This window comes from Coturnix japonica, chromosome Z (assembly GCF_001577835.2).
Source record: "Coturnix japonica isolate 7356 chromosome Z, Coturnix japonica 2.1, whole genome shotgun sequence".
Taxonomy (NCBI): Eukaryota; Metazoa; Chordata; class Aves; order Galliformes; family Phasianidae; genus Coturnix; species Coturnix japonica.
The window spans coordinates 66,164,613-66,236,701 of NC_029547.1; the positions used below are offsets into that span (position 1 = coordinate 66,164,613).

The 72,089-nt window shown below is 38.4% G+C and overlaps 1 protein-coding gene and 1 long non-coding RNA gene across 3 annotated transcripts in view; both read right to left on the bottom strand.

The window, feature by feature from the left end:
• Positions 1 to 22,328: 22,328 nt before the first annotated feature.
• Positions 22,329 to 55,232, bottom strand: LOC107306712. Of its 2 annotated transcripts, XR_001552247.2 has the most exons (5): positions 55,036 to 55,232; positions 54,734 to 54,850; positions 52,059 to 52,150; positions 32,766 to 33,083; positions 22,329 to 24,076 (listed from the first exon to the last, which is right to left on the bottom strand). It is a non-coding gene; the product is annotated as an uncharacterized LOC107306712 (long non-coding RNA). The 2 variants fall into 2 exon arrangements; XR_001552246.2 differs by lacking the exon at positions 54,734 to 54,850 and having other exon boundaries at positions 22,331 to 24,076.
• A 14,166-nt stretch (positions 55,233 to 69,398) lies between these two features.
• The window catches only part of LOC107306717 (rho GTPase-activating protein 32-like), a 4,377-nt gene continuing 1,686 nt past the window's right edge, over positions 69,399 to 72,089 (bottom strand). Inside the window, exons 3-6 of the mRNA XM_015850048.2 lie at positions 71,653 to 71,798; positions 70,976 to 71,174; positions 70,144 to 70,289; positions 69,399 to 69,900 (exon numbers count right to left, since the gene is read on the bottom strand). Of these exons, the coding sequence (XP_015705534.2) occupies positions 69,479 to 69,900; positions 70,144 to 70,289; positions 70,976 to 71,174; positions 71,653 to 71,798 (913 nt within the window). The 3' untranslated portion in view covers positions 69,399 to 69,478. The remainder of the gene's footprint in view (positions 69,901 to 70,143; positions 70,290 to 70,975; positions 71,175 to 71,652; positions 71,799 to 72,089) is intronic.

Sequence of the window (72,089 nt, forward strand, 5' to 3'; positions counted from 1 at the left end):
TTTACATGAACTATTTAAAACCAGAAAATTGGTCTTCACTTTCTTTCAGACTTCTGACATAAGCTGATATAAGCTCAAAATAAATGAGGGAGCAGAATTCAAGAACATCCATAGACTTTACATATCTATAATCTCTTCTGAAAGTTGAAAGTCTATTAAAAAGTTGTTCCAAAAAATAATAATAATAATAATAAAAATATATATATATAAAAGATATAATGAAAATATTAATAAAGGGAATGCAAAGGCAAAAGAAGCTGCAAGTGTTATCAATGGGCAGGAACTTTCTCCTAATCTGTGGTAGCCCTGTATTCAAACTGGCTCCAGTGCTGACCACTTGCTTGCTGTTTGGGGATTAAAATAAATGTAGAATCTTCCAAAGAAAGAACCTTTCCACTGTTAAACTCCTTTTCACTTATACCTTTTTTTTTGTTTAGGCTCCTTCTGAACAAACATCCAGAACATCATTGATTTCTCAACTGCCCTGATTTCCAGTCTTAACAATTTTTATTTCAGAGTATTAATAATATGGTTATAAAAGGGTAAACATTTCTACTGATGACTTGCTTGACTCAACAAATCAGTTTGTTTTTTTTTTAATATAAATAGCGTCCAGGTTCTACAAATGACAGTTCCTCATGTACATAAGAATAAATGAACCAAAGTAAAGCCCATGGAGCTGTGGACTGTACAGAAAATGTACCAAACCCATAGACGGGCCTGAAAATATTTTTGTTGAATTTTTAAAAGGATTTGGCAGCATAGGAGGATCCTGTGCCTAGATTTGAGATGGAAAATCTCCTAGATTCTCACCAATAGCCAAATGGCTCTGCTGCTGGAGATTTACATTTTTTCTGCATGAAAAATGCATTGCTGACATTGACCTGCACCACCTCTGTCAACAGTGTATTTTTAGGAGTACCTGAACACCATATTTTTGTAGTGGAATAATGACTGAAACCAATATGAGACTGCAAAGTCGAGTTCAGGATGTTGGCTGTCTTTGCAATTTGGCATTGCATGAAGCAGCACATATTTAATTGTAAATACATTTCCTTCAAAATACATACTACTGATTTACATAAGACTGTAATTTTTGCAATTTAAAATCACACTGGTGGTTTTGAAGACTTCACTTTGCAACTATACTGATAATTACCTACAAGCATTTTATATTTAACACTTCTCAGTTGAAACAATAAATTAATTACTTTTCTTGCATTCCTGTTTGATTACAATAAAGAGTGAAGACTGATGCTTATCATTTTGTCAGAACGACCTGGATGATGCCTGGGTGAAGTTCAGTAACGTAGCACTTCCTTTTCTCAGTTCACTGTACCAAAATTTCATCCTCTGCTTGCTGATTTTTGGACTTCGAGAATTTTGTCAACCAAACTGGTTGAAATTATCTGAGAAAAAACAATGGCTGAGCAAAGCCCCAAATGGCAATAGCATTTGCCATCCCAGATTTCCTTAGCAGTGTACCAACGTAATATTATATGCCATAAGTCTGTATATTTTGAGATGTTTTAATGGAAAGTATCTTTACACAGTTGAATATTAAAAGCTACCTAAGTACATGTGTGTTCATATAACTGTATATCTGACTATAGACAAATAGTGTATCTTTAGGCACATCCTTTGGCTAGTTTGAAAAAGCATCTTGATCTCGGCGTATGTAACTCGATTAGCATTTTGCTACCAATGGTGGTACTTGTTTCGATATTACTTTGAAGCCAGTTTTTCAATTCTAGTATTTCTGTCACGTGTGGTTGAAATCCCATTTATGTTTGGAGAAGCCATGAAAAGAAAAAGGCCAGATATAGTAAAAAAATAACAAAAATACCAAAATTCTGCAGTTTTGCATTTTGTACAATGATTCATTTTAGTAACTTCTCTAAAAAGAGAGAAGTAGAAGAGTTGAACACAACAGAAAGTCTTTTTATAAACCACTGGTAAACACTTCAAAGCAGTTTAGAAAAGTAAATCTGTAAAAATATGACTTAAAATATTTGACTGAGAAAGGTAATTCCTGGCATTAACTTTTCCCCTTGTGTTATATTACTAAACTTCTATGGATTAAGGAAGTATTAAATATTGCAATTCAAATTTCATTCCTAATTCTTACTACTCTTTAAAATTACAGTTTAAAAATTCAGCCCATAATCCTGCCTTTACAATTTGACTCCCAGAATGAGATCCCCTAATAACAATTAATCACTGACAAGCTTCTTCATTTTGAAGCTGTTCCAGAACTCAAAGTTTCAATGTATAGTTGTACACTTCTCACCTTCATATAGATAAATATATAGATAAATAGATAGATATGTGTATATGCACACATTCATAAACAGAAAACACCTTTTCTTGCCTCATTTCAAATTATCAGTCATATACACCAGGTCAGACTCACACCCTGAGCTAGTGGTTGTAACCAATTAGTTACTGGTGCAAATGATATCCCTTTCATGTAGCAGCTAATTTGCATGCTTTTTTAAGTATAAAGAGGCCAAATTAGCCACGTGTGAACCCAGAAATTGAACATATTGTAGGGATGGGATGGATGGAAAGAAGAAACATTCTTTAACATACAATTACTGGGCTTCAATATTAGGTGCTGAACCCCTTCTACCCTCTTCCTGCTGCTACCCAACTTCTGCATCACCTCTGGTTCTATCCCAAAGCACAGACCTATCCCAAAGATCAGAGAATTCACTGCTTCAGACCATTTCATAAAATTCTTCTTCAAGCACATAAAACCAGTCAATTACAACAATTACTTAAATAGATATTAAAGAGAATCTGTAGCATCTCTACATGTACCAGCGTCCCATCTCTTAAATATAAAAGAGAAACTTTAGGACGTAGCAAGAGTGGAAAATGACTGCAATTTTAATTTACCAGTGAAGTCTGGTGTTTATTTATTCTGTGTATTTTTTTCTGGTAGATGTTTCAATTATCCTTAGCTCAGAATTGTTGCTGACTGCCCTTCCTACACACACAATATTTCAGAGTATCTGGAATATCCAGTTATTTCCAGACTCTTCAAACAGAATTTGTGTTTGCTTTTTGTTGACTTCAGAAGAAAGCAGTAGAGGGGAAATCAATTATGTTACACTGAATTTATTCTGTTCTGAGTTGTTGTACACCCAGCACTGCAGACAAACAGCAAAATAACAGTGAACACCCACCTGCATTTAAAATACCACTTCTTTCTTCTAGTTTTGATCTTATTCATGTTTTCATATCCTTTCTTCATTCTTGAAAATCTAGTGATTTCCCATCTTTTCCATCTCTCTAAAGGTACTTTCAAAAATCCTCCCTCTTCAAGTCTGAGGCAAAATAATTTGAAAGTCAGTGAATACAACAGAAAAGAGTTCTTAGTCTATGATACTTGCACAAGGCTGTATTTAGGAGATGCGCTGTGAAAAATCTTTCCTCTTTTCCCCTGACTGTCTCCAAAAAGAGCCCAGATCTTCTTATGCACAAAATAAATGCATGGTGGGAGCAGAGTAAAAATAGATCGTGATTTTTACTCACATTTTCATTTGATTACCAAAATTAACTGTTGTACAAAACCTCACCAGAACAACTCTTCAGAAGCATTTTTAGGGTGTTGGAGTGGAGACAGTATATATTTCAACAAGCTAGTGAGTCTGTGGATAGAAAATTAACATATACAAGGGTAAAAATGTTTGGCTAGTGGTCATCTATAATTGGACAAGAAAAGAAAAAGAACAAAGACCTGTAAAAATACATATGTTCCCTAAAAAAAAATCAGTTTCCTAGACAAATCAAACAAATCCTCTAACCATGTGTTTAGCTCAGACCTTTAAAACAGAGGCAAAGTACAATGAGATGTCCTCATGCTTTCTGATACCAAAAGAAATATTCACAGATCACTACTAATTTGCAAATGTGATTCAAATCTTGATCAAACTTGATAGTCAGCACTTGGCCTCCACTGGCTTTACCTTGCACTAGCCAAGTCTCAGTTTCTATTAATTTCAGACTGCTCTTTACAAGAGACAAACCAGATAACTTGTTCTTTCCTTTGATTCTAACTGTCACAAGCATAATTTGCACGTTTAACAGGCCATACAAACTGTACCTGTGCTTGTTACACCCTCATAATTATCTATATCTTTTTTCTCCAACAGCTTACAGGCTGAAGTCCCAGTATGTCTTTATCTTTCTTGACAGCTCTTTCTGGGCTGAAATTTGATTTTTCTGCTTCTTTCCGAAACACTTAAGTAAGAGAGGGTTCATTTTTTTCTCCATCCCCTTCTTAGTGATTTCTTTTGCTCACTTCCTGGCATGCAGCTCATTATGCTGCAGTGCACGTCTATTTTCTTCATTGGCGGTCTTCCACAGAAGGAAATATTTAGCTACACCTGAAGAGCAGATACAATTTATTCTCTGCCATTTGTAAAACCCCAGTCTTATTCACTGCCATGCAATTACTTGAGAGACTCTCTTAAGATCTGTACTCGCTCTCAGTGATGCTCAGCTATGACGGATAAGCTGGTATTAACATAATTAATAATGGCTTATATTTTCTCTCTGCTGTGATACGTTTGAAAAACTGCAGAATCTGTTTTCTTATTTCAAGACAGGCACAGGCTGTGGATGAAAATGTGAATGCTTATGCACGTTGCATCCTCCCTTGGCAAACTGAATTTTACATTTCAAAGTTCAGTTTCAGAAGAACACTGCACTACACATCAAGAAGCCCATGTTCCACAAAGCATGACACAGTCCATTTTGCTACAGATGTCCATGGCAAGTACAAAACCCCAGTTCAGGCAGCATTCAAGCAGTGGATAGATTTCCTCACATTTAAAGGCAGAAAGAATCTAGAAATAAACTAAATGCGGGGGGAAACAGAAATCTTCTAATAAACTTAGAACAGAAGGTATGAGAAAATGCAGTCCCAGTTCAAAGGATCAAGCTAGGCAGAGACTAGCGTTTCAGAAACACTTAATGCTATACCAAATGACACCAAAAGTCTTAAGCACCTTAGCTTTCCCACCATAAAGTTATGTCTTCTAACGGAAGAACTTCAGACATTGTTCAGAAAACAGTAGCTTTGATACTGGCATTCACAGTGAAAATTTATAGCCAGGAGAATTTCTGGAAAGACATTCAATTACCTGAATAAGGCATGGAAATGAAAATACTGGGCAAATGAAATATATTACTTTTAAGTCATTTAATGAGAAACAGTAATGGAGAGAAGTTGAGAGAATTAAACTGGCAACTACATATGCAAGGAAAGACTCTACAAGTACTAGTTGTGTTGTATCACCTCAGTCACTACACTGAATGGGAACAGGAGTGGTAAGCCTTACTGCCCACAAACTCTCGAACTCTCCACCTTCCCCTTTTTCACTACAGACAGATCTTGTAACTTCATCTAAACACTGAATTTCCCCCACATCACAGGAAGAGAAACAAGATAGGTTGCTAGCTGCACAGGGGGGAAGGTGCCACTATGTGACACAGGAGTACCCCAAGAAAAGATGAAGGCACTGGGCTTCTGCAAAATCTGCTCTGGCCAGCATACCTCCACACATTCCAATCGCATTAAGCAGCAAATAATTCTGCTTGGTGTAGTGTCACTGAAAACTGAGTAATTGCAGTAAAAGCTTGCCAGAAAAAAGAAAAGAGAAAAAAAATATCAAAACAAAGCCCACCACCAACAACAATAATAACAATAAAATAACAATAAAAACCACAGAAGACAAGAACCAACATATCTGTTTTAGTGGCTACAGTGTCTCTCTAATTCTACTCATTAGATTTTTCCATTTTAACCTCAAACTGAATTACATAGCACTCTTATACAGCTCTGCTGTTCCCTGGCAGCAACTTTGCCTCTAAACATAAGCAAAACATCCTTCAGGTAATAAACTATAAAATTAATAATAAACTTCTAGACTGTGTGTGAATGTCAGTTCTGAAAACTTAATTCTGGCCATTCCACCCACTGAAAAAGCTTCTCATGCTTATTTTAAATAAAATGCATCATTCCTAGAAATATTGGATGCTTAGTCATTTCACTTATCTGTATGCCTCTACTTCTGATTCATAACTACATAAACATTTATTTTCCTAAACATAAATGCTATTTACAAGCTTTCCCACATGAAGATGTAACATCCAAAACAGGAGAAAAGACTTCAAAAAAAAGAAGAAAAAAAATAAAGGACCAAACCAGAAACCAAACACTGAATACTAAATGCTACCCATCCAATGAATATAAAAATCACCTTCTGTTTTCTAGTTTTGTGCACACAGATTTTAATGTAACCAAAGACAATTAAAACAAAAACCAACAACAACACATTATGCAAACTCAATAAGAAATGGAAAATGATAAATTAGCGAGCAAGTATTCAATTATTACTGTGACTAATTCCTGTATATGATGCCATAGCAAATGAACCTGAACTTGTTCTGGTTGACTGCAGTGTACTGTTGAAACATTTCCATTTGGTTTGTTTGCTGCTTATGTAGACTGCTGAAGTAGATAGCATCTGTTTAATGAGCTCCCACTTCATTAGAGAGCTGCACTACTCACTGAGTCATTCTCTTTAAGCATGCAAGCTGCATAATCTGGTGTTGTTTTAAAGCAAATACTAATTTATGATTACCTGTTACATTAGGCCTCCGAAAATTGTACTCACACTGGCTTGTGTGAGCAGAATGCTAATGGTCTGATTATGGACTGCAGCAATGTCTCATGCTTGGAGTCTATGAACATAAATTCCAATCCCAAGCACATTGATTGAATAATGCATGCAGCTTAGAAATGAAAAAAAGATAAAATACATTCACTTGGGAAACACACAAATTATAGTCTCTAGAGCTATCAAATACAGAAATGCAGGAGATAATCAGAAACATTTCAGTGATTCTATGTTATCTGTATAGACAGTTGAATGACAACAGAATTATGCATTCAGGTGTTATGATAATTATGTAATTGATATCTTAATGGCAGCTAATCAAGTAATTTTCTGAATAAAAAGATGACAAAGTCTAAAAATCTTAGGATGATAGAATGGCATGGGTTGGAAGGGACTTTAAAGATCATCTAGCATCATAAGAAAAACCTCTAATAAACAGACTTCAGTTGTAGACATGATCAAACTAGTGATAAATAAACATTATATTATAGATCTGAATTGGTCATAAAGCGCCTTCAGATTATACCCTTAAAAATGATATGGACAATGAGTCATCGAGTCTCAGCCCCAGAGTTGGAGGAAACAAGGTGACAAGCATTTATTTCATGTGTTCACAAGGTATCCTTTCCTTATCCTACCTAACAATTAAGCCAAAAAAAAATATGTTTCTCCATGCATGAAGTGTACTCAGTACACCTCTGTACTCAGTTCCACAACACATACCAGGGCAGTAAACAAATACGTTGTCCTTTGTGGTGCACACACAAACCCTGCCAATCTGACTTGATAGAAAAATCTTTCTTAAAACACAATATGTTTTTGTTTATTTTTTTTTCTTTTCAAAATATGTTTCACTATTTATCTGCTCAGAAAATCTAGTGGAGGGCTTGTTGTTATTAAGCACTGGGACAAAGTCCTAAGTTACCCATAGATCATCCATTAAGTAACACTGACCATAACCAGTTTAAATTAATCACCCGCATAAGAAGAAATACTGAAACATAAAATTGTTGATCTAAACTTTAGACCAGTAAGACAACCAAGAATATCCTTGGAGTAATAAATGATGAGACAAACTCTCAAAAAAATAAATAAAAGTACTAATCTTAATCATAAGAACATAAAATCACAGCAGAGATGCATCCTCCTAAACAGTAGTGCAAAGAATCACAACAGCAAGACAACAGTACAGTAAAAATGTTCATCTAAAAGGCTTTCAGAAGACTACCAAGGAAGCTTAAAAGGGTGCAAATAGTTCAAATAACTCACACAGAAAACAAAATAAGGCAAAATATATGACAAGTCAGGAAGGCTAGAAAAAGCTCTAAGAACAAAGAAAAAAATACTCAGAGAAATGCATAAGAATTTATTTATTCTGAGATAAAGTCCCAAAGGACTGTGATGTATTTCATAGACTACCTAAGAGGAACGGTAACTAAAAAATGAAGGTGGCTCTTCAGTGAAGGTGAAAGAGTTCTCACTAGAAATATTCACCATTAATGATGTTAAGAAAATACTTATTTGTTAAGAAGTTTATTGCAGTGCATCTTCCAGTACATTAAGGTATTACCAAACAGGAATCTCAAACATGGAATCCAAGTTTCATCTGTAACTGATATATTATCCAGTTTGTTCTACTTATAGAAATATGTAATTATCTACTCAAATACATGTAATTGCCAATTTGCTTCCATCAAAGAAAGAATGAAATGATAAGCGATACTGAAACCCTTCAAGCTACAACAGCAAGCTTGTGTGTCTTCTCTGTCACATACTCTGAAGCACAGGATATTGAAAATTTGAAGTATTTGCCCAGTAAAATTGATAGAACTAAAAAGTGAGGGAAGATGAAAGTCTTCTTCCACTTAGGAAGAAGAAGCAGCAAGAATTAGAAGAAATAGAAGCAAGAGTTAAATTCTCCCAAAGCATCAGTAGTTAACCTTGACTTAAGTAGCACACCAGCAGGTCTTCTGGCCAGTAGACTCTTTATTCACATGAGAAATGGAAAGACGAATAGAAGCATCGACAGCCAGTGCTCCCAATTTCCTTACAAAGCTATGCTAATCACACAGCCTTGACAGGATGTTTTGTGTCACTTCCTCATGGTTTCAATTTTCAGTCCATGACAGGAGACAAACTTTTCCACTAAATTCATAATTATTCATCTATACCTTACATTTTTCCTATACTCCATTATATTTATTCATTTGAAGAGAGTTTATTTTCCCAGAGCTCTGAAGCCACCTCTAGGTTTTCAGTTATTTTGTTCTCAGTGCCTGAAGAGGTACTGACACAAACCAACTGGAACTGGTTGTTGACTACAAACATTTCATATCTGACAACAGAGTATATACACAGAACCGACATTTTGAAGGATTCAAAAATTCTGAATAAATGAACTCTGAAAGAAATAAGTACACACAAGGACCAACTAAAAGCCTCCTCAGAAAGTGAAACTCACATAGCTTTGCTGTACAGCTAATATGCAATGCTTATTACAGCACAGCAGTGCGTTAGCCAGTAGTGGAAATTAAGAAGTGAGGTAGATAGAGTGGAGACACTTTCATGTTCCATGCAAATGCAAGTGCTGTGCTCCCTAGAGAAACAAGTTTGATTAGGAATATCCTATAGTTGGGGGGAAAAAAAATGTTTTTGAAATATTGAAAAGTACAATCTTTTCTCACCCATTTAAAGATAAAAATTGTCATATGAAATCAAACCATGTCTGGGATTTGTAAAATAACAAAGCCATCAAAAGAACAAGAATCGGCCCTCTGTACAAATAAGCAGAAGCCATCAAGCACAGAAAGTCACAAGGTCTGTAGAGTGTGGGCTGTCCTCCAAAAATAGAGCTCAGAAGAGAAAAAAAGATGTATAATAAAAAATGTTTTTGAAGAAGAAAGGCTTGTGAAACTTAGAATTGAAGTAAAAAAAGAGAATATTAATGTGATCAAAGTATTTTATCAGATGTGGGAAGGGAAGGGAAGGGAAGGGAAGGGAAGGGAAGGGAAGGGAAGGAAGGAAGGGAAGGGAGGAAGGAAGGGGAAAGGGAAGGGAAGGGAAGGGAAGGGAAGGAAGGGAAGGGAAGGGAAGGGAAAGGAAGGGAAGGGAAAGGAAGGAAGGGAAGGGAAGGGAAGGGAAGGGAAGGGAGGGAAGGGAAGGGAAGGGAAGGGAAGGGAAGGGAAGGGAAGGGAAGGGAAGGGAAGGGAAGGGGAAGAGGGCAGGGGAGAGGAGGGGAGGGGAGGGAAGGGGAGGGTCATGAATGCAGATCGGAAAAACAAAGATAGTCAGCTTTCAGGCATATATCTTGAATGTCACTGAGACAATTTCTTCTGGTTATCACAGAAGGCTGCTTAAATAAAAACAGATAAGTAAATTATTTTGAATCTCTAGATTAGATATTAAACATAACCACAGACCTGATGAGATAGCACTAGACATTTCATCTTCTCTTCCCTGTTTTTATATTTTAGTAGGGGTCATCAAAACTTGCTTCTGTTTGATTTAAGTACATGGGGGGCAAATGTTGACGTGCACAAACCAAGAAAAAAGTTTTTATCTGCTGTATGCAACTGGTCTAGGAAAAGGAGAATGCTAACAAGCATGTTCACTGTTCAAGATAGAATTGACAGGAGTGGAAATAGAGTACATCTTTCTTGCCAAGTGAAAATTCTTATTTGGAAAGGGAGGGATAACTTATTTCTGTGGCTTACACTTTGCTCCTGTGTTAGCAAGAGCAGCTTTCATAAATCATGTATAAAGTACTTATTTTGGTGACAATAACTGCATAATTTCTTATAGACATGGAAGAGCAGAACACATAAGCCCCAGTAAAAAAGTTCAATTTTTCTCATCTCTCATCACTGCATTCTCCTACAAAAAGTTTAAATTAACGACAACACCAAGTTTAAGATTTATTTTTCCTGCTAGAGATTTTTTAAATATCCACAAGAGATTATTAATGTATCAGGTGCATTTTCTTCAGCCATATCTGCCACATCCATTAATACTGAAAGGAACTGTCAGTCACAGAAAAAGAGAAAAAACATGTCTGCCCCTGGCAAAACAGTGTTGTTTGGTAATTAGAATTCTGCTTATGCAAGGCTACAATTGCCCTCAATTCCCTCAACAAGGACCTCTGCAGGGCTTCTGTGCTCAAAATAGAGTTATTTTGCAGATTATCCTTGTTCCTCATAGTCCAAGTAACCAGATGTCCTTTTCCCTATTAAAGAAGAAAATTAATGCAACAGAGAGATATTTCTCATCAATTACTAAAGAAATCGGGATAAAATGTCCGTTAAATAAGTAATGTAAATGAAAGAAATGAAAGAAACCTCCCTGACAAAAGACCAAATATAGGAAGTCTAGCAAAGTTCCTCAGCAGGAGGTGCAAGAGAAATTCTATTTACAGTGTGTGTTACTCAATTCTGTCTTTCATTTATTTTTCATGAAAAATGGACACAGGAGCTTCAGGAAAAATTAAAATGATTAGTTAAACAAAAATGTTTATTTGTTGGTGGGTTTTGTTCCATTTCAATTTATTTTCATTTAAGTTTGGTTGTTTTCAGTCATCCCTTGACTAACATCAGTGTTACCAAGTTTGGAAACATAATGAGAAGGAGAGAGAAGAAGAAATGCTTACCATGCCTTTTGCTTTCAAGTTCACTGAGGTGACAACTAACCCAGCCAGAGCATGCCAGAAACAGAGTGACAAGCAAAACTAATTTGAGGTGAGAGCTGCTGACGGTAAAATCAACAGCCTAATGCTTAATTTTACAAGGACTCTTCAAGACGAATTGAGAGTTGTGTCACTGTGCTCACTTAAAAATATTGTGCTCGTGTTTTTATTATTATTATTGTTTTTTGCATGAGGTATTATTTTGTATGAAGTGATTGCCTAACAGTGAGAAAGAAGTGGAGTGGACCAGGGCAGAGATCAGAATTTAATTACTCTAAAAACAGCACTAAAAAGAAAAGTGAAACAGTTCTATCTATGGCAGATCTGATTTGTATTGACAGCACACAATGCTTCAAAACAAAATCTTAATGTGAAATATTTGTTTTGCTTAATGTCAGTGTTTAAAATATAAGAGCTGAACCTGGAGTAATTTGCTAAGCACCTAACTAAATCAGATGCTTTAACAGTCAAAAGCCTGTATGTTTTCAGGTGGTTGTCTCTTATACTTTATTTTTTTAATTCGAAAACACTAAAATCAATTAGGCATTGACATTTAGAATGAAGCCACACATGTTCATCACTGTATTTTATATTTTTCAGCTCTCTGAGATCACAGCACAGTGGTATAGAGCAAGATCAACAGTAACACTTCTAGGTATAAGGGCTGCTCTGAAAGTAATGCCTCCTATTTTATTCTTTTGGCCCATGATGTCACAGGTGAATGTTGGTGGGATACATAGCCTTCCTGCCAGTATTCCATCACATGTTGTTTTCATGTGGCAGATAGCAGCAGAAGGACAGTCTGACAAAATGGTGTAATAAAATAAAAAAGAGAAACAAAGAAATATATAAACTGCTTAGATTTTCATATTGCCAAAACAGAACCTTCACTTGGGTTTTCTTACATCAGCTGCCTATATTTGAGAGACAAAATGGCATTCTGTCATTACATTTTTACAAGTCACCAGTGGCCAGAAAGAAGACGAGGATGCTGAGTTTACAGCCCTGCCCAGCAAGATATGAACTACAGCCTTTACTGCTGCTCTTCTGCATCTCAGACTGACAGAAATCTGTTTTGAGGTCCTAGCTTGCTATTTTTAAAGCATTGTTTCCTCCTTAAAAAGAAAAACAAAACAAAAAAATAATAAAATGAAGTTCCTCTGGGTTAAAACTGCAGTTCTCTACTTAAAATGGCAGCTTCTTTCAGCTCAGATCTGCTTCCCAGGATGTTAAAGCCACAGTACACAAAATAAAACCATAGTGCTATGTAGCTCCACAGCCCACGCCTACTAAGAATGCAAGATCTTTTGATTTCTGCAGGTCTGTCACATATAGTACAGTTTCAGCCCCAAATGCCCTAAAATAAGGTCAGCTGAAAGCTTCAGGTTATTAGACAAAGCACACAGCTTTTAGGACCCGAACCTCTCATGCTACACAATGGCTTTGTGCAGTAATGACAACACTTTGATTAGCAAGCTTCCCAGTGCAAAACGGAAGCGCAGTAGTCAGCAAAGCAGCACTTGCTATTTTCATTCCAGCTATGCAGACATGCTGAAGTAACGGTCCTGGCAACACGTTAGGAAAACATTAGAAACACTTTAGTAAGCAAATAATTTAATTACAGCCCTCTCCGAGGCACTTTATATTGTGCGACCCCTGACCCTTTATATTGCTGTACCTAAACTCAGCATGGGATTCACACTTCCCATTCCTGTCACAGGATCTCTCCATCTTGTACCATTTAATATAGTGTGCTCCAGGTGTTCTGTGGTGAATGAATAGTTATATTACTACCTGTCAGACACAATCACACTCTATTCATCATCCGCGGCTGGCTGCGTGAAGCCCTGCTTCCAGCAGGCTCCCTCTCCATTTCCTTGTTCAAACGTCTGCAGTGCTTTCGGCCCATCTGTCAAGCCTGTCATTTAGAGGGAAAACAGTATCAGTGCTTTAAATATATGGAGTTCTCTATTGAAACAGTGCTGTGATTGAACTGTCAGCATTCTCAGTATCACAGACAGTAATTCATGATTGGTCAGAGCTCCATTTAGGTTGCTATTACTACACTGACATTGCCAGGTCACACCGAGACGTTTTTTTTTTCCCCTCAGCAGTTGTGTCTATAAATAGCACAATTAACCTTTCAAGGATTACAAAACGTTCTCAGTTCCCCTCCTCCACGAATTCACTCACGGTCTGTGACATTTATAATAATCAAGGGGGAAAAAAAATCTCCTGCAAAGGGCATTTCTCTCTCCCGAAGTGTATGTCCTGTGTCAGCAAAGAACAAATGCTGTAATGCCCCTTGTCCTGCCATTCCTGCTCAGCAGGTTTGCCTCAAGTTCCACTGCTCCAGGCTCAAGCCTGATCTGTTCAGCTCATATGCTTATGTTACTCTATTGCCTTGTGCTGTACACACTTTTTGGATAAAGATTTTAATGCGTAATAAAACCCTGAAATGAAGTAATTCTGAAAGTCATCCTCCCCTCATTTCCTCACCCCTTCCCCCCCCAAAAAAGTGAACAAAAAACCCCCCACTTTTTTAGTCATATACAGTAGCAAGGGGTTTTTTATTTTGTTTTTTGTTTTTTTAAATAACCTTTTGGCTTAAGAAAAACATGAAGTGGAGCAATTCTCTGTGGATCAGAGCTCACATACATCTCCTTTCGGAACAGATGACAATGAAGGAACACGGCTTTTCCATACAGCTATGAGATGACTCCATCTGGTGAATGCTAATCTCAGTGTAATTTATGTCACCTATTAGCTGATATCTCTCAGGAGCTCAGGGTGGCTGAAGCAGCTTGGCTTTCAATCGCATCTCTGTAAAACAAAGCAGTGTTGGTAAGCTTACTGAACAGCAGATCAGGTTTTCTCTGTTCCTATCCCTGCACAATACAGTTCAGCATTGACACAGGTAAACCAGGGCCTAAATCTGGGTTTGCACTCTCACCCACAGCTTATCTTCGCAGCTAGGGCCATGGTCATGGGACTGGCACATCTCCTCACACTATCTCAGAATCCCTCTTTCTGGGGGCAGGAGTGGACAGCGAAACAGGGCAAGAGAGACTGGGCAGTCAGGAGATATAGACAGGTTTAGAGAGAAATCGAAGAGGTTAGCTCAAGTCACCAGGGGAGCAGAGCAGTGTGGGGAAGAAAGATGAGCACCCCAGCTGCCTCCTTCAAGCTAAGAACAAAGTCCTAATTTGAACACAACTGTGATGTCTCAGTGGACTTGCAGGGTTAAAAGCTTGGGGCTCTAGCCTTGATTACATTTTCAGATGTAGACGTGGTCTTGTCATGATACTTCTCTGGGGAGGTGGTTGGACTTTTATGATTGACGCCAAATATACACAACCAAGCTACCCGACCTAAAGTAATTACTGAGATTTCCAGTACTCATACTGTGTTAAAACACTTTCAGTGAATCATTTGTAGCACCTCGGTGATGTTGTGCTTAACAACATTCCTCTGCAGAATTATAAAAGTCCAGTTATTTTCTGAAAATCAGCTCAGCTGTGTCACTTATTGGAAAGCCTCCCCCCACCACTCCCCCTCTGAATTCACTCTGTATGGAGATTTGAAGAACATAATGCTACACACACACACGAAACATTAGTGACAGTGGAAGGCTTACATGAGGCTAAATTATTTAGTATCTACATAAGGAAAGGCAGCAGAGAGAAAGGCAAAAAGGTCTTTTTAAGCAATATTATCTTCATACTACAGGCACAGAGTGAAATTAATTATGTAGTTTCAACCAGCCTGTGAATATTTTGGACTCTGAATGTAAAGTACAGGGAGGAAATTACTATCTGTGTTGATAGTGGTTTCCTGAATGTCTCTTTTTTAGTCTTCTCCACCATGAATGCAACTGTCACAGCTTATTAGAGATACTGAATAAGTATAATTAAGAAATAATTTCATCTAGTTTCTCCTTTCTTGGAGAGAGTTGCAAAGCAGAGAGACAGAGAACAGAGCCCTTGTTGTTGGTTTTAGCATTTTTAATGAATACTTCAGTATCTGTCTGCCCTCAATCTGAAAGCAAAAGTTTTCACTTATTATAAGGGCAGAATAAGTGTAGGTCTCATCTCATTAACTGTCACATTACCAGGCAGTATGCTACACCATTCGAGTTTCACTGAGCATTCAGAATTGCTTAATTACATACGATGAAAACAGCCTGCTGGGACTTTTCCTTTCAGATAAATATGGTGGCATAAAGACAGAGGTCATCTTTATGACTCACTCTTGCTTGGCAGTGCATAAATTCAAAATGACAGATGCCTTTTGTTAGTAATAAAAGAAAGTTAAAAAAGAAAAAAATCAACTTAGTGAGCACTTGAAAAATGAAATGTTTACATCTAAGGATAGGAGTCACTTCTAATTTAGTAGACTAACAATACTTTCTCTCCTCCTGTTCTTTCTGTGTTGGTGTTGAATGGCACAGTACGTTCCTTATGTGTTATACCACTTCATGTTAATTACACTGTGCTGACACTATTTGTCATTGCTAAGCCTACTACATTATTTGTGTGCTGAGGTTTCAATAGTTGCTTGTTCCACCGAATATGGAGATCTGCACAAGTTGCCAAGACTGGTCATTGCTCACATTATTCTCTAAACCTTCACATCTTGGTTTATTCTTAAACCAAAGACACATACAAATCTCAGACAATTCAGCCTACATTCTGAAAATGTTACCATATGTGGTCAAAACAGATTATCCTTACTGAAAGCCTATCACACATTCCTTTCAGTATATACTTATTAGTTATTTTCTCCTGTGTATCTTCCTGTACTCAATTCCTAAACAATCTCTTGAAGATTTTAGACATCAAATGCACACATCTAGGCACAACATTAAATGTCACACACACAGATCCCTACACACAAGACATTGCTGGCTCTCTTACAATGGGAGGGATTTTACACCCCCAGGCCCCCTAGAAGTTCAGACACAAAAGGTAAGTGAAGCCTGACCAGCAGTGAAGGATGAGGTAAAGAAAAAGCCTTCTCCTTGCCTGTTATAGCCAGTTCTCCTTTCCCATTTATCAGAGGGAGTACATTCTCCTTGGCTTTTCTCTTCTGAGAATGTATGTGTAGAATCCCTTCTTGTCATTTTTGTATCCCTTGCCAAATTCAGTCCCACCTCTACCTTGGTTATATTTACATCATCTCCATTAGTCTAGGTAGCATTCCTGTATTTTTCCCACACCACATATATCTGCTTCCACTGCATGTACATTTCTTTCTTATCCTTCAGTTTGCCAGGAGGTTCTTATTCAGCTATGCCAATTTTTGCAGTTTTTTTGTCTCTTCTTTTTCATTTCTTGTGCTGGCAGATGGAGAGATCTTGACCTCTTAGCAGAGTGTCCTTAGAAAGCTACCAGCACTGCTCCATGACTTTGTCACTCAGGACAGTTTCCCAGGGAATCTCATCCTTTGTTTGGGTTTTAACCCAATTTAACTCACTAAGACCATGATCTGGTAGTCTACTTGGTAGACTGCTTAATAGACTACTTAGTCTACTTACAGATTTGTCTCATTATCTACATGCTTATTTGCCTTACAGCATGTGATATTTCCCCTATTTATTATTTCTGTTAAAAATGGCAGGAACTTTAAGGTTCACATGAGGAAACAGTGCAATTGGAAAGTAAAGACAGAAAGAGACAATCCCAGAAAACTGACAGAAAGTTTTACAGCTTTCAACAGATTTCCTAGCTTAGGTTAGAATTTCTCTTAGATGAAAGTTTAAGACAGTTAAAAATGAAGGAAATATAAAGGAAGAATAAACGTGATTGGTCTGTGAAGTACAAAAAGTAGCCTGTTAATCCAACAGCACTATGTTGATATCTTTTACTGCAAACACAGTATGAGGTGGCAGCATGTCCACACTGATTCATTTTTTGGATTGCATGAAGAGGCATCCCAGGAGCTCTCCTCATGCCTGGACTCTTTACTCTGTCTAGTCCTGTGAGCTCTCTACATGTTCTCCTAGTCTTGTTAGATCAAGATAGAGCACTTCTTAAAGCCTGAATGAACATCTTCTAACAAGAACCTGCCTGGACACATGGAGCCTGGAGACAGGGTCCACTTGAGAGATAAAGGAATATAAGCAGTTGCAGTACTTGCTTTCTGACTACCACAAGAGTTGCAGTGGTATTACAAAGAGTGGTTTGTTTTGGGGGGCAGGGGGAGTTTGTTTGTGTTGTTTTTTGTAGGATTTTTTTTTTTTTCTTTTTTGTCTCCTTTTATGCATCAGAGACTATGAGGGAAAATGATGGTTTGTGTTTATATTCCACACCATTTAAAATCATTGGGTTATAACAAGCTGCCTGGATGTATTTTATCTGAATACATACATAGTTGCAGCTACCATCCAACTGCTTTTATAGAAGAATTTGTGAAGTTGGCCAGAGTTGGCAGCCAGAAAGGACACATGCACAAAGGAAAAAGAGACCTCAAGTATCTACAGCTTAAGAAAGCTAAGTGTAGGAGGAAATTCCCTCTGAAACAAGAGATCCAAATAACACGTTTGAAATCAAGATCTGAAAAATTAGAGCAAACTGTGTGAATTGAACTTTTTACAGTTTCCATGCAACTGAAAGTCTTTTAGTTACAAAACTGAAGAGAATAACATTTGAGGGTTTATGAAGGCAAACTGGACCAGTTGTGCCTTTCTTCTAAAACAAGCACCAAAACAATGTTTGTTCAGATCACAGAAAACAGCAAAACAACAAGACAGTCATGCTGCAAAGAAGAACATTTAACCATTCTTGAAAGTAAACAGGAAGATTTCAAATGCAGCCTTGAATGTAACAGCTTTATTTGGCACTTAAACGTAAGAGCTGTTCTGAAAGTAATGGCTCCTGCTTTATTGTGTTGGTCCATGACATCAGAGGCAGACATTGGTGGTGTGGCAGCAGATGTTGAACCTTCCCAACAGTATTTCATTACATGCTGTTGTGTGACAGATGGCAGCAGAGGGGCATTCTGATGAAATGGCGTCTGACATACAAGCGCAGGTGAAGTGAAAGTGTGAAACTGAACTCCTCCAATGGGGGGGAAAAATGGCACCCATCGACATTCATTGATGCTTGATTTGGAGACCAAAGAGTGGGATGTGAGCACAGTGAGGCAGTGGGTGGTACATTTCATCTGTGTTGACAGCAACAGTGGTCACCTCCTCTGGTGCAGATTTTTACAAGTGAGTCATGTAAACTCTTGTTCATCACTGGCAAAAATGCATAGCTAATGTGGTGACTGAGCTGAAAAATGGTGTTTTGTAGCTGAGAATTTGCTCTATCAATTAGTGTTATTGTGCTCTTTGTATCTGTGGTGGTTTCCACAGAAATAAACACAAGGTCCTCATGGAAAGGGGTTGGGTTCTGGTTGATAAAAACTGAACATGAGCCAGTAGTGTGCACTTGCAGCCCAGAAGTTCAATAGTATCCTGAGTTTTTTACATTAGTAGATAGTTACAGTGCAAGGGGAAATTATATTAATCTAAAGGAATGGATATTCATAGTAAAGATCAAGGGGAAGTTCTTTACTGGGCAAGGGTGAGGTGTTGGAACATGCTGCAGAGGGAGGTTGCAGATGACTGTCCCTGGAGGTGTTTAAGACCAGGTTAGATGGGGACCTGTGCAATCTGATCTTACACTTGATCTAGTAGCTGGTAGAAGTGTGGTTGGAAATGGTGATCCTTGAAGTCTCTTCCAACTCAAAACATTTTGTGATTCAATTCTATCATTCTATGAAAGCATGCAAAGCAAGATTAATATCAGGAAAGAGCCTGTAATTAATGGAAAATAGATCTTGATTTCAACAGTTTGAACTTTCTAACTTGTTTTTTTACGTGTACATTTTTCATATTAATAAGAAGGCCAGCTGATACATTTCAAAATAAGCTTTCATTTATACTCGGGTTTATTTGTAACACAAAACAATAATAATTGCAGAAACCTGAGTAATTCTCATTTGCTCTGAGATTATTTTTCTTTCCTGTATTTTTTTTTATTTCCACTGTATTTGTGATATTTTATTCTCATATGAAAGGCAAGATTTAATTTTCTTCTTATATCTAATCTGTCAAAAATTGATATGTACTTTAATAAACATACTCTGTCCTGATAAACATCTCAGTATCAACATTTCAAACCCAATCTCATAGAAATAACTTGATGAACAGAGGTGATCCAATTCAATTATACTCATGCAGTAAGATTTAAATAAGAAAGCATGTAACATCTGAAGTTGTACTGTGTAACATAAAATATATAATAAAGAAATAATCTGTTTACAAAACTAACGGGATTTTTCTCATATAGAAAGAAAATAAAAAGAAACTCATCATAAAAATGAATTAACTAAACTGCATGTTCTTTGAGGAAGGTAATGATAACACTCTTATGGCCTAAGAGAATATAGATGGTAATGTGAAGATGAGAGATCATCATATGAAGACAGTAAGTTTCAGCTTATCCCAAATATTTTCATTCAAAATGACGATACTGAGGGTGGGCAAGACTAGGACCTTAAGATACATGATCTCTCTCAGCCTTCTCTATTCCAGGCTGAACAGCATCAGGAACCTCAGCCTCTACTCACTAGGGAGATGCTCTAGGCCTCTGACCATCTTTGTGGCTCTCCACTTGATTATCTCTAGAAGATCCCTGTCTTTCTTGGACTGAGGAGCTCAGCAGTGGACACAGTATTCCAGATGTGGCCTCACCAGGGTGAAGAGAATCACCTCCCTTGACCTGCTGGCCACATTTTTCCCAATGCACTTCAGGCTATGTGATAAACAGTTTAATTCTTCTGTGAGATATCACAAACAATTGTAGAAGGCAAACATATTTTAAGAAAGAATTATAGAGACTGGGTCATTAACTGGAATAATGTTGATGAGAATTCTATATTGTTTTCTATTCAGTGAAAATCCCAAAGCAAAAAGTAGAAGATGAGACAGAAAATGACTTCCATTATTGTAGCTGAGAAGGAATAATTCAAATCTTTCTAGAAGGGCCTTTCCACTAATAGCTGATCAGTATAGTTTGCATGCATTTCCAGACTGCACCAACAGATATTATGAGCTCAGGTTAGAGGCCAGTTTCATAGAATTAGAAAGGTTGGAAAAGACCTCTAAAATTATTTAGTCCAACCATCCATGTACTATACCTTCACAAGCTAATAGTGCCATCTTTAGTCAGTTTTCTTCATCAAATGTGTTAAACTGCACAGGTTATTAAACGTGTTTGGGAAGGCTTTGATTCACTTTCACCAAGGAAAAAGCCAAGATAGCCAATGTACTCACGCTCATACTATTTCCACTACTGCATTTTTGCCAGAGGGTCTTGTTCTGTTTCTGTTCTGGGAATGTTAAATATGTACAGTCACTTCAGCACAAGCTTTTCTTCATCACAGGTAAAAGCACTGGTACGTTTTCCCATCTGCCACAGGTCATATCTAACAAAAATACTTTTCTTTAAACAAATTAAACTATTCCTACAGGTTTTGCTTATATGTAAGGTTTTGTATTTCTTAACATTTCCTCATCCCATCCCCCTTTTCTCATCCATTTTTGTGACTCTATTGTAAAGGCATTTAAAGCATTTCAGGTCCTTTGGAATGAGCTCCAGCTCTGAAAAAGCTGAATGGTATGTGGCTGGACAAGAGCACTGCACCTGGCCTTGTTGCTATTATACAGCTAGCTCCACTTAATGAATTTACCTACAAAGTCTTCATGTTTCAGTGTGTTTGGATTCCCTCAGAAGCTGTCTCTAGGCCAGGAACCATTTACTCTCTAGTACTCATTCGCATAATGCAAGTAGAGTCTCTTAACAAGAATTAAGAATTCTATAGTTATTAAAAATATCTGCAACTTGAAAATTTCAGTTGTTTCACCCTGATAGGCAACCAAACTACAGCATTCCTCTCTCTCAGTTTCCCTTCTGAAAAGGGAGAAGAAAATGTTAAGAAAAAGGCTCTTGGGCTGAGATATGGATGGGGAGATCCATCACTAATTATCATCGGGGCAAAACAGGCTTAACAGAACACTGATTCATGTAGCCTGATGAACATTTGATTATTGTAATGGTAATGAACACTGTTGGTGGGGAAAAAAAAATAAATAAGAGGTATGACAGTCTCAAAGTGTGTAGCAAATATATATAACTGAAAAGAAGGGAAAGAAACTTTCTCTTTGACAATTCTCAGCCAAACTATAGTACTAATTGCTATCCAAGGACATAAGGTTAGGTATGGAGAAAACTTTCCCCATGGAAAAGTAATGGAATATTGTTGAGAAGTTTGCTGAATCTCTGCTGGTGGAAATGTGAAAGAACAAGTGAAGGAAACATCCTGAGGCATGACAGATTCTTTCTCATCTTTGGGAAAAAAGGACAGTGCATAAATCCCTTCAAGACCTACTTTTCTCTAATTTTTCCATCTTAGCTGCTAAGCCAACTCTAGTTCCAGCACCCAGCTCAGTGGCCTAATCTTTTGCCATTTTAAATATTGTTGCAGGACAAGATTATGCAGCAATTACCAAAACTGGTGATATGCCCTGTTGCCTTATAGCTCTGAAATAACTGCAATGCATGCTACTAAGAAGAAACTTTAAATGCCTGCGATGTACCCCTTTAGCAGCAACTATGTTTTTTCTGCTTAAAAATTCATTTTAGAAGATTTCCCATCTGATTCAAGCTCTCAAGAAGGACCCATTAAAAATTCTCACAAAAACAAAACAAAGCACATCTTGAAATCATTGCACAATGCATTTTCACCCTGATTGTTGCTTCATTCCTTAACCTCCAGTGATGGCTGGCAAGGATCTGGCTTGTTAACATCCTATTAGTATTTCTAGACACAAAGTGAGCTTTGTCAGATTTATTTTGCTTCTGGTAAGAATTATGAAATATAAATTAAGAGATAATAAAATGCCTAGGAAAAAAAATCAAGCTCATCCACTGTCAGAATTAGCAACGGCCATTTCTTTAATGTACAGTATTCATGTTCTACAGCATAGCTCTATGCACAATTACAGAACCACTAAAATACAGCATTAGGCACAAGGTATCATGGGACAAGGTATTTTTCTCCACATCACTGTTTAGAAATGTCTCTCCTTGACTTGACAGAGTTACTACCTGCCAGTGCCCATCTGAAAGCAAAGGTAGAGTTTTATTTGTATTTTTATTTCAATAATCATATAACTTTCTTCAACATGTTTAGTCGCAATTCCCGATGAAGACAGACTCATTTAAGATACATTGTGAATACAAAACACAAGCTGAAATCCCAGCACTATAAGAAGGTATGGTATATAAACAGATGAAGAGTACTAGTAAAGGTAAGTAAATCAACTTATCCTCCCTGCCAAGAAGCGTTATTAAAATAAACGTGGTTATTCATGTAACTAAAACACTGAGGGTGTATTAAGCTGAGGAAGCAGGCTGACTGATTCAATTCACTGGAAGGCAGCAAGAATCCTCCTCCTCCTTCTGCCCACAGCTGTTCATGATATTCAGCCATCTCTGCTTATTAATATTAATATTAAATATGTTCCTGTCCAATTAGGTTCACTCATGTTTCCAGTTTTTGAATCTATTCTTTTCCCCTACGTTAAACAAATCTAATGATTTCTATCCGTAGCAAATGTGGAGTTGATGAGCAAATGGATGATAAAAATTCCTTTGTGCTCATCTCTTGTGCTTAAGATTCTTGTCATGCCCTGGGCATTCTAGCTGTCTGATACCGTTTTTCTATTTCCAATTCCAATGCTTCCTCTGCTGTCCAGAACATTTGGTGCACTGCCTAGTACCAAGTAAAATCTGCTTGCAATGGAAGAACATGTGGAGAAATTATGTGTTTTTGTCACACCCTATTAAACGGTATTCAAAACACAATGCCCCAGAAACTAAATTGATTGTAGGTTTTATAACCCTTTTCAGGCTAAGGGAAACAATTTAGTACCATGAACAAAAACATAGCTAGTGCAGCTGTGGGAATCTTAAATTGCTCAGCTCAGCAGTTCTGTTCCGGCTTAAGTAGGATAAAGTAGTTAAAGTTCAGTTAGATTCCATTCTTCTAGATCTTTGACAGATAATTTCAGATTAAAGTCTTCAAAGAATTCAACATTCCTTGTAAAAGACTTACTGAGGAATTCATGATTTGTACTTTTAACCTGGGGGCAGCGGGAGGGAGGGAGGTGCAAGAGCTGGGAAGATCAGGGGAGTGGAGGCAGGAATAATGTAGGGAAGTTTTCAATCGTATTGTAAAACGTCTTCGACCAACTTTCTCTTTACTTTCTTTTTATTATTAACATATCAAGTGGGGGAAAAAAGAAAATAGAAAAAAAACCCTACTTCAAAACAACATAAGGACTAGCAGCTTTTCTACAGCACTAATGATTTAACTAAAACCACACAAGACCGAGAGACCCCAAGCCACGACTGAAGTCAGTCCTTAACCCATGTTAGGAGCCTAACTGTTGCAGCCCCTTAAGGACTCTGAAAGATTTTCTTTCTTACACCAATTCAGTCTTTTGTATTTAAATCTGAATACCGTGATCAAAAGCTTTACAGGCAAGTGCTAAACTCGGCTGCTGAGGTCTGCACTGTACTTCTCAAAACAAGTCCTCTACCAAGTCGCATACGAGAGGTAATCATTCACGTGGGTATTACCTGCTCTGAAGTACCTGAAAAAAAAAAAATAAAAGAAAATAAAATGAAAGGAAGAAAATAATAATAATAATAATAATAATAATAATAATAATAATAATAATAATAATAATAATAATAATAAAGACATTATTTGACAAATTGATCACTCAATGAGCCATTAGCCCATGGGGTTCTTGGATTGCCTTTAGGAAAGACGAGTGCTGCGCCAAAAAAAAGGCTTACAGATGCAATATACTGATTGGCAAAAAAAAGAAAAAGAAAAAAAAAAGAAAGTTCAAGAAGAAATGTAGCAATAGAGCAAGCCTAGCATAAAAAGTAAGCCACTTATGAGAAGCAGTAGTAAGGCTGTTTAGTTCTTCTGTGCCTCCAGGGAGAAATCTAAGCCTTTTGAGAAGGGATGGGGAGAAAAATGAAGCCAATGGTGTTTGTCGGTAAGAAAATGCTGTAGAAACAAAGTTGGTAATTTTACTATTTCTGCTTGCCAAGAGTTGACAGGTGTGCAGTTTCTTATTGTTCTGAAAGGCAGCCAGAAACCACAGCTTAATATGCATCTATGTCTTCATAGTAGGGAGAAAACAGCTGTTTCTCTGGCTCATGATACTTGTACCACGATGATAGAAATACTGACACACACTCCTTTATAGTGCATTACCATCATTTGTATGGCTTTGTTTGATCTTCTAACAAAATACACAGCTGTAAGGAAAAAAAAATTTTGCAGCCCTGATCAGATCAGACATAATGTGGCAACCTCTATTCCCACAGTTATTATTTCATGGAGCTTAATCACCTCAAGAAATATTTTTCACATGAACAAGGGTGGAAATACTAGACCCATATTTTCAGCACAGTGGATTCAAAGACTTTCTGCAAACAAGTCCATTAAATTTGAATGTAAACAAAGGCAGGGAAGGACCAGGGCCAGGTTATTTCAGATAAACATGCAGTAATCATTTGCAACCGTTCCAAAAGAATGACTCCCATAAATCCTTCAGTTTTCATACTGCTCAGAGATGTCTGTGACTAATAAAGCCTTTGAACACAAAGGGTTTCCTTACACAAGAATGATGTGTGTTTTCCTTTAATATGTGGCAAAGCGATCTTTTAAATCCTAATTCCACAGGGAAGAAAAAAATACACATGCACACACAGTGTACCAGATGCAGTAAGTTGTAAGAAATGTCAGGCTCTGTGTATTAAATTTCCTTCCTGTGTATAAGTACACTGCAGTGTTAAAAGCTCGTGATAACTGGCTGGCAGATTGTCAGCTGTTCATGCATTAGATGTCTGTACTGTGTCCAGGCTTGTATGAACCAACAGTTTGACAAACATAATTTAAGCAATAACGTCTGCAAATTTTATATTTACTAGAGCATGAGAAGAGGTCATCTCATACAATTTTGGAAATCAATAAAATTAAAAAAAAAAAATAATTAAAAAGAGCTAGACTTGAAAAACAAGCTTGCTTCAAAAAGCTTGAAGCGATTCCTCCATATAGCAGAAAAGCTAATGGTTAGCCAAAACAAATATTTAATTCAATATTAGATATTAAAAAAAGTAAGTCTCCATTGCCAGAAAAATTAGGCGATTAGGTGGCAAACACAAAACAGTGTTTAGACTTAGAAGGAGTAATTTTTTTCCACTTTGTTTTAACAGGAGCTGGGAATACAAAACTTTATTTTGTCAAATAAAGAAGAACATCACTGAATTAAGATTTAAATGACATCACATGATGGAGACTCTGCTTTTCAGTACTATCCAATAACGACTTACTGCTCTTCTGATAGTCCCTGGTAAACCTCAGAGTGCATATTCATGTCCAAACTAAACAGATACCTGATCCTCCGCAGCCTGCAAAACCATCCCTTCCACACTGTACCTAGAGGCCAATTAAGCTGCAATGACAGCATCTCAACCAACAGACCAAGGGCACCCTCAGAATTATTTTTCTTGCTGAAGTTTCATCTCCTACTTCATTCTAAAGTCCCTGAGAATTTAGGACCAGACCTTTGCTATTTATCTTAATTAATCACCTGAAAGAAAAGTTATGCTTCCAAAACACACATGGAAAAAAAAAAAAGAGATGGTAAGACTTGTATCAGTCACCCCACACAACGCACATTCGACTTTCCAGATGTTTTTCCAAACCTAGTGAGCTAATGAAGAAAAAGGGAAAAACTGCTTCTTCATTTTCATCTTTGTGTTCCTCAGCACCTGTCAGCACAGCAGTTCCAGCAGAGCTGATATGAATGCACCAGGTACAGTCAGCATCAGCTGTATCCTAGTGTAGTTTTGCAACGTGGTCAACACATGTGTTGTGTATGGTGTAACATGATGTTTGATATATTCCTGTAATTGCACCATGTAGTCTGGAAAACAAGCAAAAGAAACAGAGAAGCACACATGCTCCTGATTTGCCAACAAAGCCAACTGAAGATATCATATTTGAGTGCAGTCCAAGGCACTATTTACCAAGTTACAGTTAGCTCTTCTTCAGTTTTAGTAGAACAATATTTTGGTTGTGTTTCGAAGTTCCTTATCATTGCATTTAAGAATGCATAATAAATAAGAATCTCGGTTGACCGGAGGACTGTAATCCATACTGCTCAGTTCCTCAGAACCCTGCAATCAATAGCTGGTAGCCTTTAGTAAAGGCACTACAGTGACTGAACAGACAATGGTTCAGAGTGAGCATGTTAAAAACTATTGATAAATTAATGGATGATTAACGTTGAGAGGGGCCAATCATAGACTCTGGAAGACTGCAACTCCCACAGAGACCTTCTACAGTCAAAGTCTGCTTCAGAAAAAAAGGGTGTTGGAGAGGTACTGAAGGTACAGAACTCTTCATTCATCCAGATCTACAGTATTTTTCACCCAATTCAATAAGCATGTTTTCTATGTATTTTAATTCTCATTCTACCACTTCTGCTACAATAGCTATCTTCCTATATAAGAAGACCCCAAATCTAATTCTGCATTTGAAAGCAAAGCCCCATTTCAAGAAAAAAATCCGTCTTACTTGCAGTCAGAATTTTGCACATGATCTCTTCTTGACATGAAACCTAGAAGTACAAAGGTGAACATGCTGTATTTGCATTAATAAGAACATGAGAACGCATTCTCAAACTCCTAGAAAGACCAAAAATACACCTCTTACCCATACGAGTAGATGAAAAGTAGTTTTTTTTTTTCTTTTTTTTTTTTTTTTTTTTTTCCTGCAGATTTGGCAAACAAACCTCAAAAATAGCTGAGGAATGCCTGGCTTCGGTTCCAGTCTCTAATCCATAACCAGTTTTAAGGATTAAGAAAATATTTTTGGAATAATTCTGAGCACAGTTAAACCAATGTGTGCTGCTTTTCTACCACAAAGGAACAGAAATGAGTGACATTAGCATTTCAAATACTGGCTTGCAAGTTCAAAAGAACTGCTCAATGGAAATGTATAATGCTGGCGAACAAGAATGCAATGCTGGAGCTAAGGGACACCAAGAACAACAGAATTAAGTTATTTTTTGTCACACTAGTACAAGTAGGAAGAGAAGCTCTACAGACCTCAACTACAAATTTAACTGCAGAAATGAGTGTGTCACGTTGGCCAGAACATACAATAGGGGTATGTGCTAACTAGATTCACAATTAGGAGAATTCATTTAATAAGAGTATAGAGATGGAAGATTTACTTCAGTCTTTGTTGCATATTGGCCATAGATGAGCTGTACCACCTTCCCAAAAGGTACATGTAAAAATTGGTATCTGATCTGATCTAGTGCACATAATCATGTGTATACCATATCCTAACAGCATAAACTAAGACTCTAAGCCTTCTCTTCCTACTGCTATTCTCTGTTTGTTTTGCTTTTGTTGTTGTTGTTGTTTGTGTTTTTTGTTTCTTTTTTCATTTTGTAATAAATTCTGTTGTAAATAAAGGGCAAGGGAAGGGAAAGAAGGGGAAGGAAGAGGAGAGGGAGAAAGAGAGAGAGAGGAAGGGAGAAGGGAAGGGGGAAGGAAAGGAGTGAAAGAGTTGAGGAATGGAGGAAGAGAGGGAAGGATGGAGGAAGAAAGAAAGAGAGAAAGAGAAAGAAAGGAAGAGAAAGAAAGGGAGAAAGAAAAGAAAGAAAAGAAGAAAGAAAGAAAAGAAGAAAGAAAGAAAGAAAGAAAGAAAGAAAGAAAGAAAGAAAGAAAGAAAGAAAGAAAGAAAGAAAGAGAGAAAAGAGAAAAAGGAGAAAGATAGAAAGAAGAGAAAGAAAGAGAGAAAGAAAGAAGAGAAAGAAAAGAGAGAAAAGAAAGAGAGAAAGGAAAGAGAGAAGGAAAGAGAGAAGGAAAGAGAGGAAGGAAAGAGAAAGGAAAAGAGAAGGAAAGAGAGAAGAGTAAGAAGGAGAAAGGAAGAAGGAAGGAAGGAAGAAGAAGGAACGGAAGGAAGGAAAGAAGGAAGGAGGCGAAGAAGAAGGAAGGAAGGAAGGAAGAAAGAGAAAGAAGAAGGAAGGAGGAAGGAAGGAAGGAAGGAAGGACCACACACCGAGAATGACACTAGGAAAGAGAAGTTCTAGGAAGGAAGGAAACGGAAGGAGAAAAACGAAGTGATAAGGGAAAGCGAATAAGAAGACAGAAGGAAAAAACGGAAAGACAAGGAATGACAAGCGAACGGGTTCAAGAAGAGAGCAGAAAGTCGACCAAGGGAGAAAAATTAGAAAAAACAAGGAAGAAGAAGGAATAAGAACCAAGCAAGTAAAAGCAAAGAGAAAGAAAGAACACACAAAAGAGGAAAAGAAACAAAGAAAGAAAGAAAAAGAAAAAGAAGTAGAAGAGAAAGAACAGAAAGAAAAAGAAAGAAAGAAAGATAAGAAAGAAAGAAAAGACAAAAAAGAAAGAAAGAAAGAAAGAAAGAAAGAAAGAAAGAAAGAAAGAAAGAAAGAAAGAAAGAAAGAAAGAAAGAAAGAAAGAAAGAAACAAGGGAAGGAAGAGGTGGCATTTCTTTAAAAGTAACTGGAAAACTCTTTAAAAGTTCTGTGTAAAATGGAAGTCTCCCCTGGGCACATTTGTTTTTATAAAGTACTTTGCACTCTGAAAATTAGATGATGTAATGACTATTCCATGTTCTTAGTCTGGGGAAACATAAGTCATTTCCTCCATAATTGAGAAAACGATAGAATGACCTGAGAATACATATGTGTACAATGGAGTAAATTCTGAATTCATTATTCAGCAACTATTACCATCTGGTTCATTCTCACTTGCACCTTTCCTGAGTTGCTGCTGAACACATCATCATTCCAAAGAGGGCACTTTGTTTTTCTTTAAAGTGTTGACTTACAGAGTTTCCAGTTTTATGATGATAAGAGAAAATATAAATACACACCATTCTCTCATTTTTGAATAGCCTCCTTAGACTTCACTTTGTGACTGCTTGTACTGTTTCTGAAAATGAGGGTAAACATTGCTAGTGAATGAACTGAACTGAATGATTTCTGAACTGAAATCAGATTATTACTTACAGTGGATGATCAGGAACTTATCCAGAGCAGCTAGATGCTAAATAAATACATATTAAGGGCATCTTTTAGTCTCCAATTCGAGGGAAAAGAATTATGAAAAAATAAATCTGTTTTGGATAGCTATGCAGTGATTTGAGATAGATAAAAATGGACTTGCTCCACTTCTGAGTCTAAACATTCACCTTCTATCCAGGAACCAGAACAAGAATCTGCAGGCACAAAGAGCACAAGGAATCAGGAACACCACAGTGAGCAGGGCTGAGGACTGAGCACTAAATCATATGCACAGTTTTCAAAGGTGCATCTCCACACCAGCAGATCCTGTGCAGGTTCTGTAGATCAGTCAGGCCAGAACTGCCTAGGTGACTTCACCTGAGTGCTGTTGTGAAAAGATGTACAGCACTGGTGGCTTAGCACTGATGGCACTTAGCTGCAGTGCACAGTTTACTGGCTAGCTGAAAAGGCATTACCTTTAGGTAATGGTCCCCTATTATTACCCTAAAATCACTCCATCACTGAAGAGAAAAACATGAATCAAGGCTGCTGAAAAAAACAGAATAGCTCAGAGTATGTTAATGGACAGGTTGCTGGATATTTTTAATCAATGTATCAGCTTAATTGGCCATTACCGCTGGGTCCATTCCCTTCCAGTGTTGCAGGAAAAATCTTTGCCAAGACAGACCATGGCAGAGCACTTATTGTTATTATTATTGTTATTATTCCTGGTTGTCTTTTTTTCTCTTATATGAAAACAGAAAATGATAATTAGAAATAGCTAAATTTGTACTTCACCATCATGTTAGGAATATAGTTTTGATTTTGCTTGCCAGAGCTACCCCAGGAATTCCATTGGACACAATCACAAACATATTAAAAGGGTGGATGACTTATTGAAGTGACAGATACAAGAGGCTGGGATAGTAGTTAATAAATGCACTACTTGCAGTAATAGTAATTTATGATAATAATTCTAGCAAAATCCTTGACATTTTTCACCAAGAGGTGAGGCACAATTCTTGCCAAGAAAGGTGAAGGAAGAGGAGCATAACTTCTCATCTCATTTCTCTTCTCTTCTTCAGTCTCTTTTCTGTTCTCCTCCCTCATGTCTCTCTTGTCCCTTCTTTGCTCCCATTTTCCCCTTCAGATACTTCTCCTTGTACCCTCAGCTTTATCTGTTTCCCTTCCTGGAGGGCATAACTATAACATTCAAATAACCACCACATTTATAACTAGGATTTTTCTTTTCCTTCTCCTTCCTTCCCTTTAAGGATGAAGAGCTGTGAAGCAAATATACATAATGGCAATCACCATTTTCTTTCTGCTTAGTGTAACTTGAGGAATTTATGACACATTCTGCCTGGGACACTGTTCCAGTACTCACTGTTGTTTCACAACTGTAAACACTGTAGACTTGATATATTCATTTAGACGTTCATGCTTTTGCTAAGCCTGTAATCCCAGCTATAAGTACATTCGTTAGGAACAACCATCTAAATCTTTGCTAGTATAAATTACTAGTTGCCTGTTTATATGTTTTTACTATTACACAGAAGACATTTTCCCTACACGCATTACTCAGAAGGCTGTAAGCCTGATTAAGTACCGGCAGTCCAAGAGTAGAAGAAGTACACCAGAAGTAAAATTGCATTAGTCATAAATCTGTGAAACCCTGTGGTCCATCTATCCCAAATTTTTAATTCTGCTGTTACCCAACAACCACATTAGCTTCATTCAATCAGTGTAAATCAACCTGATGTCACTTAAATGTTCATCATATTACTTATTATAGGTCATTCATACTCTTTGCTCTTCTGGTCTCCTTGAAAAATGAATGACAGTAGAAGATTTTATTTTTTGGAAATCAATAAAGCATCTGTGTCACTAACCAGATAGCTGAGGAATAGAGCTCTAGGTTAAAGCCCCAATAGCAAGCCAATAGAGAAGCACACCGTGTTGTCATTGTGCTTTCTTTTCATTCAAATGTCATTTTTCACATGTCCTTTCACAGACAACCAAGGTGTTCACAACGATGAAGGACTAGACAGAGTTCTGGAGGTCATTTAGTTAATCTCCCTAATCAAGGAGCAACCATATATGTTCTGTTCAAGCTCAGAGAGACTGTGCAGAGCAGAAACACAGCATGTGACACACAGACGCAGTCTCTTTGAGCTGAGATATGGGAGGTAAGCAGAGAATGAATGCATGATTCAATAGCAAAGCAGTTAAACACAACAGGTAGCTGAGAAAGAGCTGATTTCAGTCGAACAGTCAAAATAGTTTAAGAACAATACAGGAACACAGAACCAATTTCCACTCAGTGAGGAGCAGATTCTATTTTCTGCTTCATGTAAAAGGCTACAACTGCAATTATCTTTGACAAAATAGACAAACTTCTGTAAACTGAAGAAAGAGAAGATACACAAAACTTTTCATTAAACAAACAAGGCATATTTCTATTATGCATAATTTAGCTCTGCATTACCCAGAGGTAAATATGAAGTATAAATATGCACATCTAGCACCACACAAACGTATGTAAGTCTTCTAATGCTGAGCAAAGGAGAGAATGAAACATTATTTCCCACTCAGAACGGGTTTCTATCTATCCTGCAGATTGCCTTGGTTCCTGACCCCCAAAAACAGCCAGCCCTGACATGTTTTAAAGTCTCTTCCAAACCTCTGATTTTGAAATATATGGATATGTTCAAGGGAACCTAAAACAAGGAAAAAAAATATTGACTGAGACTCTGAAGCCAGCTGGCTGAATTTAAATAAACAGAAATTCCGACCACTTTAAAGTCATTTCCCCTTCACATTCCTTTGTTCTTCTTCAATACAGTGCAGAACACTTGAAGTGGCCTTCACATAATCCAGCTTAATAAACCAAGAATAAACATTTACTTTAATACAGATTGAAAGAACAATTGATAGAAAACATCAAACTGCTACAGCAAGATTCAGCAAATAGAATAAAGGATAAGTTCTCATTCCTGCACAGAAGTGTAATTTAAATGTCAATGTGTCATATTAAGGAACATACAATCATGAAGTAGAAGCACACATTTTTATCAGAAAAAAATAGAAAAAGCAGTAATTCCCTTAAACTTCAGCTGAGATATCCACATTCCATGACTTCTTGTAGTGCTACTCCTCAAACAGACCAGTATTCTGATATCGAAAACGGCACACAGTGCAATAATCTACTTACCTAGCCGTGTTTTCTGCTGAGAGTTCATTACACTTATCACTGTCAATGTGTCCACAGGTTAATTTTGAGTGCTGCTTTAACTGTGCAGCTTGGAATGCTTAACAGCAGCTGAGCACAAAATTCTTTCTTGATTGTATTTTGCTATGGCTGAGAAATCTGGAGATTTATAATTCTTCATAAAAGTACTTTGGACAACTTTTTCTGGTTTTCCTTCTCTTCATAAAATTCTGTTGATTAATTTTCCAAAGGCAGTTCGGGTTTGGTGTTCTCAACAAGTGCCAGCTTGTAAGTATGTTTGAAACACCACTCTTGCTTCCCCTGCCAAGAAGAAAATGGGGAAAGGCATCAAGTCACTGATGTACTTAGCAGCTGATAAAGGCGTCACTTTTTAGACCTTCAAGAAAACAACAGTGACAATAAAATAATTATAAACCCCAGCTCAGAAGTTTCCTTCCCATAGATGAAGTGTTGAGATAATGCCAATTGGTAAAATAAAAAATAATTAAAAAGTTGTCTTAATAAGGTTTTTGGGGAAAAAAAAAAAAAAAAAAAAAAAAAGAAAAAAAAAAAGTTGCATGCTCAATAAGGATACATATACAGGATATGATAACCACAAGCTACTAATTCATATACTGTCACAAGTTCATTCACATAATCAGAAAGTCTTTTGTATGGCAATAATATAGCTGCATTCAAGGCTCTCTGCCTGCATGGAAAAAAGAAAGTGCTCTGTAAGGAAAAATACTTATAACTGCAATCATCCTCTTTTTTTCCTCCCACAAATAGAAGCCCGCCTGAAACAATTTGCCCAGCATTAAAAAGAAACAACAAGACCAACCCCCCCAAAAAACAGTGAATCATATTGTAGGTTTCAGTGAAAAGCATTTTTTACGTGGCTGAGTTATAAAACCCCAGAAATCAAGTTTTATAAATGGAAATGCTGATAGGCTCTTAACTTTAATGGCTATTCCAAGTACTTCTAGAGTAGGCATTACCTTCAATGTCAAAAATGACATTTAAAACATTACAGAGTTTTCTCACAACAGATAAGCAGGTGTTCAAGAGGGCAGTACTATTTAAACCTTGCTGATTTATATGACATGCTGTATGAAAGGTCAATGAGCTTTATAGGAGCTCACAGTAGAAACTCTAGACTTTAGTAGACAGTATCACCATTGTTTGAAGATCACCAACGCATATTGATTTCTGTGTTGTAATATTTGAGCTCTTGCATTTTGTATGCCTTAGCAGCAGTGAAATATGAACTTCACCTCACAGAGTAGAGCTCTTTTTTATTGGTGTATGTTTCACAGTGTATTGCATGAAATAAAATCCATTGTGCAGTTACTTCATCACATGCTGTAATGAGTTACCTGGTATGAACGTTTTTTACTGCTATTTTAGAAACACTATATTTCTGACCTTTTCCAAGAGGTAGGAAAAAGGCCCTTTTCCTCAGACTTCTTTGAGCTGAACTACAGGAAAAACATATGAAGTTTTAACTTTACCTACCGTATCGCCCAGCAATCAAAATCATTCTCCTGGAGGTAATTTCACTATCAGGAAAGCAATGACAAATCATCAAACCACGTTATAAGATCAGTTAGTGTTTTCTCTTTGTTAACAGAAAATCAATAATACTGTGGCTATGGGATTTAGTGAGACTGCTATTTACTCTAGGCAAAAATAAATACAAAAATAAATAAAAGCCACCCAAATCTATTCCCAACCATTCTTCACTCCCTTTCATCCAGTTACTGACACTCTACACTGACAGACGAGTGGTCATTCATACAGCAGTAATACCAGAACAAAATAAACAGTACGTGCAGACACAACTAAATCCTATTTAATACTGTACTCAAGACATTTCTTTCAGTTAAGAGATTGCAAATTAAAGTTCAGTCATCTGTCATTTACCTAATATTTTTTACAGAGCAATATTTAATGTAAACATGGAAGTAAGAAACATAGGAAATGGGAAAATGTACTCAACCAAGTACTATTTAATCAACTGCTATGTAACAAACATAGAAGTGTATCAGAAAACTCCAACTATGGCCTTGGCATTGCTTACTTTTTCCTACACTAAGGCATAAATCTAAGGTCCCCAATCATTACTTTAGTAGATACAATGAAAGCAAAAAGGCAGTCTTGAGAGTAATTATTGTAAGTTATTGGGCTGAACCTTTTTTCCCATAGAACTGATCACCTTCTTTGTCTCCTGCATCTGCTGAGTAGACATAAAGACTTCTATATTACTTGAAACTCAATTGTTCTCCAAGTGCCATCTGCTGCTCCTGAAGATTATAACGAGAAATATTTTTATCTTCTGTGCAAGGCTGAATCCTAAGGACATAATAGGCGCAAGCCAAATAAATTGTCAAGAAGTGAGACTGGTGCCACAGTGTTGTTTCTCTTTTTGACCCATTGTGAGGCTCATTCATATGAATAAAGCATTGTTTTGGTTTGGTTTTTCTTTCTGACATGTTAAGAAATAAATGGCAAGTTTATAGTTGGGATTTAAATGAGGCTTTGTTAATAAAAGCTGAATTTAATACACCTTACTATAAGGAATAATTTGAGGCAACACTGTTGTAGCATTGCAGTCAAATTCATGTTTCCTGTTAAGCTTCGCCCAGCTGAAAGGTCAGATTATAGGCCAGCCTTTTATCACATGTGATCTGAGATTGGACTCTGTCACTCAATAGCAAGAAGCAACCTTTTAGATTTCACTGTGGATATGCATCTATCTATCTGTATAATGCTGTTTTATTTTCTACTAAAGTTTTCATTATGTTTTCCCTTTTATACCTCACTCTCATTACCATCCGACCTGGAAAAAAAAAAAAAAGAAAAAAAAGAAAAAAGGAAAAAAAATAGAAAAAAGCATAAAAACTCATTACCTAACAATGAAAGGATATGGGACCAAGGACAGAAGAGATTTTCAATTGGCCTCGAAAATGGCCACAAAGGTATTAAATTTGTAGATGTCTAAAAAGGGGATCAAACAAACAGTCCAGGGATCAGAGTCCTGATACTGTCAGGGCATAGAGTGCTGCTACTCTGCTTTTCTGTCCTATTCATGTCAGCAGGAAACAGAATTCACTCAAATGTAGACCTCTGAAAACATCAATAAGTCATATCTTTGTCCACCTCAGCCTCCTGTTGATTCAAACAGTAGGAGACAATAGAGAGGACAGTTCAAAGATTATGAGTGACTTCAACAGATCCAGAATCCTTGAGGATTCTTCAACACCTTCAACAACAGACTTAATACAGTCTCCAGGTCCTTCAGATTTTTCACATTCACAGTAGAATTTAAGAAGGAAGGTTCTTTATTTTCTCTCTGGCTGCAGCAACGAAGGCAGAGAGAGAGAAAAGGAGAGCATGGATAGTCATAGAATCATAGAATGGCTTTGGTTGGAAGGGAGGTCTAAGATCATTAAGAACTCACTGGATAGATTTTCATCACTGTATTATTCTGCAAATGTGAGAGCATTCTGCCAATTTTCACAGTAGATCAGCACAAAGCTCTTTAGGACAGGTGTTTCCAGAACTGTCACTCATTAGGAAAAGGCAATGTTTAATGTCTTTTGACACATTTAAAGCCAAAAGTATCTCAAATTAATTAATTATAATTAATTGAAAATGTCCCATTGAACCTGTGTGTTCCTGGCACAGATGTTTTGCAATAGATATGATAATTTGAAAATCAGTGCAAATAATAGTACGTAATGCTTTCACCTCCAAGGTGTACTTGGTGTCGTTGATTCACATTTATTGTATTCATATATTCAGTTAGCTTCATCTTTAAGCACACCTTCTATAATAAAATGAAGTGTAAGGTGTAGAGCCATACTACGGTGATTGGAAGTTAGTTCTTAAAAAGCAGTATTTTAGAAATGCTTCTTATAGAATAGAAAAAGATTCTAGTAGTCTTATTTATGTCACTTTAACAGATCATTTCCACAGACTTACTGCCAGTCCTAAAAGTAACCACAGCACTGCTTAATAACAATGTGTGGCTTCTGGCATTTATTTATAGTACATTAAAACCAAAATCAGGCTGGGTGGCAAGAGGTTTAGACCACCTGAGATGTCTTTAAATCTTCAGCATATGTGTAACTGCAGCAAGACCAGCAATAATCCCAAATATGCCGTCATCACGCTATTGGTTGATTCACTCTTTAAAAGTTATAGATTCATTTCAGGAGATCACTTTTCCCAGAAGTACTTTAGAAGAATGAAAATGCTATGTTGAAAATCTTATCAGTAAAGTGGCAGAGAAATACCTACAATGACAAGTGATCTCTTAAAATAATATACATATATAAATAAATATAAGTGATCTCTTAAAAATAAAATACATTTTATTTTAGTTTTAAATGAATATTTCCTAAGTTTCTGAATGGTATTTAGTACTAGTAATAAGGTGACAGCAGGAGCAACACCACTCCTAGTAACCAACCCTGAAAGAGGTCAGTCCCATCTTCCTCCATCTGTGCAGCCATTTGAAGCGTAGCACACTGTTTGTCCTCCGTCCTGCAAAGCGCTTAAGCACGTGTAGTCTTTTTGACTTCAATAGGATTATTCATGGGTCCAAAGTGAAACATGTGCTTAAGTGATTTGGTGGATCAGAGTGTTTCTAAGCAGGGCAGCAGAGCAGAACCTTCTACAGATCTTTTACTGCTGGAAAAGCTGCAACAGTAACAGTATAGCATTTCAGGAACGATGGCCTTTGAAATTCTACCAATAAATCTGAATGCACGGGGAATTGTGAAATACATTAATATGCTTTGACACACAAAGCTTTCTGAGCCAGATTCACAGTTGGTGTGAGCTGGAATAGGCTCAAAGTACTGGAAATTTCTTGACATGTGCTGAGCCTCCAATTTCCAAAAGTTTAATTCTAGTGTTAAATGGTTTTAATTTAATTTAAAATGTTTTTCAATTATAAATGCTGTTCTACACCATCAGTAAACAAAGCTGCTATGCAAAATAATTAGTCTTAGTGAATCAAATGCACATTGCCACCTTACATATATCTACTCCTAGTGATAGTAGTACTACACTACTACAATAAATAGTTGATGCTTAGGGTAAAATAACTTTGATACCTAGAACCTTTAATGTGATAGACTGAATATTTTAAGCTGTTGGAATTACTTTGTCAAACAAGCTTTCATGCCACAGACACAATCCTGCTGAGGATTTCAAGATACAAGTATTTCCTTTTGTGCACGACATCAGAGCTCTGATGGAAAAAGTAAAACAGGATTTGCTTGTCTTTGTCAGGGAGAAGAAAAGAAATAAAAGCATTTTTATTCCTGAGGGATGCAGTTCAAAGACATCTGTAGGATTTTTTCATTTTTATTTTTATTTGCCATAACTTCAGAAATGTGATCCCAGGAAACATTAATGAAGGCCAAATCGGTGTAATTTCTAATGCAAAGGACTGCTTAACCTCATGCTTTATAAGCCTCACAGTTACAACCACTACTGTTATCAGAGAAACATGTATGACAAACACATTCTGTAAGATCTGCTCTAAAAAAAAACCAACAACACGACACCTTTACCTACAAGAGCCATAATTTTAATCATCTTCACTCCCTATTCTTCGAGCAGGAAACTGATCTGCTATAGCAAATGTTTTGCTAAGTGATGGAAAATGCAGACACACATCAGCAACTGAATCCTGAAACTCAGGTTGCCCATGCCAGGCAAGAAAAAGCTTTTGGATTCAGGCATGCACTCTATTACAAGGGGAGGCACTTAAATACATGAACAGGAAGCCAAGCGTTTTATTTCAGAAGCCTGAAATACATCTTGCAATAGGGGTCTTTGATGTTATTCATATGCTAACAATATACCATTTCCTCCAAGTTCTCAATACACTGGAATAAAAAGGCATAATTTGCTGACATTGTGCTGAATACAGCCTGTCCAGAATACTGATCAATTGTCATTCAGCTTCCAAGGCTAATCCACCCAAAATAACCCACAACATAACCTTTAAAGTATTCCTTTAACACTTTAAAATTCCAGTTAAAATAATTTACCATTTTACAAATTAAAATGATGAAACAAAGACCATAACTGTATTTTTTCACTCTGCTTCTAAAATGCAGTTCTAGAGCCCCAGGGACTTCTTTCATCTAGTGTAAATGCTGGCATATGATGTGATTGTTAACATAGCTGTCCACCAGATGAAATGAATTATCTAAACTGCCAAGGTTCCTACTTTCATTCCAATTTAAACATCAATTTAACACAGAAACTGAATGGGTATTATGAAAGCTTTAATACGAACCATTTCAGACATGAAAAAGAAATAGAAGGATTTCTCAAACCACTGAAACAAACAAAGTTGTAATTTATTGAAACTGAAGGTGAGCCGGAAATCGATCAACCCACAAAGACATAATAGGACATAACTATCCACCCCACAGCTTGTAAATTAATGCCGGGTACCCTGGGCACCTTGCAAAAATGCTGAATTACCTGTGTGAATCCACAAGGTCAATCCACACCCAGTAATCAGATGTGAGTGTTTAAAACCAAGTGGTTAAGGGGGGACAGTGTAGCTATTAAGTCATAGAATCATCTAGGTTAGAAAAAAAACCTTCAATAACATAAAATACAACTGCGAACTTGACCTACCAAGTTCCATCACTAGACCATATACATAAGCATGACATACATGATTCTTACATACACCAAGGATAGTGACTTCTGTGGGCAGAATGTTCCAATGCTTGATCACTCAGTCAATGAATTCTTCCTGATACCCAGACTAAATTTCCTGTGTTGTGAGGCCACTTCCTTGCTTCCTGTCACTTGTCACCCATGAAAAGAAAACACCACCCTCCTCATTGCAGCCTTCATTTGGGTAGTTGCAGAGAGCAATGAGATCTCCCTTAAGATCTACACCAGACTAAACAGCTCCAGTTTTTACTGTCACTCCTATCTTTTGTTTTCCACTTTCATTACCAACTTCCTTACTCTTCTCTGTGTGTGGTCTAGAAACTCCATATCCTTCTAGTAGTAAAGAGCCCAGAACTGAATACAGCAGTCAGTGTGCAATCTTACCATTGCAGAGTATGGGGAGATGGACAGCTGTCTCCCTCTTCCTGTCAACCTTACTATTTCTGATACAAGCCAGAATGCCATTGGCCTTCTTGGCCACTTGGGCACGCTGCTGGCTCATGTTCAGCCAGAACCTTCAGGCCTTTTTCTTCTGGCAGTTTCCTAGGCACTCTGTCCCATTTTGTACTGCTGCATGAGGCTGTGACCAAAGTGCAAGCACCCAACATTTAGCCTTGTTGAATGTTATGTGCATACACTCAGACCCTTGACACAAATCCTTGCTAACCTCAAGCAGATTAATACTGCAACCTAAGTGGTATTGTCTGCAAACTTACTGAGGATGCACTCAATGCCCTCACTCAGATCACTGATGAAAGCATTATACAAAACTAGCCCTGGTGCTGAGCCCTCAGGGATGCCACTGGTGACCAGCTACCCACTGAACCAAAGTCCATTCTCTATGGCAATTTGAGCCCAGCCATCCAGACAGTTCTTCACCAGTGAACAGTGTAACTGCCTGGGCCATAAGCAGACACTTTCACCAGTAGAATACTGTGAGTGGCAATGTCAGACACTTTATAAAAATCAAGGTGAACAATATCCACAGCCTGTCCCTCATCTACTAAACAGCTCATCTTGTCAAAGAAGGAGATCAGGTTAGTCAGGCAGGACCTGATTTCTTTAGCAACCTTAAACTCAATGTTTCTATTTCTCATCTGCTTCCTCCTCCCCATAACGCTTCTCTGAACTCTACTCATTTTCATACCTAGAAGGATGTGACCTCTTTAATGCAGTAGATCCCTTTGCACAGCACGAAGTAGTTGCTCCTTATCTGAGGCACTGACTCAGGAAAAAACAGTAGCAGTATCCATCAGCTTTATATAGACAAAGATGTTCTAGTTTCAAATAAAACATTCAAGGGCAAATTCAGTTTTTATAGAAAAAAATGCCCACCCACCTCTTTCAGGATTTATGTGACTAGTGCTTTTAAAAGGAATGGCTAGTGTTAAGATGTGGTGGTTTGTAGGCAGTTTGCCTTAAGGAAAAAGAACAAACCTAAAAAGATAAATTTCAAGTTTAGTGGCTCTTCTTCCAGGCAGAGTATACAGAATACTCCACGATCTATTAAGATGTGAAGGAAAAAACCTGCTTCTAATGAAGATGATCGAAAATACCCAATTATGAATATGTACAGGTTTTTGTAAAATTCAAGTTTATTACCTACCAGCATAAGTCATCTTCAGCTATTTAGCAGAAAGGAATGCTCTTTCTGCATTATACTTCAATAGAGAAAGCTTTATCAGCAAACAAGACTAATAAAGGATAAACACTGAGGAAAATTCAAATACCATTTGTGTGTCCTGGAATTAATGAGATTGCAATGGATATATTTTAAACATTTTGGTGAGTATATAACAAAAAGAACATCCATTTTTTTTAACATGAGCAACATACTATTCGACTGACCAAATGAGTATATGTCTAAATAACTTTAAAACAGCTTCAAAATAGGCTTGAATTATTGTTTTCTGTTCTCTCCTCTTTTTGCTCTTTCTTTTTTTTTTTTTTTTTTTTTTTTTTTTTCAAGAATAAGGGTGCTTTCATTGGGTGCAACATTAACTATCATAGGGAGAGCAAACATCTATAGCAAATAAATCAGTAATACAATTCTGATCTAAAGTTCCTTTTCAGCAGCAGCCATATGTTGTTTTGTTTTGGGATTCCTTTTTCTGTGAAATGAAACATCCAAATTCTGTCTTTCAGATTTGAGATAATTCGGTGTTTCTTGTCTTAGTTTGGCAGTTCCATATTGGTCACAGCCAACTTGTAATGAAAAGCTCAACTCCACAACAATAGGAACAATAGGAACAACAGAAGAAATAGAGAATTAATATGCCAGCAGAATGGACACTCTAGTCAATCAGACAACAGCAACATAGCTATATGATCTTTAGATGCCACTTCAAAGCAGACTTAAAGACATACTTGCAAAATACAGACATTCTGTCTGGCCACCTTCATGTGGAAAACTGCAATTATCTAAAATAAAACAAAGAGATTTAAAATGCTAGCAGCATTTACAGATAATGCCAATAATTTGGGACTGGATCTTAAATATTGTTCTCCCATTCTCCAAATAGTTCAGTACTCAGAGGCAAACAAAACTCTAAGCAGTGAACTTCTAAGTTAGACGAAACTGTTTTCTAATGACCTTCCGCTATTGACATTCATGCACAAAAATCAGATAACAAGTCAAGACAGCAGTTACAACCAACTGATTTAACTGACCTATCCCACTTAAACACATCCAGATGAAAAAAAAAAAAAAAACAAAAAACAAAACCAAAAAACAGACATCCTGTAAAACTAACATTCAGTAATGCCCTTTAAAATCACCTGAGAAATGTGTTGTGAGGGTATGCCAACTTCTCAGTGATAAAACAAGAACCATAAATGGAACATGTGCCAGCTGGAGGGAAGGAAAGTCCTGTTCACATCAGCAAGCTGTCAAATAATTATCCTAGCTGGCAAAACTACTACCTTTCTCTGGCAAATAAGAGGCCATAGACCAGCGCTACTTCCTGGAGGAATGTGGGACCAGTCCCTGATGCCTGCACCTGACAGTCACAACTATTCAAATGTGGTGGAAAGTGACTTGTCAACCATCTCAGCCAGCTCCCTTAGGAACCCGGGATACATGTCATCTGGCCGCATGGACTTGTACACATTCAGTCTCATGAGTAGCTCTTAGACTATCTCTGCCCTTTCAGTGGGAGGGTGTTTGCTTCCCCAGCTCCCACCTACAGGTTCAGGGATGTGACTATCCTGGCTGCTAGTGAAAACAGAGGCAAAGAACTCATTGAGTACATCAGCCTTCTCCATATCTGTTGTAGCCAGTTCTCCTTTCTCATTTAGCAGAGCAGATACACTCTCTTTGGCCTTTCTCTTTTGACATATGTACCTGTAGAACCCCTTCTTGTTTTTAATATCTCTCATCAACTTCAGTTCCAACTGTGCCTTGGCTTTCCTAACACCATCTCCACAAATCCAGACAGCATCCCCGTGTTCTTCCCACATGATATATCCTTCCTTCCACTGTTTGTACTTGCCTTTCATTTCCCTCAGCTTGATGAGCAGATCCTTGCCAAACCATGACAGTTTCCTGCCTCTCCTGCTGGTTTTCCTACACTTGGAGACAGGGAACTCTTGTGCCCTCAGATAGACATCTTTAAACAGTAGCCTGCTTTGCTCCAACCCATTCTCATACCTTCTTCCTGGGAGATTTCAGTCAACAGTTCCTTAAACAGCCTGAAGTTCACTCTCCTGCAGTTCAGGATCCAGACTCCACTCTTTGCCAGGCCTTCACAGTATTCTGAGTGCACCACAGTTTCCTACTCCCCTTGCTTATTCCCTATGCTACATGCATTGGCATAGAGGCACTTCAGCTGCGTCTTCAGATGCACTGCTTTCCTTGAGGAGCTCTTACACAATCCTCTGGGACAAATCTGAAGTTTTCACTCAGATTTCTTTTTTCCTTTATTTAGTTATTTTTTCTCTGAACTGATGTATGCCCACCAGACACCTTGCTGCAAGGAGAGTGTAATGCAGTGTACTGTGATACTCTCTGTACATATATTTATTTATACTATTTATTTTAAAAGGTAGTGAAAAATTCAACATGGTATGTTAATACTGATGCTGTAAAATACAAAAAACATTGTGAATTTTTACATTTCTTGTATATTCTTCCCTTCGTACTTTTAATGAACCAGGATTTTACTGTTATATTAAACACACGTGAAATTCCACAAATATGGAATTAAAACTGCAATGTTCTACATACAGTCTCCATTCTTTGTTCATCTTCTTCTGCTTTTTTCTAGATATTAAGCTTTCATATGTACGTATGCTTGTGCACACACATGCTTATTTGTAGCCCTAGTGTAACCTTTTTGTTGTTTTTAAGGGAAATAACTCATTGAAAGGCACACAAACCAAGCATACTTTCTGGACATGCTGATACAACACAAGCAAGCTTGTCAAGGGTGGGAAGGCAAATGCAACCAGAATACATATAAAGGATGCTCTCCTTTCCAACTTCTTGATCTTGGTCATTCTGCTCAAGACTCAAAAACATTTACAGTAGTGCAAAGTTCTAACTTTGTTAATGCGCAGACCTCAGCAGGACAAGGAGTGCTGAGGACGACTGATTCAAATTCAGAGCACCTTACAAAATGATTTGTTTGAGATACCCAGTAGGGAACTCTTGTTTGTTGAACTTATTATTCATTCATGTATTCATGAAAAAAATACAATAAAAGCATAATCCCTCCCTAGTGCCTGAATGATCACATGGAAATGAATCCAGAGCTTTGCAGTGCTAAGGTCTGTAGTTTGCAACAGAACAGCTTTATATTGCAATATCATTACCTGAGTCTAGAGTTTACATTATACTCATAAATCAGCAAGGCAAATTTAACTTGCATTGTAATCTAAGGTTATGCTGAGAATCAGATATTATAAATACCCATGCATAATAACAGCTGCTTATGTGACTTTTTGATTTTCTTTCTCCTAAATGATTCAGCAATTACAGTGTTGAAATGTAAGCAAGCTTATGAATGTGTTTGCATCTTGACAAGTAAAATGCAATTGGAAAAAAAAAATAACAAATACACTTTGATGATCTGAAAGAAGTTCCTAGAATAGATGACTAACATAGGAAAAAACAAACAAACTATTTGAAAAAAATAACTCGTAAGATTTAAATCAAACACTCCTACGTTAAAATTAGTGAGAAAATAAAGAACAACAATTTATGGGCAAAATACTATATTATGAGCTCTAGCACTGAAAAGCACTTACATTCATACATGTGAGCGGGATATATATAATCTTGTTATACAGTATGATACAAAAACAAACACACAAAAAATAATAAAAACAGTGCTTGCCTTAACATTTTTTTTCCTAATGCCCCTCTAATCTGTTGGATGTTTCATTTTGGGATATGTTAGCTGCTCATCCATAATGCAGTGAGTGAGCAATTGGATGATGGTTTGGGCTGCAAGAATTAGAGATAATAGGGTTACATCAATCTGGCAGCCAGTCAACAGCAGAGTTCCATGGGGCTCCAGTTTTAGGGCCAGTTCTCTTTCATGCAGGGAATGGGGTTCTCAGTGTCTCCTTTACAGACGACATCAAGTTGAGGGGAAGTGCAGATCTTCCTGGGGTTAGGAAGATTCTTCAGAGGGACGTGGAGAGCTGGACTGACGGGCTGAGGCTGAAGGATTAGCCTGGAAAGTTAGTATCTCCTTTTATTTGCAGTCAGTGCTCTTACTCCTGGTAAGCATTTTGCTGAGTTTACAATTTAGAAGAGCCCATACCAATGCCTCTAAAACAACAGCGCTACTTCCTAGATAATGATAAGAGCTGTAATAAAAAAGTATTTTCTTCAACTGGGACACACTGCCAATTTGTTATCAGCTTGTCATCACCTCATTAGCTACTTCTAAAACAACTGAGAATACCCAAATTCTTTTTTTATTCATGTTATTAATGGTACAAGTGATAAATCAACAGGAAGCCTAAAAACATTAAGGGAGCTATGTGCCAGATAACAGGGCATTCTGATAACAAGTCATTTTACAGCAAGGCTCCCAATGCATAGCAGATATCGGAAATGTCACTTCATAGGCAGCATCAAAATTTCTGCAAAAGGCAACTCTGATTAGCCAGAAAAAAAATAAAAAAAAATTCAGAGATTTTCAGAGGACTTCACACTGGTTCACAAACCTGAAAAAACATCTTAAGTTAATAGGAGATTAAGTTTAGTAAAATTAAAAGTTGGAATCTGTTTGTATTAGAATTTAATGTTCAAAATGTAGGAAACAATTCAATTTCCAGAAAGATATGCGTAATCTCAGGAAATGAGATCTTTTCATGATTGGATGGCAGATTTCTACAGCTGAATTAAAGAAAAATAGTCTCTCTTTCCTCATCTCTTCAGAGATGGAAGTCATACCATTACCTATAGGTGCCTCCATCTTCCTTCTTTGCTCAGAGTCTTGAGGATTTCACTCAACATTTTGCTAGCCTTATAGTAGTTTCTACTAGAAAAACTCAGTATAAGTTCTCAGCATTCAGTTCTACCATTAGTTTTTTCCTCCTCTCAAGCACATTCAAAATTTTCAGGCTATTGTGTACTGCACAAAAATGTATTCACACAGCAGGGTACTACATCCGGATAATATAACCAGGCAGAGATCATAGAATCCTCAGAGTTGGACAGGACTTCTGAAAGCCATCTAATCCAAATCACTTATGTAGGGACACCACAACCAGATCAGGTTGCCTGGGGCCTGGTCCGGCCTCATCTTGAAAGGAACAGGGCATCAACCTCAACACTATGTAACCTGTTCCAGTGCCTCAGCACCCCCACTGTAAAAGACTGTTCCTTATATCTAACCTATATCTGACTTCCCTGAGTTTGAAGCAATTTCCCCTTCTTCTGTCACCACAGACACAGCTGAAGAGTCTGTTCCCTTCTTTCCTGTAGCTCCCCTTTAGGCAGTAGCTCAGCTTCCAGAAGCATTGTATCCACCCTTGATGTGCGGAAACCAAATTCTATAGCCTAATGAGAGCAGGTATATTATATTAAATTGTATTTCTGAGAGCCCCTTAGCATACAGTCCCTCCCCTTGCATGCATTGTGAGCAGTTGGGGTCTCCTCCTGGTGGTTGTGGGATGAAGGCTCATCATCTTCCTCATGAAGGCTTGTAGTCTTCCTCACTGTAAACTTCTGACCCTGTGGGAGGGGTAGCCCCCAAACCAGTTCTAACTTGCCTTGTGGACATCTTATCACTTACTCACTAAATGTCCTCAAGCTGTTCTCAAAACACTTATCTTTATGTCCTCCACCCCCCACATTGTCCTAATTGTTGCCATCCCCAGTCTCCAAATATTTGCTTCTGTAAACTATCTTTACCCTTCATTTCTGTGAACCATCTTTTACTCTTCACCCTCAGAAGCAATATTAACTGGTTCAGTAGAATATTTACTGGGAAGAACCAGGAATTTGGCTACAGTGAAGGCTAAATCAAACATCAGCTGACATCACTCAGAGTGTGGTTTATGTAAGTGTAAGCCAATGTTCTTATATGGGTTAGTCAGTGTAGCCATATCAATATCAGTTTCACTGTAACAGGTTAATATACAAACTGTTACCATGGAGCTCAGTTCTGTAGTTTAATTTTTAATGTCTTAAATCCTAGAAACAGGAAACTTAGTATACATACTTGGATAAAAAATATGTTTGTTGAGAACAGAAGTTGTTCTCAGCACTACAATACCAGCATATGTCATTCAGGATGCAGTTTTCCATGACACTGTGACATTCACAAGGCATGATTTATTTATTTGTTTATTTATTTTATTTATTAGAAAGGAGTTTAGTGGGAGGATGACAGTTTGATTGGTTGGTTGGTTGATATTTTAATCTATGGCCAAGTGGCATTCAAGAAGGCCTGCTCCTGCTGTCTTTGAGACCAAAGAAAATGAAGGAAATTACTTCCAATCTGATCCTGTGCAGTTAAATGTCCAGCTGCCCAATATTTCAACAAGCAAACACAATGGCATAGTTAGAAATATCCTTTGAAAGGCAATTTTTTATTCTATATCCAAATAACAGTACAATTATATTTCCTTGTGAGTTGATTTGGAAATAAAGCAGAAGAAACAATAAGAATGGAGCAGGCAGATCCAGACATTTCAAGACACTGATATGGTTAATATTTTAGGAGGGAGGGGAGGGGAAGAGCAAAATGTAGTTTTGATTTTTTTCTGACTGGGGGAAAAATCAAGAAGGAAGATAACAGTGTAAAGTAACAGACTAAGCAAAATATCTCCTTGTAATAGACAATATTAAATGCTTTAGCAGCACACACTCAAATATACTGTCTAGTGATCGAACAGAGAACCAAATACTGCAGCTACACCAGTTGTTTCATGGATTCTGACAGGAAAACAAGCAAGCAGAATAATCCCTTCAGCAGAACAAGTACAACGTCTTCTACCCACAACCCATGACACTTTGGGGCCCAAACAAAAAGCTTCATATATCACTCATTTGGACACAGGATGTAAAAATCAAAACAGTGTTTTGTGTATTTTGTGCCATTTACTAGAAAAATGACAGACTAGGACAGCATAAACCATTATTATTTGTCATACAACAGCAAGAAGGTGTTTACTGGGAGTAAGTGTTCTGCTAAACGAGGGGGTATATTTTGCAGTCTTTCATACAGATTCCAACTTGCATACATAATTTATTGAAAGAATGCTGTATCAGTTGATTGCTTGTAGTCCTATTCACCTAGAAAATCTGAAGTACAATAAAAGCACACGTAAAATAGCATGACCATTATGGCTCTGAAAAGCAAAAAAATGCCTACAGTAAAAAACACCATGCTGATTTAAGCACTGCTGTCAACATTTGCTTCTTTTAGGCCCCAAGGACCAATAGACTCTTACAGGGAAGCAAATCTGGATCTTACAGCCAGGCAAAGCTCCTAGTGCTGATTATTCACAGTCATGTCCCCAGGAACTCTTACCACATTTCATATTTTTCAATTTGAAAGAATGCACTACTTATTTTGAAACCTCCCTTTCCCCAGAAAAGTAATCCATCAATAAAAATGTAACATCAGCACACACACACAAAAACACCATGAAAAAAAAACAGAACAGCATACAACCTGAAGAACTGGTGCTTGCCTCTTGTGTTTGATAAATTAATATATAAGCACCAACCTTGAAAATAATTATCCAACAGTATTGTCCATAGCCATAGAATAATACTGTTTGCTGATGTCAGCCTATGTTGGAAGTCTCCATAGTCACCCTGTGTCACAGCCTTCTTTCCCTAATTGAACATGTAATTTAGCTCATGGATTAAGCAAGTGATACAAAGAAAGTAAATCCAACACCTAAATAACCATTTCATGTAGTTAACCATTCATTCATTCTGGTAACTTTTTAATCTCTATGAACTGTAAAATGAAAAGATTATATTGAGGTGAGAAAAATATAATGATGAGAGGGGTAGAAAAGAAATTGCACTGGCTCATGAAGAGACCTAAAACATAGAGGTCTGGTTCAGAGACACCTGTGAACACTGGCACACTCCTAATCTATGCTATCATGAAGCATTAGTTTCCTTCCCCTTTTGAGGGAAAGGGAAGATGACTGACATTGATGTTTACGATACCTAAAAGCAACAAACCTTGAAAAGCTACTCAAACAGAAGGCACAGGCACATATTTACAAGAACAATTGTTTCTTGGGTCTAAAGAATTTGTACAAGGAACTTCATCAGCTTTTCTGATCTGCATAGAACAAAAACCAGCCTATTAAAGTTTTACTACATTTCCCTTCATATTACAGCGTGTCAGATTTTACGCCTTACCTAATCTCTTCTGTTGCCTTTTAATAAAATATTCAAAAGTACCTTTTTACCTAAACATTCAAAAATTCATGACTGTGCACCAAGACAGTAAGATGTACAGATATGCCTTGGTTTCTGTTCTGGACAGGAGCTGTTTCTAGCTCTGAATACCTATCTGATGACTACTGTTTTTCTGTTGAACAAGAATACAGCCCATATATAAGCTTCTGTCTCTAGAAATATAAGAATTACCAGGTGAGGCCTTTTTATAAATATACATCTGGGCATATCAGGTAGCTTAGAACCTTCAGATTAAACCATTTCCTTTCTCAGAGTGGAGTGTAAACATTGCAAGAGATGGCTATGTACTGAATATATTGATACCATAGATATGAATGCAAATGTCACTGATTTCACAGATCCAAATCTTATATCAAATGAATGAGAGGAGGTTTATCTGTTCGTTACAGTGCTCACAGTAACTACATTATTGTTTACTGAATAACACAACTCTTACTACCATTACTCAAAGAACTGAAGGATGATTAAAAAAAAGAGAGAGAGAGAGAGAGAACTGTTATACTTTATATAACAATTATGTATATTGTTTTATATATATATATGTATATATAAAATATGTTAATATAATAATAATTAAATAATATAACAACTGCATGTCTAGCAATACTGAGAGACAGTTCAAATCAAGACTGGTCTGAGATGCTCTTTTACATTGAAGGTCATTAAAAATACCTAATATTTAAGAGAAGCCACGTGCTCCTTAGCTTTTTGGACTATAGACCTCTGTCAGCTCTCAGAATTACTCATAAAAATTTCACATGAAATCACTGTAAACACAAGATATTTCATGTGTTGAACAGAGGCCTGCCTTGAAGAACAGCTGAATTGATTGTGACCTTGAACATCACTAGCTTCTCTTGTATTACGAAGGAAAGAAAATGTAGTTTAAGGACATAGTAACCATACTCACATTATACAGTCCACAGTTTGAAGCTGAATCAAAAACATGCTCACATGTGGATTCGATAATATGAAATCATAAGACTGTAGGTGAAAAATGCATCACTATTTCCAAATTTTGAGAACTTCATTGTCATTGTTTCTCACCTTGAGGTCTAAAACATAAGAATATTTATGCTATTCTGGTAATCTTGACATCTGGTGTGGAAATGAGGAGGTAAACACCTTGTATGAATATGTAACGTATATATAACAAACAACAAATACAGGGAATTTAGTTACGCCTTTAAGTTCAACATTTACCCATAATAAGTGTTCAGTGCTCCCAAACTCAAATGATTGTGTTATTTCAGCAGCACAGAAGTATCAATTCAGTTCACAAATGCAGCTATTTCACTTAGTAAGTAAAGTTGACTTAGTAAAAAACGTCTGGCCTAAGTCAAGTTTTTCATTGGAATTCTTTGTATGTCAGCATAACAAAGATGTATGCAAAATATTTTAGTCAGCCCATCCAAATCTCACTACTCTAAATTGTTCCAATTCAACCACATTTTAAATGCAGTAAAATTCAACAGCTATAATCTAGATCATACACTTACCAGCCCTTTTTTCCCCACAAGCCTTGAAGCCTAAAAGTTACCATGGAAACAAATTCTATATTTCCACAAATTGGAACTGTCAGTTCAAAACAAAAGAAAACCAAAAAAAAAAAAAAAAGAAATGATTAACTCATTGCTAGCTGCACTTCACCCAAGTTAGCAATGCCTAAGTAGCTTGTAGGTTGTCAGACATAGTAGGTGTGACAGGAAAATTAATCAGGGATCCAAAGCAGCATGGCTCTCATAAGGATTTCTTACAATAAAATGCTAAGAACAAAAAACAAAACACTTTCTTCCAGAAAAAGCATTTCACTGTGCATTTACAACATGCCATTGCAACAGTTAATGTCTGATAAGAGTACCACAAAACCACAAATTATCCTATTACCTAAGTTGAGGCAGAAATACTGGTAGAAGCTTTGGACTGAGCATATATCTAGTTCTGCCTATCTCAGATATCTAACAGTGAGACTTAATTTCTCACAGCTTTAGTTTCTTATCTGTAAAATGGTAGTGACAGTGCTTTTAATAACAGATAATACTTTGAGAATGATGTAGCATGTGTCATTTGCACGGCTTCCTAATCATGAAACATCATATAATTATATGACATATGATATCGTACAAATGTCACACTGTGTTTTATTCATGTTTTATGATGGCTGTCTGCAACACTAGAAAAACACAAAGAAGCTGCAGTTCCCAAACTTTTTTCTTACATCTCTAGAAGTGAACAGATGGATCTCCTGCTATGTAGTTTAGATTAAAGTCTGATACGTATCATACTATACATGACCTAAGAACACACAGGTGGGAATTCAAGTAAGAGTGCTAAAGTCCAAAATGAGCACCACTAGGGATCAGACACCCTCCTTTGGCCCACAGAATTTCTCCTGTAGTCAGAAAGCATCACTCTCCTGTTCAGTCTGATATATATTTTAAGTGCTCATTATTTACTTTTACCTTCTTTTATCACTGTAGTGATTTTGTATATTGTCTTGTGGAAACACTAATGAATGTTCCAGTCCTGGTGATGGCTCAGGTAATGTGAATTCCTGCTGGTTGTAAACCAGTTTTAAAGTATTAATATCACTAAAGTATGTCAGATAGACACTATTCTTTACCTAAATAAGACTTGAAAACACACTGTAGAACAACAGTCGTAAGGTTTCTCACCTCTGCTTCAGTGGGTACTTCAAAGGGATGCTTGAAAGGTTACAAGCCATTCATCAGGAGTTCAGAACTTGTAAAGTAAGGAAGCACGTGAACTGAAAAAGTTCAAAACCAGGAGTGAATCGAGACAACAGATCCATGGAATGTGCGAAATTCTAATTGACAGGATCAGAGAACAATGCACAAAATATTCATTGTCACTGTTCATGTTTTAGGACTTGGCTGTACAGTCATGTAGAAGATGAGTAAGTCTCCAAAAAGGTTAAACATAACCTCAGGACTTATGCCATTTCTGCTTTTGGTATTTTTCTTTACTATTCTTTAGCTTTCTTGGATTAGAATTATTCTTATAAAAATATCATTTTCTTCAGCCTCAACTGCAAAACAATAAGGCTACAAAAAAAGACAGCAAGTTCCTAAATCTCTGCATTGCTTTGCTCTGTTTACACGCTGCATATTCTTCCTTCACTCATTTCAGTACTGCATTTCTTCTGCACACCCCTCAGAAACCTGTAGCACTCTGGTGATAGGAGTGTTGCTTTGTTTCATTACACTCTGTAACACAGAAAACGCCAATGCATTTTTAAGTCAAATCCAAGATGCTCGAACATCTTGCTCCTGTAAAATACCGCACATCCGTCATTCCACTGCTGAGAAGGGGAGAAATCTTTGAAGAACTCATGGCTTTCATGCTTCATGGCACTTCTCTCTCCCTCGGAGCTTTGGATATAGGGGATCTTATTTGGGGTCTTATTTACACTTTTTAAAACATGTTCCCTCAAATGGGCTGCCAGATATTTCCATCTCCTGAAAACCACTTTTGCAGCCAGGCTGATCTTAGGACAACAAATTTCCAGTCCTAGCACTGCTTTCACTAGATGTAATTAACATTTACCAACACATGTGAAATGCTATGAGATGTAACACCTTTCATTCTCTTGGAAATCAGACAATAATTAAAGGAGACATTAGCAACGGTTTCTCAGATAAAAAGAAACTGAGATATTATGTTTCTGAGAACTGCTAACAGCTTGCCCTTATTGCAAATGGCATTAGCAGTGCCTTCCAACAACAGACCCAGCTCCATCCCACTTATTTTCTTCAGCTGGGTTGTGCAAGGGGCACAGATTGCATATTCAGTTGTCTGAACGTTTCTCAGGTTGTCAGTCAGGATGCAAGACAAGAGTCAACTGGGGTGGGTTTGGCATTGATATTCTTCTTCCCTGCCCACTTTATACCTTTAAATTGCTGCAACATCTGTTTAAACTGCATCTTCAGAGAAAACTGAAATAGTGTGTCTTGTCTGAATCTACTCCTTACTGTCAGAATACCTGCCTTAAAACTTTGCCCTCAAAGAAAGCCTTCCAAGCCAGGTTATTACTTTTGTGTTTCTGGTAGTCTTATCTGCATTGTCGTGCTCCCTGCCTTATACAATCTTTGCACAAAGGCTTGTTAATATGGCAAATTTTCTCTGGTTACCTACCACAACACAAACCATTCTCTATGAACCAAATAAAAACACATCCTCCAGAAACTGCAGACCCTGGGGAAAAGGACAACTGGATGCTCTGCCAGAATTGGCAATCTACATTTAACATTTATGGTCCCATCACATCTTCAAGCAAGGAAACAGTATTCAGCGTGATCTCATTTTAAATCTGATGCCACCAGTGACCTTCAAACTCTGGAAGCATTGCTGCTGTCCACGTGGGAAATGTAATTATGGAATTTGATTGAAAGCAATGAAGCTGCTTTAACTGACAATATTTGTAATAATTTCTATGTAAATTAAAAATCAATGCCAATTTTAGCTCCCTGGACGAAACTTTCTATTAAACATTTTTTCTTAAAATGCCTGAAATTGGAGATGCACAGGACATACCCTTTTTTAGACAACATCATACTGCAGTTTGGAGGGGTGACATTTTTCATGAGGCTTGTGTGTCTCACTCCCCTGCACACACACACAGGCAAACCCCATCAATTCTAGGCTGCCTTCGGGAGATTTTAATTTGAGCTGATTTTTGATTGATTGCCAAGCATGCTTCATAATGATTAAGTGGGATTTCAAGGGAAACCCACGTGATTTTTTAGCTATTACCATTTTATTTGTATTTTTTCATAGAAGACTCCAGATTTAGCAAGTATTTTACATCGCACCACAATATCTTTAAGAAAGTCTGCTTCTGATTTACCATCCATGATTTAAACCTTTCTCCACTTTCAGGGAAATGCTTGACAGAAATGGGTGACTTGTTTCTTTCTTATTATGTCATTTCTTTGTCTCCACCCTAACTGCTTAAACACCGCAAAGCTGAAAGTACAGCTTCATGCAATGGACAGTATCTTAATTAGGGTCTCTCAAAACGTTTTGCCATCTGCTAACTGGCTCTGCATAAATTCAGTTACATTTCAGGATAGACTTTGAAATAGACATAAAATCTGTGGTGGGGGATGGAAGGTGATAGCTGCGGTTTTCAGACCCACAACCAGCATGCCACTTTGTGTGAGATATTTGTGTGCTGCCATAGAAATCGTAAGCTGTGCTTTTCCCTAGAAGGAAAAAGGACAGAAATGTATTTTGAAATGACCTTTTGTGTTGAAATGGTGTTAACCATATAAGCTACATACTGAATAAAGATTGACTGAGGAACAGCGGAGAGAATAAGAATACTTACAGCTCAAAGGTCTTGCTCTCACACACAACACAGGGCCACATCTGATCTCACAGTGTTTTATCTTTCTGTGACCACACAGACCTCATTAAGCTCCATCTTCTATATAAACATGAATGACTATATAAGTAGAAAGCAAAAAGATGCACAGATTTTACACAAGAAAAAGGTGGAAAAAACTCCGTTCACTCTGTACCCCTTTATCAATAGAGCTAATTTACATCACAGGTGCAAAGCATCAAAAACAGAGTGATACAGAGAATCAGAGAAATTTTGCCTTTCAAAAAATAAATAGCATTTCTTACCTGCAATGGGATCTCACTGGTATCTAAATTGTGTCTGTCTTTAAACCATAAGCAGTGCCAGCCCTTTGCAATCATATCTTCTTTGCTTCCTGTAAGTTGGATAACTCTTTTCTTTCCTATGTCCTCTCCTAGCAGCATTAGTCAGACATCACAAAACATCCAGGCTCTGCAGTGAGGACTGTTACCACCCCTCCACATTCCAGTCTATTTTCCGCAAAATGGGTTTAGGAAGAACAGAAATGAGATAAAATCAAAACATGAATAAATCTTCAAACATAATTGATTTCTTCTTCTTTGTAAATAATAATAATAATAATAATAATATTTTAATTAATGATTTTATCATATGTAACAACTCATGAATTAATTCCTTCTACAAATAAAATAATGAGAATAAGCTACAAACTCTATACTGTAAATGCTACAGAGGACCAGCGTAATCCATCATACCTGTAGTTACATTTTGCTCAGCAAACAAATTGTCAACATGTAATTTGCTTTTGATGTAGGCTAAAAGCACTTTATCATGTTAAAGCTTATTGATGCCTGTAAGGCCCTTTTACCTACAGATGTTTCAAATGTAGTGAAATAATGAAACACTAATCTCTAAGACTTTTATTCTATAATAGATGGATTTTTTTTTCCTCACTAAATCAATTCAAAGGCTAATTGGGGTGGAAGGTGACTATCTCTAGCGGTTATAAATACATTTGCATTGCTATCAATCTTTTACACGACTGATGTTTAACGAGGCCGAAGAGCTCAGACCAGACTCAGAGGTGCCACGCTGCGAAATCGTAGTCAATGCTGACATCAAGTGGCAGAACTGGGAGTTGCAATACCCTTCTTTTTCCTGCCTTATTGCGCATACTCTGCAGTTAACACCTGTAATAAAGGTCGGATGGCTCTTCCAGCGTGCAGACTCTTTTGCCTAGCTCTGTTGGCCACATGAAGCTCCATCCGTTTCAGTCTACAATAGGCAGTTATGACAGAAAACAGCAGACACCCCATGGAGATTGAAGAAAGATTGAAGTCAGATGCACTGCAGCTGCATTAGACACATGATTTGAAACTCCACAGGCCCAAGTGTCAAGGTAAGAGACAAGGACCTTTACATCTTGATATGCTTATCATCTGACTACCTCCAAAATACCTGCAGGCATGGCTGTTTGCAATATTGCAGTGAGCAATGTAGAACAGGATACCCAACATACACAAGTCCAGCTTACATCCCCAAAAAAGTGTAAAACTAGTCAGGAAGGTAAGCTTTCTTCAATAAACTTCAATAAATACCTTTGATCATGTTAAAAAATGTTTTTTACTTTTTTCCTAATGAACACAATACAGAGATAGGAGATTAAAAGTAGTTGTTTTCCTACCAGAAAGGTTACTTGGCAAGAGAGCTACTTATTTTACTTCTTTTTTTTTTTTTCCCAATAGACTTGGATCATCTATGAAACTTCAGTGTCTCTTCGCTGCATGCATCATTTCTGCATGGACTGCTTGCAATGAAGTGTATCTTCTTCTTCAGGAAAGAATCATCTAAAGCAATTCTTTTGTGTACACCTGCAACTCTTACCCATCTCCAACTAGACAAGCAGTGCCCATGTAAATGTCATAATGGAGAATAATACAAAATAAGTATGGAACCAGCACAACCTTTATGACATTATAGCATTATGTGCTCCCCAGGCCTTTACAGACAGAAGATATAAAGTAGGCAATTATGGATGGAGATGATGGAAGACTGGGTTTACTGAAACCAGCTACTATGACTGCAGAATCCTCCCTTCATGTACCTAATGTTGCAGTAAGCAGTTCATAAACCATAACTAATGGTATTGAAGTAGCAGGCAAGAAACTTGTACTGTCCTTTATTAGCAAATGTTTTAATGTACAGTGCCACAAAGCAATTTATTCCATGTAAATATTAATGTCATATCATGGTACATCCCGTTGCAAACAAAGACGAGCCTTTGCGACAGTGAACAGGCTAACAGGAGAAATGAAACAGAATCATAGTTTCATGGAATCACAGAATGGCCTGGGTTGAAAAGGACCTCAAAGACCAGAAGCAAAAGGCCAGGGGGAAATGCCATCACGAAGACAGAAGATGCTCAAAATGGGTTACAGTGTCTTACAGGAAGGAATGTACAATGTTGCTTAGCCAAGCAAAGACAGTGTAAATCTGAATTTTGTTTAAAAGCTATTAGGGGCTATTCTTGTCTCACTGTGAAAAAAGCACCATGAAAAGGATCAAAGCATGGTACATTACAGGAAGTTAACAGGCCAGTGCAACCAACGCTACCACCAGAACATGTTAACCTCAGTACTGTTTGATCTATATCTGATGGTAGTCATTGCTAGTGAGAGAATACTCTGCCAGATACACATTCAGTCACTGCAGCCATGTTGAGGTAGATTTTTCATACCCATAGGTGTTAACACTCTCAATTTGATCCAAGCCTGTTTGGAAAAATTACATTTGAAAACAGTCACAGAAGTTCTATAGGGAGCTCCCTGTCATCACCCATCTAAGCCTTTCAGGGGTTTAGATGTACTTCATTAAAAGCTTCACATCCACGGGGTAGGACAGCACTGTATATCCACATGAAATATTGGCTACGAACGATCTGCCAAATTTCCATGAAAATTGATTTTGTGCCTTTAGCTTTGCACCTTCTTTCTTAGGTTTTGATGTTACACTGCTGACTTGCTTGTACATCAGTGCATGAGCAATTAGTGCATTAGTTGCTGAAGGCAATTTGCAAACAAGCAAAATGTCAAGAATGATCATAAAGTAGCATTTCATTTCTCCCAACACGAGATACTTGAATTTTAATCACCCCTGCTCTTCAGCAGCCATAAAGGAGAGTGAGTGAGCAATGTTAAGCTAAAAGTTTTAACAGACCGTTATTTATCTATGCTTTCTTATTATTTTGTTGGGATCCAAGAGCAGCATTCACATTCTTAAAAGACAGTTTTTCTTGCCTAGAAAGACCATCTACATGGAAGCTGATGCAGCTTCTCTGCAGAATCTGGCCCTAATCTGTGTCGTGTGTTTCATTCAGAGGAAATGTCCTAGTTTTGTTGTACTACGTTACCATCTATTAAAACAAAATTGGAATTTTTCAGTCCAACAGCTTGCCTTGAAAGACTCTTATAGGCAGATTTGACCTTTACGTTATGAATTTCATTTCATTATAAGCTCTTACATTTAGATTACTGCTTAACGTGAACTCTCACTGAAACGTGACCTGACAATTACTATCTGTATTTATTCATGCTAAGCTTTCTGCTTAACAACTATCAGGCTAAAAGTGGTGTATGGTTACTAGAGAAACAGTATTTCCTGCTATTTCAGACAATGAAGGTCATACCAGCCTCATATGAAAGGAATGAAAATGTTTCATATTTTTCAACAGTGGCGTTCAATTTAAATTCATTATTTTAATCACCTGAAAATGCTTTTTTTCCCAACACCTTTTCATGTAGACATCAGGCATATCGTTTATCATCATTAGCGCTGCTCCACCTATAGGGTATAAGTACAAAACAGATTCTAAACTTACTGAACAATAGAGTTGGGAAGGAAAAAGAAAAAAAAAAAAGAAAAAAAAAAAAAAGGCTCAGGCCTTCTGTGTCTGGATTTTATTATATAATATATTGTATTACTTTAATTTTATTCATATTCTTATCCTCTTGGCAGTAATTTACCTTTCTAAATCCTACATTCAAAATATTTCTGAATCTCAAATATATCTGTTAGTTGTTTGCTTGGTATTCTTATAAAGCAGGTCAAGAAGAATAACTGCATAGGTGTAGTTCCATGATGAAAGATATGATCAGTTCCTAAATCCTCCTCCACTTCATCATACTATTCACTGCAAGGACCTCAGAAAGCCAACAGCCCATCACTAACTTTCCTTCTTTCTTCTTGAAGGTGACAAACTGCCAACTTAGGATCCACAGGAACACTGCAAGTGGGAGCATTTATATCACATAAAAGGTGTTTATGTTGGAAGTAACCGCGGGAGACAAGTCTCATACTATCATGGTCAACAAGCCTCGTTTATTAGGTGTTACCAGATCTCATTTATACAATCAGTAATAAGTTCATGCATATTGCAAAAGTTAAGCTCAGGATGGTGAATTAGACATTACTTCATCTGACCTTTGTGGTTAGTCTTATAGATACTTTTTCTTTGCAGCTTTGTCTACACCTTGCTACACATCTTGCTTTTCCTTAGGCCGTCCCTTGCTTCTAGATACATATTTCATCTTTAGCTACATACCCTTTTTTTTCACATAACTGATTTCTCCACAGCTGCTTAGCCCGTGGCCGTCCCTAGGATAAACCCGGTCTTTGTCTTTAATCACATTCATTCTTTTACAATTTAACTAGTGGAATCTCTTCATGTCCTTTCTCATGAAGCCATTCTGCATAAACACTCTCCACATGTTTATATCAAGTTTTTTGTACAGCAATTCAAAATGAGAGTGAACTAATTCAATCAATGAGGATTTTCTGTATTAATTAGATAATCTGCAATATTAGCCACTTATATCATTACCTGGACTGTCAACAATCTGTAGCTACACATGTATATATAAATATGATACATTTCTTTCGGACCCCAAGATTTTGAGTATAAATATAGGCTGTTTTCTTTTTAGTACTTCTCTGTCCTTATATTTTCACATTACTTCTTTCTCACTTTATCCCAAATGCACACACGCACCTTTGCTTCCATCTTCAGCCTAATTTTCACTGTTTCAGACTACCCAGGCTGAAGAATTCGTAGCTCTCTATAAACTTGACTGAAGCTCACTGAGCAACAATTTCTGTCCATCATCCTTCAGTCAAAAGCCATCTGGTGTTTTCTTATCACAGGGTATTTAAGGTAAGAAAATTTAAAAAACACTTTTTCTTCCTGAATTAGAGATTTGGTTTCTCAATGGAATCTGACACTAGTATGCTTGTATTTTTCATGTGCTCAGCTGAACCCAACTGACTTGTTCCTTTGTACATAAGTCCAGTCATCTGCTCAGTTTTTTACTGTTTTCCACACTACAAGGGGAAAGGAAAGAAGATTACGGAGATTTTCCCACCTATTTACACAGGTAAATAGTAGGCTGAGAGTGGAGGTAGGGTTATTCTTGTGTAGCATGCCTTCCACCACCTGCTAGAATGAAAAAGATCTCAGAAATAGTTTAAAATGGCTGTTATACATCAACTTAAATCAAACATACACTACAAACCCTTAAGATATGTACCTTCATATTAGTAGCTATAGTTCCTCACTGCTTTCACACAGAAGCAATAGCATTCGTTTTATGTATCATAGAACACAGAACCATCTCTTGGATGAAGTAACTTAAACAGTTAATACTTCATGAGCTTCTGAGCTATTTACAAATGCATGAGAAAACACCACACAAGGCAGAAGTTCAGTTATGCATGTTTGATTTAAATGTCTGCAAAAGTCACTGTTTCTAGTTTGTTCACAGAGTAGCTTCAGGTTGGATTTGAGCAAAAACTTCTCAAAGAGAGAAGTGAACTTCTTCTCAAAAAGAACAGTGAAGCCCATGGAAGTATTGGAGTTATCATCCTTGAAGGCAGTTGAGAAATGTGGAGATGTGGACCAAGAGACCTGGTTAGGATGGACAGGCAGGACAGAAATATGTTGCTGCTTCTTGGCAGAGATCGTGCTGGCTGAGCTGGACCAGATCGATCTACAGAAGCAGATGGTACTGAAGCTTGCAGCCATCATAGGGCCGGTGTTTACCACCCACCAGCTGGTTCACATTCTTCCCACCTTCATAAAGCACAGCATAAATTAATTGCTGAACATGCTGGTGAACAGCAATGAACAGCACACAGCAGAAGCCCAGATTATTCCGTCCTTGCAGGAGTTAGTTGCATACTTGCAGGACCAAGTAGAATATCTTAGGGGAGAGCCAGAAAAGAACATTCAAAAATCCTCCTTCAGCAAGCCCTTAGAGAACAGTTGATAAATGGGAGGAGGTTAATGCTAGTTTTCCAGTGACTTTTATCCAGGAGAAAATCTGCAGGATGTGAGAGCCCAAGAAAACACATCAGATAACCTGGTGGCCCTTCTCTGCCCTCCGATAGAAACTAGGCATGCAAATAAAGAGAGTGAAGGTGGGTACTCTGATGTTAGTATCAGGGAGGTCCCCTGTTCTGAAAGATTTTGGTCATACTCCAAGGAAATCAGAGACAGAGTACACATGGAAAGTGCCACTAACAGCGGGAGATCAGATCCTGTTGACTGAAAAGGAATCAGAGGGTTACTGGGGACCTGGAATATTTTTCACCACTGGGCCCAATGGTGCCTTACTCAAAGAGCCTCTTAACAAATACATCTGGAAGGTTCAAGACAATCAGGGGAAAATGTACAAAATTAACCATCTGGATTTCACCCACCTTCCAACTTTGGTTCATTTGGGACCAGGAAGATTTTTTGTTGCCATTTGCTTTTCCAGTTATGCTTTCTCTAACCTTGGTTCCTCTGGAACCAGGAAGTTCTCTGTCTTTTTTTCCAGATGCTTATAAATGCTGATCCTGGAAATGAATGTGGCCAGGATAGTACTGGCTGACTCCCCCAGCATCAGGGAGATGCAGGACAAAGAATGAAAGTAGGCTGTCAGATGAACATGTGATCTACATGCACTGCAAAACCCCTGCAGTCTTCCCCATTGTTACAGTTTAAACGAAAATCTACCTGCATCCGTGACAGTGGGGCCACGGGCCCTGCAGGGGCCCTAGGCTGAAAGGAAAAGTTAATTAGGAAAAGAATAGAGTGGCAACGATCTAAGGAGGCACAACTATTTACTAAATACTGTATCGAAATACAGGATAACACAATATAATATAATTGAAATTAAGCTAACGAATCAAGCAAAATAGGAGAGAGAATGAGTCCTGAAACCGAGAGGCCTACTGCAAGTCTAGGCAAATGGCTGAAGGCTCCCACACACTCCCCTGAACGACAGAACTCAAAAAACGTCAGTCCAGCCTGGGAGTCAGATAATACAGTGTCCAGGTCCCGTGACTTATCTCTGACCGTGATGTTCTCTGGGATATGTAGTCTTCTTCTGCAAGTTGCACATTCAGTAAAATTATTCATGCTTTATATGATGTTATGATGTGGAATACTGATAGCAAAATCACAAAATTATTAAACCATGACATTCCACCCCTTATTCTACATCATTACATTATGCTTAATACACACACACACACTCAAATGTATAGTTGTGAGTAATCAGCAACCTTATTTTCTTAACAGTTTATATCTAGTCCACGCAAATCCCTAAGCTGAGAACAAAACTTCATAACCTAACTCACTATCTTTGAGAAAAATGGCAAAACTGCCAGAAAAAGGAAAACATGACAGCGGTGGAGGGGAAAGGCAGCGCTAGTAGGGCGTCCCCCACATCAAGGTGCACTCATCCTTTCCCAGCTGCCACAGCAGATTCTTTTTGAATTATACTTCTTTCCATTTGTGCTCTACACATGCATGACCAGTGCACGATATAGAGCCCAGATGGAAAACTTGCTTACAGAAAGCCTAGTTAAGGTATACAGAAAAAGTGTTTCCTTAACATTAATCCACTCTATCTTAAGTCCTGTACCTAATTGGACATTCGTCAAATATCTCTGAGGCTCTACTTATATATATCAAGAAATTATTGGCTGCAGTCCCCCAACATCAAATTCCCTTGTGGAACACATTGGACATTCCCATTTTTGTCCATCACCCACCAAGTGCACCCAGGTCCCTGAGAAAAAGCAGTGCCCTGGAGAGGTTTGCCCTTTCCAGACGCTGGAAGGACCCAAACTGCTTTTCCCAACATGCTCTTTATGTGTACTACGGGAACCTTATCTCCCTCTGCGGTATGTAGGGAGCTGGATTGGTTGGGACCATTACGATTACTAGATCCTCGAGTGTTGACCAACCAGGTGGCTTCTGCTAAATGGTTCTCCCAATTTTTATATGTTCCACCACCCATTGCTTTCAACGTAGTTTTCAACAACCCATTGAATCATCCAATCTTACCAGAAGCTGGTGCATGATAGGGAATATGGTAAATCCACTCAATGCCATGATTTTTGGACCAAGTGGTTACAAGAGAATTTTTGAAATGAGTCCCATTATCTGATTCAGTTCTTTCCGGAGTGCCATGCCGCCACAGGATTTCCTTCTCCAGCCCTAATATGGCGTTTTGGGCAGTAGTATGGGGTACTGCGTATGTTTCGAGCCACCCAGTGGTTGCCTCCACCATCATGAGTACATAATGCTTACCATTGCAAGATCATGGCAAGGTGATATAATCAACCTGCCATGCCTCTCCATATTTATACTTTTGCCATCGCCCTTCCCCCAAAAAAGGTTTCATCCTCTTGGCTTGTTTAATTATGGCACATGTTTCACAGTCATGAATAACCTGACCAATAGTGTCCATAGTTGAGTCCACCCCTCGGTCTCTGGCCCACTTATATGTTGCATCCCTTCCTTGATGACCTGAACTCTCATGGGCCCACCGAGCTACGAATAATTCACCCTTGTTCTGCCAGTCCAAGTCGATTTGAGCCACCTCAATTTTGGCAGCTCGATCAACCTGATGGTTATTTTTATGTTCTTCAGTAGCCTTTCCTTTAGGCACATGAGGATCTACATGGTGCACCTTTATAACAATGTTCCTTATTCGGGCAGCAATGTCTTTCCACAGTTCAGCAGCCCAAACAGGTTTACCCTTTCATTGCCACTTGTCATATTCCCACTGCTGCTACTACCCCGATAAGGCATTTGCCACCATCCATGAATCAGTATAAAGATGAAGCATTGGCCACCTCTCTCGTTCAGCCACATCTAAAGCCAGCTGAACAGCCTTTACCTCTGTGAATTGACTTGATTCTCCTTTACCTTCAGTGGCCTCTGCAACTTGTCGTGTGGGGCTCCATACAGCAGCTTTCCATCTGCGATGCTTCCCTACAATACGGCACGATCCGTCTGTGAATAAGGCAAATTTCTTTTCGTTTTCTGGTAGCTCATTGTATGGTGGTGCCTCTTTAGCACGTGATACCTCTTCTGTAAGTGGTGTTTCAAATTTTTTACCCTCAGGCCAGTCCATGATCACTTCTAGGATTCCAGGATGGCTGAGTTTTCCCATTTGAACTCGTTGTGTAATTAATGAAATCCACTTACTCCAAGTGGCATCAGTAGCATGATGGGTGGAAGGAACCTGTCCTTTAAACATCCAGTTTATTACTGGCAAGTGAAGTGCTAGAAGAAGCTGAACCTCTGTCCCAACTACTTCAGAAGCAGCCCGAACCCCCTCATACACGGCTAAGATCTCCTTCTCAGTTGGAGTGTAGCGCTTCTCAGACCCTTTATATGCTCGACTCCAAAATCCCAGGGGTCGGCCTCGGGTCTCTCCGGAAGCTCTTTGCCACAAACTCCTAGTGGGACCTTTCTCTCCAGCAGCAGTGTAGAGGATGTTCTTCACATCCTGTCCCATCCTGTACTGGCCCCAAGGCCACGGCACAGGCTATCTCTTGTTTTATCTGCTCAAAAGCCTGCTGCTGCTCAGGACCCCATGAGAAATTATTCTTCTTCCGTGTTACCTGATAGAGGGGGCTCACTATGTGGCTGTAGTTTGGGACATGCATTCTCCAAAAGCCCACTGCTTCCAGGAAAGATTGGGTCTCTGTCTTGTTGGTGGGTGGAAACATAGCAGTGATTTTGTCAATCATATCTGCTGGGATGTGACTACGCCCATCTTGCCATTTTATACCTAAGAACTGAATTTCCTGGGCAGGCCCCTTCACTTTGCTGCGCTTAATGGCAAAACCAGCTTGCAAAAGAATTTGGATTATCTGTTTTCCTTTCTTGAAAACCTCTGCTGCTGTATGACCCCACACAGCTCTGAGACTCTCTTTCTCATACCAGAATGAGTCTCGTTGTTGTAGGAGGTTATTTCTCTCATCAAGGAGACTCTCATTCTCAGCCCTGAGACTCCCTCTCTCAGCATCAAAAACTTCCCTCTCAGGAATTGTATTGAATAAGGCCCGATAAGCATTAGTTAGGCCCCAAGTCATTTGTGCCTCCCAAGATCTGCCTGAGCCACAACATTCCTGCCTCAAATATGTGATCAAACTCTCAGGATTCTTCAAGTGTTCAGGAGTAAAGCTCCATGACACTGAAGATGTCTGTCTTTTGAGAATCTCTCCAAAGCCTCTCCACACCCCCTGCCACTCAGTGTTCTCTGGTTCTGGGGAAGACTTTCTCCGGATGTTATAAATCCAAATACTGAGTGAGATTATTACAATAACCAACAGTAAGTTCAGGGAGATTGAGAGTGTGGTCCACTGATCCTTCAAAAACTGCATAAAGGATGCATAGAAAGAAGGAGGAGCACGCTCAAAAACCACCATTTCTGTACAATTAGTTGCATTAGTTGCTCCCTCTGGAGCTGTATGCAGATACCAAGTAAGCATTGCTAACCATGCAATGTTATATAATAAATAAATAAATAAATAAATAAATAATAATAAATAAAATATAATGTTATGATGTGGAATACTGATAGCAGAATTACAAAATTATTAAACCAAGACAGTTTCTTTGTTTGTTTTGTATATGATTTTATTATTATTGTTCTGTTTTTCCTTGCTTACTATGGGAGTTGGAGAAAAGTACAAGGTATAAAACGTCCCATCAACTCTAAAGCTTAATGCCCTTCTTAAATGGTTTAATATGTTCTGAATTGGTCAACAGGGAGAAGTGTTTGGAGGCTGAATGAATGTCTTGCATGTTGCTGTGTGTGCCCTTTATTGCTGTACACTGTAGTCTGTGTAAGGACTTGTTCTCCAAACCATCTGAATGTTTGTTTGCCATGATGCAGCAGCTGTCTCCTTCGTAAAGAAGGAAGCAAGAAAAAGACCACATTAAATTCATTCATTCTTAGCAGAAAGGAAACAAAGAAAAGAATTTTTAACCTGCTGTTAGCCATGTTTGGAAATAAAAAATCACTGTTTAGAAATACCTGGAAAGTAAGTACACCATTCTGGAAAGTCAAATAAATGTGGTGCAAAGCAAACTGTCTCTGGCTTTGCCAAATCAGGCCTTCATTAGCCAAAGGATCCCTCCCTTTTTCTCGTAGTGATAAAGAAATTCCTTTTATGGTTCTACTATTTTCATTAGTTATTTTGGGAAGATTATCTCCAGTCCAGCAACTCAAAGGTTTTGGGATGTACCTCTGGTCCCAGTTCACCTTGCTGAACCTGTCACACAGCTTTCTTCTGCTCCAGATAAGGACTGGGTGCTTCTAAAGGTCATGAAAACGTGATATGGAGCAAGGAAGGGAAGGTTTTCGGGTTCCAGGGAGTGTCTGAACAAATTCGACAGAGTATTTCATACTTCCGTGCTGAACTGCTCATAATCACCCTCAGAGGTGTTGAACTCTACAGCTCCCTGAAGAGGTTGTATCTAGGTGGGGGTCAACCTCTTCTCCCAGGTAACAGTGATAGGATGAGAGGTAACAGCCTCAAGTTTCAACAGAGGAGGTTCAGGTTGGATATTAGAAAAAAATTCTTCCAAGAAAGAGTGGAGAGGTGTTGAAACAGGCTGCCCAGGGAGGTGATATAGTCACTGTCCCTGGAGGTGGTCGAGAAGCATATAGATGTGGCACTGAAAGACATGTTTTAGTGGCATGCTGGTGATAGGTTGGACTAAATGATCTTAGTGGTCTTTTCCAACCACTGCATTTTCAGCAGTGATACTTCAGTGTCTTCATCAGAAATTCAGAGAACAAAAAGAATCACTTAAAACAAAGAGAAAGTTGTATGATCAGTGACACAGCCAATATGAAAAGCAAAGTGGAGAACATTCTAGAGAGAACTCTTTGTTCAGCTAAGTACTAGGACTAGATCAAACACTGTGAAAAAGAAACAGAAACGAGCATTTACCTTGACCATCCAAAAGAAGATTTTTTGGTATTTCCCTACAGTGCTAGCATCTTGTGTATTGAGAGCAAATTAATCTCCTGGACAAGAAAATAAATCATTGAAGTGATTTAATCATGTTGGATGAATCATTTTAGATACTGAGTGGGTCATGGGACAAGCTAGAAGGAAAGATGACTTGTCAAGGTTATTTCCAGCTTAATTTTACATTTTTTCTATGATTTGTAGCATTGGTCAAGTTCATTATCAGAATCTGAGTTTTCCATTTGAGTTGCCTTATGGGTCTGGCAATATTTTCCTATTCCTGTGCTGTCAGTCTTCACACTGCATTACACCATCCTCAGTAAATATGAACTAATTTAACTCAGGAAAGAGCAGGAAGCTTCAGGGAGAGAAAAGGAGGTGATAAGTTAGAATTAAATGCTTCACATCTGAAGGTGCTGCGGTAGATTTAGCTCTTTAACCAAGGAAGAGAGCAGTCATCACCAGTGGAGAGGGTTGACCTTGGATGTCTGCCTGGTGCCCACCAAGGTACTTTCACAATCAGCAGGACAAGGGGAGAAAATAAGTTGAAAAACTGTATGTATGAGATGAAACCAGGGAGATCACTTACCTGTTAGATATGGACAAAAGAAAGTTGTATCAGGGAAGATAATTTGTTGCCCAATTAAAATTGACTAGTATGGCAAGAAACAAAGACAAAACTAACATCACCTGTCACAGAATGATAGAATCATGAGAGCTGGAAAAGACCACTTAGATCATCCAGCCCAATCATCAGTCCATCACCACCATGTCCACTAAGCCTCCTCTCCTCCTTCTTCACTGACCTTGGTGACTGCAGGGCTGTTTGTCTCACATCATTCTTGCTCATAGCTCTCACATATGCTATGCAGTGGTTTGAACCTTCCTTAACAAAGTTATCACAGAAGTGCCAGCAGCATCACTCCTTGACTCAGCTTTGGCCAGCACTTGAACTGGTTCTGTCTGACATGGGGCAACTACTGGCCTCTTCCTACAGAGAACAACACTGCAGCCTCTTTGCTGCCACAGTCCAGACATTAGACATGTAATACAACCTGAGAAAAATATACAACTTGAAATTATGTAGTTCTTTTATTGAAAATCTCTTTTTAAACCCTGTGTTTGTCTCAGTATTTCATGACCTCTACCACAGTTCTCTATTTCCCTCAGCATCACTTTGCGTTTGTCTTCTGAATGTCATGCTTGGATCTGAATTGATAAGTGAAAAAGCTGCATCTGACAGTCCTTTCCAGATGTGCCTGTTTGACTCCAGCTGGTGAAGTTGTTTCTCAAGACTTGCTTCCTCTCATTCATGTTCTTTCACACTGAACTGTAAAATCAGCTCCCACCTCCCGGTCTTTAGGATAAGTGGCACCTTTTTGAATTTCTGATGGGTTTCAGCTTGAGCGAGATGCCATGAAGATGAACAGCAGGAAGTCAGTGAGAGAATTGTTTAAGGATATTGAAAATGAGAGATGGTTGAGTGTCAGGGAGTCATTTGTTTCCTCAAGGCATAATATATCCACAGGATAAACTTTCATCTCCACTGATCACAGCAAAGTGGTGGTGATAGTTAAAATAGAAAAGCAGGTTTCAATGTAACAAAACGTTGCTGGAAAAACTAAATAAAAGCCAATACTTGGCATTACAATTCAGGGCAGATAGCAGGCCAAATCTTCACTGAGCTGAGAAGGTAGCAGGATCTTTGGCAGGTACAAGTGGAGTTCAGACACAGTATTCATGTGAATGAATCACCACATCTTTCTGTTTTGCAAAAGGTGATGTTGATCTCTTAAAAGAGGCCTACATATGCCACAAAGACTTCTGACCACATTTCTAGTGCTCCTACCAGGAAGTTTCAGAGAAAATATCAACTCGTTGTTCCTGTAACATTTCCTCTGAATCTTGTTGGATTTGATGAACTTTGCTGAATTCAAATCAGGGTTTCCATGGAAACTCTGCCAGTTTTTCAGCAGTGCACTGTGACGTTCACAGCTCCGAGGCAAATCAGTTACATGGACTAACTGAGGACCAAGGATTCTTTTACTTCAGGGTCTCCAGCTCAGGAAGATGCCCTCTGTGATGACAGCTCTTGAAATGAAGAAAAGGGTCTGGGGCCATGAGCTGGCACTCAGGGTGGTATTTTTAGTGATTGGGTATATCCATAAACAGTTATTTTCTGCTCTTATCCAAGTTTCCTCAAGATGGACTTTCCCAAAATTTGATGAGGTGCCCTTTATCTGTCAACATCTGCTTATTCTATCTTCTTCTCTTTTTAAAAATGCCATATTTTAAAATGAACACTGGAAATTTTCTAAGCATTTCTTCTTCCAACACCCCATCCCACTGACTGAGCATGAGAGTGACTTTATTCAATAAAAGACAGGAGGGCTTGAGAGGTCAAGGGTGAAGATGGGACTCCTCTTGTCAAGATGAGAGTGGCTCAGAGCTGGTGCTGCTGCCTGGTGCCTGGGACTGGCAGCCTGACTCTAAGTCCCCATCTAAGATGCTCAGCTTCACCTCACTGATAGTGACTTCGTCCTGCTTGGAGGTGCCGCTGTTGGGGCACTCGGGTTGTGTTTGGTCTGGGCTGCTCTGCAAAGGCACCAGGCCACAGTCCAGGCTGGTGACTGTGTTTTCTGGCAGGCTCAGATCAGCCCCTTCAGCAGAGCTGGGAGAAATGAGTGCCTGAACAATGACCTCCTGCTCTCCGTCGCTGCTGGCACACGGGAGGCTCTCATTTGAATTGCAGCAACTTGTGCTTCCCATGAGGTCTCTGTTGATGGAAGCACTCTCTGAGCAATCAGCACTTGACCTGGCTCTTCTGGGTTCACAAGAGCTCGATTCACCTAGGAAGGAGTGGATACACAGGGGTTAGCATCCAACTTCCTCTGCCCATGGAGGCAAAGGCTTGGTGCTGCCTGTCAAGTAGGCTTCAAACAGCTTCAGAGGCTCCTTTGGGAAAACAGGGGTCAGCTGAAGATGTCAGGTATGGGCTTGAACGCCAGAAGGAGGTACAAGCCCACTGAAAGCATGAATTCTACCCATGTTGCTGACAAGCAGTGCTTTGAAAGCTGGATTTGCACCCTTACCTGCCAGGACCACGCGTTCTGCTTTGGAAGGCTCCCTGGCACTGCTCTGCAATTGGTGTTTGGCCATATGGGATCGTTTGCGCAGGCAGAAACAGGAACACCAACTGCCAGCAGGTGATTCCTTCCTCTTGCCGGGAGAACATGGTCTGCAGAGAAAACAGAGCAGTCGTGGTGCAGGGTGAGGGAAGAGCTGCACCGAGCCCTTGCCAGCAGTTCCCTACTCCTGGCACTGCCTGCTTTCTGCTGAAACACAGCTTAGAAACGCGCTCTGTTTCAAACAGCAGAGGATGCTTCCATTCCTACAGCTCAGCCCTCAAGTCCTGCTGGCTACATTCCTCTCAACCGTGTCAAGCAAGATGCGGAGCATGTGAGCAAAGGCTCCACAGCCAGACAGGACAGGAGCTGGCAGGCGTAACTGCTTTCTGAGGAACTGTGCAGCCATAAGGGAAGCTCTAAAGCATCTCTGGCTCTTACGCTAACACCTCCTTGGCCTCAGCTCACTGCCATCTTTAATTTCTAGTGCCAGCAAGTCCGACCAACAGCTCTGCTTACAGGAGAAGCGCAATTGGTTTCAGGTGCGTGGCCCTGAAATCTGGAAAACCCCAGTGTTTCCAGGTACAGGCAGCACAGGCCAGGATAGACACCAGCGTGGCTTTCTGCATCTTGTGACTGCCTGCCCAACCAGGAAGGAAAGGCACCTTGTGTGGCTCCACTGAGCCCGTTAGGCTTCTCTGTGTTAGTTGAATCCTTGGAGATATAATGGACAAAAAGTAAACCAATAAAGCCCGTCTGACCAGTTATGATAGGAGCTGGAAAGCGAAGTCCTCTTTACCTTTCAGATGGAAAATTAATGACTGTGTGGAATCTGCCCAGTACAGCTGCGGGGCCTTCCTCCACTTGTATCTTGCTGCTCCGTGTTGCAACAGGAGAGCTGCTCTGGCCTCTCCTCTCAGCCTGTGCCTCCTGCACGGTGAGCAGCTTTGTGGATGGAGACACCCACACAGACTTGGGCCCAGGCAGAGAACTGTGCCCTGCAAGGGAAAACCACAGGTAAGACGGAGGATCAGAAAGCAGCAGCACAGCCATCCCAGTTCTGCATTTTTCTCAGACTTGCTTATCTGAGCCACTGGAAGAAGAGGAGCTCAAAGTAACCGGGTGCTCAGAGGTATGCTCGTGGCAAAGGACACAGTCATAATTAAGAGCTGCTCACTGTATTGAAACAGGCATAAAAAAAAAAAAACAAACCCTAGAAGACAGGTCCGGGAACTCAGAAAGCTTTGCTGCCACACTTCAATTATGCTTCACCCCCATTCAAAACATTATAAAGGCAGGGATGGTTTTCTCCATGTAAAGTCTGGCCTCGGTAACTCTCAGGATTCAGCAACAGAGTGCCATATTCTTATCTAAGACCAGAAGCCTCCTGTCCCGTTGAGAGTCAAAGCGTATTTGAAAGATCTTGGAGAAGGCCTGGATTGGATCAAGATCAAGCTAATGGAGGAAGATGCTCACCTACTCCCTCTCCCAAGGCTGGTGTGGATTTGGAGCAGAAGAGGACATCTGTGTGGCTGATGAGGAATTCCACAACAGCTGTCTGCGTCTGGACTTCCAAGGCAGCAGCTCCTCCACTGGCGCAGGCTGACTGGCTCTGCTGGGATCTGAAGAAAAGGCAGATCATACAAGTCATTCCTCCAAGACTGTTTCCCCAGGTCTGAATTTTTGCAGCCCAAAGCAGTCCAACTGGGCTCTGGAGACTTCTGCAGTGGGCAATCAGCATCGCCACCTACGAAATTCTCCTGGATGATCAAGGACACAGCAGTCCCAGCTAAACAAGAGAGCAGAAACTGTGCCCCTAGGGTTGGGGGGAGAGCAGTCCAAGCTCCTCCTCTGCTGCCTGCCACTTCTGATAGCTTTTATAGGAGAAGAGCACATTAGATGAAGAAGAAGGG